This window comes from Cupressus sempervirens, chromosome 7, assembly GCF_028749045.1.
Source record: "Cupressus sempervirens isolate cs-2001-9-10 chromosome 7, ASM2874904v1, whole genome shotgun sequence".
Taxonomy (NCBI): Eukaryota; Viridiplantae; Streptophyta; class Pinopsida; order Cupressales; family Cupressaceae; genus Cupressus; species Cupressus sempervirens.
The window spans coordinates 147,892,371-147,964,459 of NC_143124.1; the positions used below are offsets into that span (position 1 = coordinate 147,892,371).

A 72,089-nucleotide genomic window follows, 5' to 3' on the forward strand; every position below is an offset into this window, starting at 1 on the left:
TTTGACATCAATGAAAAAATAATGATTGAAAATATTATATTAACAATAGTCTCCCTCTTTGATCTTCAATCATCTTCTTACAATGATCTTTTCAATCAGATTTCCAACACAAATATCTATAAAACATAAAATGAACCCTATTACCTAAAATAATTTGATGCCTAACAACAAATTTCCTAATATTTTATAATAAAATTGTCTTTTTAGATCCCATTTTATGTAGCTAAGATTTCATATTATTTTAAATCAAATTATTCATATCCTTAACAAAAAAGCATTAAGAATAAAATTATTAAATTATTAGAATCCCAATTTTTGGGCAATGTTAGTATGAGCTCAAGATAATTGATAGATAGTGAATGGTGGTTTAAAGATCTTCTAACCATGTCAATGGAATTATTTAATATTATTATTATTTTAATGGAAGAATAGGGAATGGAAAAGATGTTATTTAGTAGCATGATTGTTCAATATGGTATCAAATAGATACTTTTGGAGATAAAACAACAAAGCCAAAGTTTAGAATTTGAAATCACAAAAAACACACAAAATTTAAAAGGAAAGAACACACACCCTTCCTTGAAGCCCTCATCATAGATCTCAATGTTAATAACTAGTTTAGATAAATATAGTAGGAAAACCTTCAGGGTTATATTTAAGCAACAAGCACATAGTATACAGACAAATAGAAAATGGACATTTCTATAACAACAATGAGTAAAAAAGTGACAAAGGTAGATTTTGGAATTACCTTGGATGGAGTTATATTTGAAAAATGACATGAAAGTATTCATGTTTGAGCCCTCAAATTTCCTGGCAATCTTCATTAACAAATTAGAGGGAATGACACCATTGAGATCTATAGAAGGAGCCACAAACTTAGGTCCAATACAAGGTCATATTTGAAATGAATAAGTTTTCATCTTATAATGACAAAACTTTGCAAACAAATGTTTACCAATGTTAAAATTTGTAGATGTCATTGTGAAATGGTAGAGAACTTCAATTTTCAAGCTCCTTATGACTCTGAAAAATTAACATATTGTCAACAATGGTAGGTAGTTAGGGTTTCAAAACCCTCAACACCTTCTCTTCTCCAAATTTTGCAAGTGTAAAATGATAAGTGTTTTAGGGATGTTGGACTATCTAAAAATGCCCTTAAGTGCATTTAAGAAAATTTCAAGTTTGACACCCTTGCAATTTTGTGGGATTTTTTCACTTTCATGTGTCTTTATTAATAATATAGTGAAATACATTAGTAATATATTACTATATTACTAAATTATTAAATAAAGATAATAATAAATTATTATTTTTGTTTCCTTTTAAAATCAAATATTGTAATTTAACAGTTACTAATCTTGATAAATGTTATATTTATCAATTGATAGTTGTTAAATTCTTTTAAGGAAACATAATAATGATTCATTTTCTTAAATGGACAAGATGTATTCATGAGCTCAAAGACTTCTTAGAATCTAACCAATTTGGAGACATTAAGAGAGAATATAGGGAAGTTGAATTTGACTTTTCCATAGAGTTTGGAGGTTATTTATGAGTAGTTGGAGCACTTTTTGGGGTGGTTTTAGGGAGTCATAAATGTTTCAATGACTTGGAGGGACTTTTTTATGTTTTAGACTTCATTTCATAGAGTGGGGTGTCCTATTTTGGGAGCTATTTTCTTGCATCTTACCCTAGGAGGTTGTGGGTAGTTTGTAATTATTGAGTTTTTCAACTCATTTTGGAGTTAGTTCTTCTTCGTGTATCTAGATCTCTTGAAGGTTTTCTTGTAGAGATTTTATTGAGTCCTTTTCTCTTCATGTAATTGTAACTCACTATTGGATCTATTGACAACAATACTCTTGTGATTTGAATGAAAATGCATAATTTCGGAGAACAAACTTGTGTCCACTGTATTGTACACTTTTATTTTGGTTTGATTTATTACTTGGTGTTAATCATACTTATATAAATCCATCATGTTTATGTCTCAAATTTTGTCTATAAGTAAATAGCATTGTATCTTGCATAGGTCACAACTTTTTAGATTAAGTCCATTACACAGAATAAGTCAAGCCTATTCATTAGGTTATAGACATTATCCTTAGCAAACTCAATGGTAATTGTTGTGTCATCAACAAATTGGACATTAGATATATGTTCCCCATTAGGAAGCTCTATACCCTTAACTCTTGGAGATAGAGATTTTTCCCTATGTCTATAGTATAGAGCATCTGCAACGATGACAAAAAATGTTGGTGCCAATGGGCAACCTTGCCTTATTGACCTTGAAAGATCAAAAGCTTCATATCTCACTTCATTCACTTGCACCCTTGCATTAGCTTCATTCAAGAGAGTTAGGACCATCTAAAAGAAGAAGTTAGGAAACCCAAACTATTGACCATCATGGCAATAAACTTCCATTCAATTCTATGGTATGCTTTCTCATAGCCCAGGAGCAACATGCAAGCCTACTAATTAGATTCCCTACCATAATCCATAGCCTATAGAAAGTGATAAGAATTTCCAAGATATATCTACCATTCACAATCCTATTTTGGGAAGGGTTGATGATACGAGGAAGAACATTCTCCATCCTTAATGCTAGGATCTTTGCCAAAATTTGGTAAGATACATTCAACAGTGTAATAGGTCTCTAGGTTTTGATGAATGTTCTATCTCCTTCCTTGGGGATAAGTTTGATGAGACTGGAATTGATGTCCACCCCAAGAGACATGTTAATGGCTTCTATATAAATCTAGAGGAATCCATTGCTCATCCAATTAATATATTTTTCATAGAGGTCCACTGGGATTCCATTCAGCCCAGGGGCCTTTTCATTACTCAAATTTTGAATAGCATTGTTTTCATCCATAGTTACATAGGTTTGTCAAGAATAGTTGTCTCTTTAGTAGGCACATTTTTAGGAATGATTCCACTAAGTTTTATCCTAGCATTTTCCATTTCATGTCCAACATCTTCAGAGATGAAGAGTTTCTTATATTAATGTGCAAAGGCTAGAAGAATTTCATCTTGGGAGTTAAGTTCTTTCCCTTCATTCCAAATAGACTCAATCCTCTCTCTAGCTTCTTTAGATTTGAGGATCTAGAAGTATCTAGAACCCTTATTACCATGGTTGATCCAATTAAGTCTGGCTCTAACTTTGACATCTTGATTCTTAAAATATTACAACATCCAGAAGGAGTCTCTAGACTGTGCTGCAGACTCTTGTTTAGTAGCAATATTGACTAGGTTACTCTGTAGGAACTCTAGCATTATATAGATTTTTGGAGTTTAGATTCCATTCTTCTCTTATTTTGGCTTTCTTTATGTCACTACCTTAAAAAGGTTTTAGCAGCTATTGATGTTTTGGGATCATCTCTCAATAGCAAGTTGGTGCTTCACCACCACTTCAATAAACCATCTGATAATATTAACAGTAGTATTAATATCTTCATCTTTTAGCTAGGTAAATTTCAAAACTAGTCCATATTTCCCCCCTTCTCTAAATAGAAATAATAGGGTGGGGATTCAATAGGGCATAGGGGCTGACTTGAACACTAACACTTGTGTCATCCTTCCTAAAATAAAATCATCCCTATGAACATAAAATCTCTTAAGTTCTCTTATTTCCATTTTATAAAACTGTACCAGGTATGCCAAAATGCCTTTATAACTATACTTGCAACCAGCTAAGGGGTCAAAAAATTTATGCTTATTAATCATATTATACCAAAAGAGCATTTCATACTCTTTCCATTGAAACTTGTCACCTCCAATCTTGTCTTGAGGAGCCTCAACCATGTTAAAGTCACTATCAATGATCTAAGGAATTCTATTTAATCAAAACATCCATTTCTACAATTCAATTCTATCTCTATGATCATTTCCAGCATACACATTGGAGATATTTGTCTCTTTATCATCAATTTTATGTGTATTCCAAACTAGTCAATGAGAAGGGGAACAATTCCAATTTGGAATGTGTTTGGTTCATTTAGGCCCTACTAAATTAGCATCCCCTCCCTATCCTTTCTAGTGAGAATCTAGGTGAATGCTCTCACATCTTTCCATTTACATTTCAAGCTAATATCCAGAGAGAACCCAGCAACCTTAAACTCTTGGAGCATTAGTATGTCTATTTTTTTTTCATCATATCTTGTCCTTAGATATTATTGTTGAGTGCACAATTTAATGAGCTACTATGATTTAAGTATGCAAAATGTGGGGAATTTAAGGGTGCACACCAAGTGTTTGAAAAAATTTGTTAAAGAGAAGTGTTTCCACAATATTTCCAAACCAAACATATCCATTCAAACTAGAGATGTCACTTTAGGGAAACATCCATCTGATTTATCTATTCTCATATGGGATAGTGAAAGCCTGACATTTTAAACAAAAGTATTTTGAGCCATTTCTTGTAGTTCTGAGTCCTATTTCGATGAAGCATTACCTAGACTTCACTATTAATGGAAGTTATAAAATAAAGAGCATTTGGAAAAATAAGGTGTATAACTTATTCTTTGTGAATGGATTTATCTATTCAGAGATAGTCTTTGGTAGACTCAGTTAGTAAACGTCAAATTTTAGATCATTTAATAGGAAAGAGAGAAAAATATTGATTCCTTCAAAATTTATACTCAATTACAGTTGTGACCTCTCACTACTAACACACTCACAACGTACTCAGATTGGCGATAGATGGAATATCATTCGAAAAGAGCCTTTGTTAATCATAATATTTTCAAAGAGGGTAGAGCCAACATTAAAAACTTAGGAAAAAATGGTAGAGTGATCTCAAAAGCCTTTTATCAAGCTTCAAAAACATCATTATCTATTTGTTGAAGTTGATCACAAGGAAAAACACAGCATAATCAAGCAATGGGGGACTAAGGCTCCAACTTTGAGCCATCCTCACAATAAGCTAAACATACTCTTACTTAGTACACTCTTAAGAGTCTATATATCACATTGAAAGTAGCTAACCCAACTCTGTTACCATACTGATATTGATAGAGAAAAATTAGTATGTTTTAAGAGTGAGTGGAGTGAACCAAATAAGTGAGAGATTCAACTAGTGGAGCATTGATATAGGTAGAAGGTTCAGACTGTTCATAATCATTTTTGTCATTAGAAAAGTGATCATTGCACTCTGGGCCACCAACAACTGCTCCAAGTAGAAGATTTGGATTGGGGGAATTTCTATTTAGGGCTTGGAAACTTGTGCTACACCTAATGGTCTATGGGTGCTAAGCAACTAAAAGCAAAGATGAGCCTCTGTGGTGAACTCTCTCTGGGCACTTTGATCCATACCCAACCATGTATGACATCTTCATAGGATTTGAACCTAGGATGTAATCCACCTGCCCAAAATAGAGAAACAATGTTAGTCAAAATTCCTTTGGAATAAGACCTAAAAAGCAAGGTCTACTTGAATGTCTAGAAAACAAGGATTTTTTTTTTAAAAAAACAAAGCCCTTTTTACACCTTTTTTTGACTTTTAGTCCCATCATTATAGTTTTGACATCTAGTCAATGAGTGTTCTTCATACCTGGTGCTTTACTATTGCTCTAAGCTTGTGAGGAGTCACTACCATCCCTCCACAAGACATAAGATGTTTGGAGGTGGTGAGGTATTTTGCATATCTCAAAAGTATGAAAGATGTAGATGTAACGTTGGCTCTACCCTCTTTATTTGTGAAGACCTCTCCCTATTGTGCTTGGTCTATTTTGGTCCCTCTATAGGTGTATTGTGGTCTTATCCATCAACCAATAATTGGACAACACAAAATGTTTCCATATTTCATATTCTTATCAGTGTAATTGTTGAATCTTTGAGCTAGTTTCAAACTTGTGCATGCTTGTAAAGAATTTATTTGTGCTACAATAAATAAATGTCAGGGCAATATATTTTCTTCTTTATCTCAGTTATCTTCTTGCTTAGTTTAAATCCCAATTATTAGATATTTGTCCACATTGGAGTTAGTTTGGCATAGAAACTTGCATATTTTATTATATATATTCTTGCACATGAATCCTCTAACAAATCAGAAAATAATCAAACAATATAAAACAATTAATCACTACATACCAATGAAGTCTGAATATTTGAGTGCACTTTGGCTAGAGTTCACTACATACCTTGCATTTGTTTAGTATAAACCTCAGGTTCATATTGATGTCTATGCTGGTCTCTATTACCAAAAATGAGATAGTAGAGCACTACTAGTGTTATGATGGGAAAAATATGTTTTTCATTGTGATAGACTATTTCTAAGCCATCTGTGTTGTTTCTTGTAATTATCAAGCAGTCTTTGTTTTCCTTGAGGCTAAAACTTAAAACTATGTTAAGAACACTAACATGTTATTATTATAATATATTAGAACACTAACACTACCAAATTTTTATGTTAATGTATTATTTATAATAACTTATAAGTTAAGCATTGTCGTGATGACATTTTCGAAAAATTGTGTACAAAAGTTTTAAAATTGATAATCAGGTGCAAATTTTTCCTATGATGCTAAACCTGAGACATCTAATGTATATATGCCTACTTGGCTTAGTTGTGGCTTGTGGCTATACACTTATGATACTATTCAATTAAGTTTCACAACTTTCATGGAATCATGTCTATATAATTGTATTCTTCAAGGAATAGTGGCAGTAGATTTGTGGAGTTGTGATGTAGGCTAGTCCAATACTGAGATTCTTCTTTCATATTTGAGTGTTGCATTATTATATAGTCAACTCAAAGCTTAACATGTGATTTAATTGATCCCATTTGACATGAATTTTCATGGGATGGATATATTTTATTGTTATAGCCTACCATATGTTCTATATTTTATCATTACAGCCTGCCAAATTTCCTGACCTGTTGATACTAGTCATCTACACAGTATGTTGTCAGATAGTAAAGCAATTGAAACATATAAATGCAAGTCTCTAAAATTCATCCCATGCAATGCATTTGAAAGTAGGAATAATGACACTAGAGGAATGTTGTAACTACCTCTTGAACTGTGCCTAACTTCAGTGAGCTAGTTAAACCTAATCCTTTTCTATTACACCTCTTTGGGAATCATTAAATGTGCTCCTATCTTTTTTTTTAAATAGAAGCTATATTATGTAAATTAGCTTTTACCTTCCCAAGAGTTAATACTTATTATCGATAATGTTTGCTAAATGTGACTTTGTATTGATTTATGCTTGTATAGTGGCTTAGTATGGTTTAAATAGTATAACTTGTATTAGACTTTAATAGTTTCAATGGTTCATGCAGAGTACGAGAGCGAAAGGAATCAATAACTATTTTTCTTTGTGGTTCATGGTTTCAATGGTTCCATAGCTGCATAGGCATAAGGTTCATTTAAAGTGATCTAATGTTTCACTCTATCTCCAAACTCTTGAAAGCAGACTTCAATGTAAGCTACAAAGTCCTTCCTGCATTGTTAGGAACACGGTCTCTTTTATGCAAGTACAATGACCAAGAAAATGTATTAAAGTTTAATGATTTACAAGTGTTGCTAACACAATGATTTGAAGCATCTTTTTTTAGGAGAGCTATAGATATTGTGTTTCAAAGAGGCCCCGATCTTGTAGTTGCGAGGAGCACATATGTTACCACTTACATATGAATGATAGTTAAAAGTATGTGGATTTGTGGAGTTGTGATGTAGGCTGATCCAATACTGAGATTGTTCTAGGTGCTTTAAAATTGTTATTATTTAAAGTGTAAATTTAGTTTCCTTTTACATTACTCATTTTGGACTGATAAACCCTTTATGTTTTTGTAGGTAATAATGCTTTCTTTGATCATCTTTTTTATATGACATTAAGACTATTTTGACCCACCATACGTAAAAGGTATGTAGTTTCATATCATTGCTACATAATTTTTCTTTTCTTCCATTTATTGTAATATATTAAAGTTATTGATCTAACAATCTATTTGTTTTTAAAAAGGTGGAAATTACAAGTTGTGGAATTAAAAAATCAATTGATTGCATCTTTTGAGGAGAAATTTGGAAAAAATATTTTTGACACTGGCCTACTTCTCAAAAGAGCATCAAAGTATATAAAGACTATGAGGGATAAATATAGAAGGGCTCTTAAGGATAACCCAAAGTATGAACACCCTCCTATGATTCCATCAATGGAGTGGAATGAAATAATAGAAGATGCAAAGGAGAAAAGGCTGTGTGAAAATAGAGTAAATGAAGTAGCATAGGGGGAAAAAAAGGTATTTCATGATAGTATTAAGTACATTATAATCATTCACTAATTATTGATATTTGTAAATATATAATCTAAGATGTTTGAAATTGTTCATAGATTGCAGCACACATCTATGGCTACAAAAGTAAGACTAGAAAAGTTTGGCCAACACAAACTTGGCTCTAGTGGCTATATGAATCTCTAGTCTCGACTTGTAAGTAGGAGCAATGAAATTTCATATTTATTTTTTAATATAATGTTGCAAACAATTTTTTTTAATAAAACCATACATGGAAAACTAATGATATTATGCAAAAAATACAGGGCATAGAATTCAATGTGGAGGTCACAGATGAAGATAGAAAAATTGCCTTGAAGGAAGGCTATAAAGTCAGGGCTACATGCCTACACGAAGAATCTAAAAGCCTTGCCCAAGAATCCAGTGCACCAAATGATATCTCACAGGTAAATTGGTCATATGAAAAGAAAATGAAATTGAATAGTTGAGAAGATTCTTTTATGGTATTAGTTTAGAACAAAAATTGATTGCATAACAATGTGCATAACATTTTAGTACAGCCTTCATATCCTACCATAGAACCTACTCATGATGAAGGCCATGATGTGCATTATAGTGGTGGAGGTATTAATTTGCTATTAGAAAGTAATTATGCAATTATGAATACAATTTAACATCTTCAATTGCAATTTGACATGTATCCTTTTTTTGAATATTTCAAAGCATGTTGAACATCATGCTGAAGGAGTGGAGCATGTTCCAAGTGTTCAACATGTTGACATGGTAGTGGATCAAAATGTTAATGTACATGATGTGGCATTTTCAAGTAAGAAAAATGCATGTTATGTTGTACTAGTACTTAATTATAGACTTGTAACAATTTAAAAAAGAAAAAGAGTATGCCAATTTATCATGTTTACTTGTTCTTGCAACAAAGCCCCCTTTAGTGCAACAACCTCCTACCCCTCCAAAGAGAAGGAGCCATCATAATTTGACATTACACATGCCAGAAGAGGAGGAGAATGATGTAGATATGGATGCTCCTATGAGCATTTTTCTTAAGAGAGCTAAGAAAAATAAAAAGAAGAAATGATGTTTTAAAAATGCTCTTTGATAAACCTTGTTGGATAATGAAAGAACTTTGTTTTAAGTAATTATCTATGAATGATGCATATTAATACTAATTTTTATTTTATGTTAATGAATATTGTTATGTGTTAATGAAGTCTTGATTATTATTGTGTATTAATGAATTTTATATCATATTAATGAATCTTATGTGATTGTATTGATTGAATGTTATAGTTCATAAATGGATGAATGAATGAATAAAGTATGTAATTAGATTATAATGGATAATTTAGATTGATGTTAGGGGGAGGGGGTGAGGCCAGATGAGCTTCCACCTTCATGTGGTTGGGCTTGTTAAGTAGAAAATATTAGTATTCTTGAAACCAAGTGAAGCTCAAACTAACATCAAATGGACAATTTTCATGTGGTAGGTCTAAAATGATCTAGGACTAGTGCTGCCCATAACATGAATTTGTGAAATACATTCTGATATCACCAATTTCAACACTTTATTCAAAGAATAGGAGTGGCCTATAGTCTTAGCATGAATTTTGAGTAATGCCTCAATCCAAATTACCTTAGAAGTGGCTAGAAGAAGCCTGCATGAGTCTGAGACTATGAACTCTCCCTGCCTTGGCCAAGAAGAACTTGCAAACTCTCTAGTATTAGGGCAAACCATAGAGTGGTGTGGCTGGTCTACAACCAACCAATAAGTTCACAATTAAAGGAATGAGCCTTCCTTCACCAAGGATTTCCAAGCAGCAATCTCAAGTGTACTGGTTTGATCAATGCTCCAATCCTTATTGAGAATCTTGTCCCAATCAATCTCTAGATGAAACAAGGACACAAAGTAACTAGTAAAATGGTGAATAACACCTAAACATCTAAAAATTTCATCCTTATATCTTCCAAGGTCACTCCAATGAATCCCATCCAGTTCCATTACTTCCTATTGAGAAATCCCAATATTGACACCCAACCAAGATTGATCCCCAAGACCAATGCACATAAAGAAACTACATTCCCAAGCACCATAACAAGTGTGATGCACTCTTAGTCTACCTCTTCATTTGCATATATCATAAGTGGCGATGTCCTTGGAGAGTAACTAATAATCCCATGATGTGAAATGGTATCACCCTCAAGTTTGCAATCATGTTTCAACCCATGGCCTGAGTCATCTATCCAAGCTAATACCATGTATTCTCTTTTAAGTGCAATGCTAGAACAAAGTGATATTCCACCTATCTCATATAATCATGTTACTAAATTTATCACAGTTAACATGTTTTTTTTAGATGCATCTTTAGTTCTTCATGGTTGGGGTTTTATTGATGGCATTTTTAACAAACACATGCCACCATATCAACTAATGTTTATGGAACTTAAGTTCTAGTGCTGTGATGGTGGTATGTGATGTTCCATAAATTATTTCTTATGCTTAAGTATACAAGTAGTTTGTTTGCTTCACATTTTTTTTTCCTTTGTCTATTTTTACTTCTTGATTTCATAGTTTTTGTAATGTAGGTTGGATTATACAAATGGCTGCAAGTAACAGGTGATCATGTTGTGGATTGACCTTAAGACTTTTTACAGTAAAGTGTATAGTGGGTGGCATCCTTGAATTATCATATTGTTAAGTACCTTTATTTAAGTTTTGAGATTTTTTGATTTAAGGTCAATACATCTTCATTGATCTTCTCAAGAATTGCTAACATGCTGAGAAAAGCATACATTATTTCCAATTGAAAAGAGGTAGTGAAGCTAAACATCCTTTAGGATAGTGATGATTTGGTCAGGAATCAATTGCATAGGATATCTTTGACTGCCTTTGAATTTGTATGTAGAAAGTTTCAAATGAAATTTCACACTAATTTGTTAAGTGTGAATAATAACCATTAGCCACATTTCCACTTTGTATATACTTTACGATTATAAATGTTTCTACCAATGCAGCTCTACAGCTTATACACATGATGGTTGAATGATCTAAGAAGGTATAACTTTTAATTTTTATTCACCTCATGTATATTGCAAGTACAGAATCTAAATAAATGTTCTTGCATTTTTAGTCACTTTATGTCGAAGGTCAATGCATATAATGACTTCCTGTAATATTTCGGTAATTGGTCACTGGTGGCCAAAGTAATATAGCATAAATGGAACAAAGACAAATCTTTGGAATTTATTGATCTCATTTTTCATTGAAATAATATAGCTAAGTACTCTTTTTTTCCCTTGTTCTTATGAAATTGACCTGAATTATACAATAAGCTTGTACATAGCTTCATGTTTAGGAAGCAAGTGGATATTAACTCCCTTAGACTCTTATGCTTTTCAATTGGTATTCATAACTTGCCTCCTATACTAGAAAACACTTTTGGCTTGTAGCTCACTAAATAATCAATTAACTGGGTATGTTTTCTATCTAAATATTAGCAGGAATTCAAATCACCTCTGAAATGAGCTTCTACACACCATAGAGAATGAGTTTAAGCTCTCCTATGATTTGTATCTTCTTGTTTTTATTCTATTGTATTGTTGCTTCCATAATCTGAGCATTAATAGGACTTGGGAGCAACTCTGAAGTAGACTTCTTTGTGTCAATTTTCCTATCATAACATTTACTTTTTTGACCCCTTACTTTCTTCTTAATGAAAATCTTAAGTGATTTTTTGTTCCACCTTAATCAACGTCAACTGTGAGAAGCTTTCTTAAGATTCTGTACTTGGATCATAAGTGCTTATACCCAATGTTACTTATGTCACAATTGTCTACAAATAATCTTGCAAAAACAATTCTTAGTCGATGTGCCACTGTATTATGATAAGGGAGATTGGAATTTGGGACCACTTTTATGATACTTTCCCATCACAATTACATTGCAACCCTATTGGCATTTCAATCTCTTTTATGCTCTATTCTAGTTCTCCTTTTTTACTCTAATTGAAAACCAAATTTCTCTACCATTTCAGTTTGTCTTCTTGTCTAAATAACATAAATGAAATTTGAAAAATCCTATTTCTTGATCCAATATTATAGTATTTTTAAGTTTAGAGGATGAATTGGTGATGAAAATCTTCTTTTCTTCAATGTATTTTCTTATTGGGTTATGATTTCATGTTTGGCCTACTCGTTCTAATGTTCAGAGCTTTTGAAAAGATGGAACTTCTTTTATACCTCTCAATTTTTGTTCATCATTATTAATTTATTATTAGAGCCAATAAGTGGAGTGTCTCTTACATTGTACTGCCTCTTTTTCAATTTTGATATTACTTTCTTTTTACTATTGTTTGTTTATTCTTTTTATTAGAAATATGTTTCCACTGTGTTCAGCACAAAAGGATTTATTAATTTTTTATAGAATGAGAACTTTATGGACGAAGCCTGTTGCATTACAACTTTGATGGATAATGAGTGTTTTTTAAAAGTCTCTTGGATTTGGTCCAAGATGCAATGGAGTATGCTGACTATGAGTCTGTTGTCAAAGATTATGCCCCTTTCAAGGAAGCAATGAAGAAGAGGGGTATTGAAGATATGGATCTGGTAATGGTGGATCCATGGTAAGTTGTCTATTATTTTTCTACACTATTTGCAATTTCATGTTCACAATAAATGTTTTCCTTATACATTAATTGCAATGCACGCTTTTAGCATCTTCCATTGAATAAATGCCACTTGTTTAAATCACCATAACACCATATTTTTAGGTGATTTGGATATCACAGTGAAGATGATGACCTAAGCTGAAGGCTAGCTAGACCACTTATATTCTATAGAACTGAAAGGGTATTTCCCAATGGAGAATGAATATGCTCAACTAGTCGAGGGCATACATGTTTTGGTCGATATGCAAAAAATGATGGTTATAGAGTTTGAAGATAAAAAATTAATTCCTTTGCCACCTTTGAATCCCCTCAGAAACTATACTACAGGAGAAACTCATTGAGGATTGGATCGAAGTGATCACAAGCCTATACAGATTGTGCAATCAGAAGGACCAAGTTTCCATGTGAATGGCTTCCATGTAGAGTGGTAGAAGGTTGCTTTTTTTCTTCTTTCATTTTGACTGAGTGTTAAGAAACATGATATTTATTATGTCATAATTATTAAAAAATTCAATGCTAACATTGTGTACCTCCTATCACATTCAATGGAATTTTTGGGTAGGTTTTACCCCAAGGGAGGGGCTGGTAATTCACTCTATTGCATATGATGATGGTAGTAGAGGTTAGAGATCTATTGCCCAAAGGCTAAGTTTTTTGGAGCTGATTGTTCCTTATGGGGATCCAAATGAGCCACATTATAGGAAAAGTGTGTTTGATGCTAGAGAGGATGGTCTAAGTAAAAATGCTCATTCTTTAAAGAAGGTAGTATTTCAAAAAAGTATATGAATAATGTATCAAATTGTTTTAATCTGCTCTAAAATGTAGTAGGAGTTATAAATTTTGTATAAATGCATTTGTTTAATAACAAGTGTGAGAAATTAGATGTTTTCTCAAATAATCACAAAAAACTCTTAATGACAAACAATATTGCATGTGTTAGGGGTGTGATTGTTTGGGTTATATCAAATATTTTGATGCACACTTCACAAATTTCACTGGAGGAGTCAAAACTATTGAGAATTGTGTCTGCTAGCATAAGGAAGATCATGGAGTTCTTTGGAAACATCAAGATTGGAGGATAGGGTTAGCAGAAGTTTGTAGATCTAGGTGTCTAATAGTGTCCTTTATCTGTACTATTGCAAAATTTGAATACGGCTTCTTTTGGCACTTTTATAAGGTAAAAATGTTGTCTAGTCTAGAACTTTTATCAGGTTTTGATTTCACACTCATGTTTCTACTATTTCGATATTTAGATATAAGGATCAAGTATTCTCAATAAGATTGAGAATTTGTAAACCTAAAAATGTAAAGTTGAAATGATAGAGAATGGATGGCAAGAATTTAATTCAATTTGTTTTGGCTCATACTTTGTAATGATATAATCTAATTGCAAAAGGTAAAATGGTATTTAATACATGTAATTAATAGGAACACTAATGAATTGAGAAAAAAGTGCCAATTAGGTTTCGACCTTGAAGTCTGCAAGAAAATTAATCAAACACTACAAAAAGTAGAGTTTTTGTTCTTTTGATTGAACATAGAATCTTTATGCTTATTATTGTATGTACATGAGTAATTTATAATTAATTTATTATTTTTGGAGCTGATTTCTCTTTATTATTCTAAATATGGGATGGTAAAATAGAAGTAGTAGTTAAACTTACAGGGATTCTCAGTTTAGGGACACTACAGCAAGGTAAAACAAGGAAGTATGGAACAATGATTGCTCCTTGTTTATATGCACCTGTGCACCAACATTTTTTTGTTTCTCATATGGACATGGTTGTAGATTGCAAACCTGGCAAAGCAGTGAATTAGGTTGAGTTTTCTATTTGTTGAATATAGTATTTTGGTATATGAAGGATTGGGGGCCCTTCTTATGGTATTGTGTCATTTACTATACTAAGAGATTGCACCATCTCAACTAATGATAGTTGTAGTGGCTACAAATATATTTAGGTTTTTTGAGGTCAATATTTTAGTGGTAGACTTCCATAGTCAGAACATTTTGGAAAAATAAAATAATTTTCTCATTATGTATTGTACAATGATGCTTTTTGGTGGTTATATTAATAATTGAAAATTTGCATGTAGGAGCTAGAGGTGAATGTTGAAGTTTAAGAACCTAGTGCCAATAACATTCATAGCAATGCATGCCAAAGAGGACTTATTATGAATAGAACTGCAAGCCTGACGAGACTGTAATCCATTGACTACACGCAGCTAGATTGTGAGAGCTTTGCACCCTTGGAAATACTTGGTGCAAGTTGTTTAAAAGAAAAGTTTTTTGTATTTCTCTTGGTTCAACATACTTTACTTATTCATTGCTTTAGCTATGACTATCTTATGCCTTTTCTCTCATGGTCAAGTACCACTTTTCATGTAGATACTATTACAATAAAAGGTCAAGGCAATCTAGTTGGGAGAAGCCTTTAGAATTGATGACACTAATTGAGGTGAGAGATCCAAGATTTCTTACCTTTTGCTTATATCAAATGTATATATATGTTGTTACCATAGAATGGTTTATTAACTTATGTATTGTTGAATATCCTTGGAATGTATAAAATCTTAATCATCCCTCACATGTTAGATAAAATGTGGACTAGTTAATTGAACTTGTTTCATGTAGATTACATTTTTCTTTCCATGGCCTACCACTCTTTTGGTGATGTCTTATGGCAAGATCAGACATCAATAAATAGGTCTGTATGCCTACTTCTAAGTTGGGATGTTTTCTTTTTTGCCTTATGAAGTTGGGTGATCCTTGACATCCAAATTGTACCATTAGTTTTATGAGGGAATTGTCCTTTTGCACCAAGTAAAAAATGTTGAATGTTGTCACTTTCATGATTTCAGATCCCTCTTAATGCAAAAATAGTGTAGCATATATAATTTAAAATTTTCTATAAAGGAGGAATTGCAACTTAGGCCATGAAATGGGTTGTTGTTAGGACATACTTCCGGACATTAATTTTGCAAAAAATAATTTAATAAAAATAAATAAAAGTAACCAATTATCAAAAAAAATGTAGGAATGAAAAAGTGTTGTAAGAACTTCCAAGAAAGTATTATATATATTTTAGAGAATCTAGGTCATATTAGTATGAAAAATAAGAAATGGAGGATTCGAAAGATTGAAAATTCAATAATTACAAGTGAATAGTACTAGTTGTCATAGTTTTGGAAAGAATGGACACAATCTAGTTGAGTTAATGTCATTCTTGTTTAGATTTTCCTCTACATTTATGTTTAGATTATAGGAACACTATTTGAAATGAATAGATTTGATATTTATTGTTCATGTGATGTTGATAAAAGAACATGCACAATCCAATTTGTTTTTGGCATGAGCTTGAATATATTAAGTTGTATGCATCTTGAAGCTGAATTTTGTATAAGATTTCTTATGAAAACATTTCTTGGATGTTCTAAATGTTGATTAATGTTGTGATATTTGACAAAATATATTGGTTAATGTTGTGATATTTGAGAAAATATTTCATGTGGATGAAGAAGTCTAAACTTTGCATGGACTTTGTCAGCATTTGATAAATGACATTTCATCACTAATATTACAAGCGTGTAGTATAGAATTAAATATTAAGTACTTTGAGATCTTAGGAGCTATGTGGTGAGTGTTGAGAACTTACGGTTTGTGGGATTTACATTTATGTTTGTGCATGTCTAGATGTTGAAGAGAATGGGATATTCAGATGTAATGAGTATGGCTTCTAAGTACACTTCTTTTGTAAATGATAGGTTGCTAACCACTGTATGTTTTATTGGTTTGCAGGAAAGCTTATTATAATTCCAAACAACTACCCTCCTCTTCATAGATCAAAAATAGAGTACTATGTTATGCTTGCAAAGATTGGGGTACATCATTTCAATAGAAGTAAGTTATTCTTTCTAAACACATTAATGGGAAAAATTAGAAGAGCCTCATACATCCTCTGGACCTGTAATACCTTGTTTAGAGTCTTAATAGGCATGTTATTGTAACAAATTTGTCATATTTTTTCCATTTGATGATCTAAAACTAAAAGATGTCCTTTATATCTTGCATTGATAGTGTATAATTGCTTTTTTGTTGCCTAGGTTCTTTGTAGAGTTTATTGATTTTGTTCTTTTCAATATGTTTTTTGACAATGATGTAGAGTGGCCTATTTAATTTAAACCAACATGGCTTGGTTTTTGCAGTCTTTTATGTTGTAGTTTTACCAAATTCACTTGCCGCATCCAAAATTTCTTGCATTACAAGGGTTGTTATTCTAAATTTTCTATATTGGTGCATTGTGCATCATTATTTGAGAACATCAATTCAAATACATAATATCTTATAGATGGTGTCACTAAAAAATCTTGACATTAGATGACATTTCATGGAGGCAATCAATAAAATAGTTCATGGGCCTTACCTATGATTCCACATTTTGCATGCATGTCTACCAGGGCAATTGCAACTTAAACAAATATATTCTCTCAATATATCTACTTTGTGCATATCCAGCAACCATGGCTTTGATGACCACATTACATTCAAGCATCATGTCAAATAGTTCACATGACTTATCTATGCTTCCATTTTGCAAGCATGTCTCCCAAGGCAAATGCTACTACTTCATCTACAATGTCTGACAAAATCCTTTATGCTTTGATGGATGCCTATAGCTTATCCCAAAGCTCTCATTATGCAGTTATGAGATGATCAATCAAGAGGAAATAGTCGAGAGCTTAGAGTGACACAATTTTTAGATGATCATATGAAATGAAATGGGCACGTGAGTAGAAAGAAACTAGAAATACATTGTGTACAGATGAAGTCATGAAATGGATCATTTTGGAGCACTTAGCATAGACACTTAGCATTTAGTACATATCATCATTCGAGATCAAATGGGTGTGTGGGATTATACACATAATGAATAATAAAGGAAGGAATTGAACCCTCCTTGAGGCTCACACTTGTTGAGGTCCACTTCAGCAATGGCCCTTCTTGTGAAATTGCTATCTAAAACCTTTCTAATGAGATAATGTCTTATGAGCTCTTCATCAGTGGGATAGAATGTGAATCCAAGAGGTAGTTGTGCATCACCCATATCATGATTGTAACTAAAGTTAAGAGCCTCTTTTATTGAATTCTTGTATTGAAATGATAAGCTAATTATAATCCAAATTTTTAGTCAAGGAAGAGGATGAATATGATCTCTAGAACTTAATACTCAAGATTGTTGATATTGTGAAAGTAGAACTGCATTTATGATCATTAGATATCTTAAGGTTGAATTGAGGGCTAGAAGTAGGTTGTATTTTATTGATTATTGAATCCTATTACATCTAGTAATTGAGGCTCCCAACCAAGGACATGAAACAACCACCATGCTTCCAATCAATGCTTCAAATTTGCTAGACAAGAATTGTTGATTGGATTTCTCAATTTGCTGACTATATTGGTGATTGTTTTATGCTACTTAGAAGCTAACAGATGAAGTCATGTTATTTCCATCCTCAGATGGGCCATTCTACTCTAGCAAGTGGAGATTTATTGCTTACTGGCCTTATTTAATAATGTTCTATGCTTTTATTATGTTTACTATTGATTGTCAATCTGTGCTAACTATATATAAGTTTGATTGTATTTTTAATAATGATCAGGTTATATATTTATCTCCCATCAAATCTTTTGTATTGTCCATGGCTTACTTCTAGTTTGATCTACTCTATATGAAAATATCCTCTAATGAAATCATAGATGTTGAATTTAATACATACTATCATCACTGAGCTGGATATATGTTTGTTTGGCATGTTTTAGTCTCTACTACCAATCTCCTTCCATTTGTCATTGGTTTTCCATAGTTTTTATTTTGACTATATATTTTATCAGTGAGTTGAAATTGGATGTTATGTAGCCTATTAATTCCATAGCTTCCTTTTTGCATCTCTACAAAGAAGAAAAGTGTTGAAACTAAGAGCTTGCAAAAAAAGGAAAAGTGCCTACCCCAAGTTCAAATGGCTCTCTTAAAAGGGTAATTGCAGCACATGCCCGAGTTTTTGACTAACAGGAGGAATCATCGACTCATGTTCTAAACATGAGAATCAAAAAAAAATAAAGGTCATGACTCCAAGTTTTAAAATGAATATTAAGGGGAAATCCAATCTTTGGAGAAATTAAATGAAGATGACGAGACATGTTGATGTCATTTCCAGCTATTAACAACTGGGCATTTATTTCAAATTCAATCATTAGCAAAAGGTCAATCCTAATTAAAAGCAACATCCTTCACTCATGTGGCACAAAAATCTAGGGCCTAAGATCACACAACAAATTAGATAATATGAATTGTTTCTCTAAATTATAGTCATATTAAATCACTAATAAATAAATATTAATCAAATTGCTAGATTGTTGTTTGGCATTATTTTACTACTTTTTAAAATGCATTTTCAATTCTTTTGTTATATTGCTTTTATCATGTTCTTTTCTTGTCTTTCATGGTTATTTTCTATCCAAGTTTTGAGGACTTTTACTAAAATAGAGGATTTCTATCACAATTTCTCCAATGGCATCAAGAACTTTGGGAGCTTCATCTGATACCTAAACATGGCATTTTCTTGTATATTTATGCTATCTATACATGCATATTTTTTCTCTACACCATAAAATATTACTAAAATTGTATGAAGATCTTGCAAGGAATATCTACATTTACTCAATCTCTTCTTCCTCACTGACTTTAGGAATTCAATTTTTGTGTTATTGTGACTCTGTTTCTTTCTCAAATTCATGGGTGTTATTTATGTTTAGATGTGCATGATATTTTAAGATATTTGGTTTAGCAGTAGGCTATAGGTTTAAGCCCTTGTATTTTAAAATCATTTAAAAAAATTTATAATGTAATTCTTAAGAGAGACTGAATTCACTTGGTTATACCATTGAATCTTGAAATATTTTAGTGATTACCATGACTGAAGACAAGTTTTTGCTGCTAGACTAGTGTATTTATAATTTGTTTAATATTTTCTTCTTGGGCATTGGATCAGGTAAGTTGCACAAATTGTATTGTCAGTAATGCAAAAGTGCAAGGTATCAGTGGAGGTGAAAAGAAAAGATTGTCTATTGCTTGTGAACTGATTGCCAGCCCATCTATGATTTTTGCAGATGAACCAACAACTGGTATACACTAGTAAATTGCATTTGTTTGTCCCTATCAGGTGATTTTATTGAAGTTTTGCATCTATTTTTATCATATATTTCTATTTATTTATTTTGATTTGATCTGCAGATATTGCATCTTGAATCTTGTGATAATCATCCTTTTCTTTTCATATTAGGAGTGGATAAATGCAATTGCTTTGAAATAATTTCTTCTGTCTCCTCTTGTAGCTTTGAAGTCTTATGCTTAATGAATATCAACATATGTTTAATAGATGCTTGGGTTTCTACTCTGCATTGCTACTAATCTCTAATATGCCACATAGATAAATGATCCTTTTTTCTCGAAAAAAGAGATTAGGAAGAGATGGTCGGCTAATATTAATAACCAGTAATTGTTGAGATATGCTTCTATATTTTTTTGGTGAGGTGTTCCCATCCCTAAGTCACCTGTCCCTATATCCATATTCCAATCTTGCCAGTCCAGTTTCATACTATGTTCATTTTCTTGCAAATGGAAATAATGTAAGCAAGTGCAGCAAGTCAACTTATTTATTGTTGATGAACTTCATTTAATTGGTGGAGAGGGTGGTCCCATATTGGAAGTAATTATTTCTAGAATGAGGTACATTTCAAGTCAAATTGAAAATTGTATTCGCATTGTTGCTCTTTCCACTTCACTTGTAAATGCTAAAGATCTTGGTGAGTGGATTGGAGCTACTGCACATGGCCTTTTTAATTTCCCCCCTAGTGTTTGTCCTATACCATTAGAGATTCATATCTAGGGTGTTGATGTAGCCAACTTTGAAGCTCAAATGTAGGCAATAACCAAGCCAACTTACACATCAAAAATTCAGCATGCAAAAGGAGGCAAACCAACTCTAGTGTTCATGCCAACAAGAAAACATGCTCGACTTACTACCTTGTAATACTTTCTCTTTCTTCCCTCTGTCATTATAGTATTTCTTATTGGTTAAGCTATTAATAGAACCTATTCAATCTGGTGATCCTTTGAATATAATAAAAGTGATTGAATAAAATTTTAATACCTAGTGCTATGTCTAATTGCCATATATTAGCACATAAAAATCACAATAGCATAACATGTTTGAATTCTATAGTTAATGTAATTACTCGTAAAGGATGTTTGAGAAAGCTATAAAATACTTTAAAATATAGATTTATGTACCTGATCACTTTTTCCATTATGTGTAGGAGAAATGTTTACATTTGGCTACCAACTTTAGATCATTTTTGCTCTTCATAAAGAAAATATAGGATAGAGGTTGTCTATACATCTCTTTGGAATAAATCAAATCGCTCAATTTTACTTGCTGCTATCTTAGGATATGGTGAAGGATGGAAAATTCATTATTTCTTATCATACTATAGTGAAAGCGCACTTTGGTATACTACCTCGATATGCCAAAAATGGTCTTTAGATGAGATGGTTTGAGCTACCAAACTGCTACATCTTTCATAATGGTAATGTTAAGACACAAGCATAATATTTTAGTATTGTATTGATAACTTATAGACCATTTTTCCTTAAGTTTCCTTCAAGATTCATTTTTCCTCAAATTTTTTAATGTTATATTTAATAAACTTACAATTTTCTCTTTTACAACTAGTAGTGGATAAGTTCATATTACTATTGTTAGTTTTATGATTATCCTACATAGGCTGGCCAATCACTCTAAAAACAAGTTAAGATATCTCTTAGGAGTCTTATATATCTCTAATTTTGTCTCCATTTCTGGTTGATCTTATTGCCTTGGATACAAGGTTGAATGGGAAATATCTAATTCTACTTTATGATTGAGAATGCATGTAGAAAATAGTGTTATGTGTATGGTACTACACTAGATTTAGTAGCTAAGGTCAAGGGACTCGTAAAGTTTGATCTTCAAGTAGAACCTAAGGTGGGAAAGTTTTAGATTGAAGTTGGAGGCAATGTGTTAGGGATTTTTGAGGCAATATTTGGTTTTGAGGCAATATTTATACCTAGGGATTCTAGGTTAGATCTGCAGGAGGACAATGGTTACTTGATCTATTTTCTTCATGATGAGAACACTGGGTATGGTTCTAGCTTACACTCAATTTTTTGAGTCCTGAGTTATCTTATATTTTTCTCTAGAGATGATAAGAAAAAACTTATATTTATGTGAAGGCTATTGTCTCTCAAATATATGATGAATAGGTTGTCTAGTACATGCCACTATTTCAAGAGATATAGTCTTAAAAAAAATGGCTCAGAATAATAACAATACCATAGCCAATACTAAAACTAGGATCAGGATAAATCATAGTATTTACTATTAATCACTATATTAGTAGGTGACATGTCAAGAAAAAACTAATTATGTTAGAGAAATTAGTAGTTATGAGATGATCAATCAAGAGGAAACAATTGAGAGCTTAGAGTGACAATTTTCAAATGATCATATGAAATGAAATGGGTGTGCGAGTAGGAAGAAACTAGAAAGACATTGTGTATATATGAAGGCATGAAATGGATGATTTTGGAGCACTTAGCATAGACACTCAACATTCAGTACATATCATCATTCAAGATCAAATGGGTGTGTGGGATTATATGCATAATGAACAATAAAGGAGGGAATTGAACCCTTCCTAAGGCTCACACTTGTTGAGGTCCACTTCAGAAATGGCCCTTCCTTTGAAATTGCTATCTAAAACCTTTATAATGAGATAATATGTTATGAGTTCTTCATCAGTAGGATGGAACGTGAATCTAGGAGGCAGTTATGCATCACCCAACTATCTTAACTTTAGTTACAGTCATGATATGGGTGATGCACAACTGCCTCCTAGATTCACGTTCGATCCCACTGATGAAGAGCTCATAACACATTATCTCATTAGAAAGGTTTTAGACAACAATTTAACAAGAAGGGCCATTGCTGAAGTGGACCTCAACAAGTGTGAGCCTCCAAAAAAAAATTACCAATCATTGGTCAAAATTTCAACCAAGGTTTGGTAGTTTTCTACCAAGCATTGGCCAAAATTTCGACCAATGCTTGGCATTTTTCCAACAAACATTGGTCAAAATTTTGACCAATGCTTGACAATTTTCTACCAAGCATTGGTCAAAATTTTGACCAATGCGTGGCAGTTTTCCACCAAGCATTGGTCTAAATTTTGACCAATGCTTGAAAATTTTCTACCAAGCATGCAAAAATTGTACCAGCAATTTTAAAAGTTTTCAACCAATGTATTGGTCAAAATTTTGACCAACTAGTAGGTTGGTCAAAATTTTGACCAATGGGTTGGTCAAATTTGGTCAAAATTTGGGTCTTAATTTTAACCAATAAAGGTCAAAAATGAGCACAAATGTACTAGTGAAAGCATGAAAGAGTTATTCTGATTCACTTGCACAATTTTGAAGGGACCTTTCCAAAGAGAATCAAATTTATGGTGCATACCTTTGGGTTCATGTCTCTTATCCCATAGCAAGACTAGATCATCTTTCATAAATATTCTTGGCCTTGCTCTTTTTTCAAAGAATCTCTTCACCTAATTTTGATGCTTTATGATGCAATCAACCAACTTTTTACACTCCTCTTCTAGCTTGGTTAGGTACATTATTCACTTTTCTAGACCACTCTGAAATATAGGGTCTTTAATTGTCTGTTGCAACTTGAAAATTGATAACTCCAAGGGAAGGGGGAGACTAGCCTCAACTCTATATACTAGCTCAAATGGGGATATACCAATGAACTTCTTAAGTGTTACTCTATCTACCCAAAGAGATTCATATAGCTTCTTGTACTAGTCCTAGTTGTGAGAGACAAGCTTTCTCATGATATTGACCAAATTCTTGTTGTTTGATTCTGCTTGACGATTTCCCCAAGGGAAATAATTTGAAGAGTGAGAGAGGTGAATACCACTATCATAGCATGATTCAACAATTTCCACTGAAGAGAAATGTGTAGCATTTTCCATAACCAACTTTAGTGGGAACCCAAATCTTACAAGGAAAATTTCTCTAGTGAATTCATAGACAACTTAGGAGGTGGTTCTTTTAGTAGACTTGGCTTCCACCCACTTGGTAAATTAGTCTATAGCACTAATGATATATAAATGTCTTAAAAATGAAAGGGCTTAATTGGGCCAATAAAGTAAATTTCCCATTGCTAAAAGGGGCTCTCTATGACTACTAGTCTTAGGAGTAAGGCAACCAACTAAGGTTTTCTAGAAAACAATTTGAATTTTTCACATTATGCTACCTTTAACATACTTGGCCAGTAATAACATTGCATCAAAATTTTATATGTTGCGATTGTAAAAGAGTAATGCCCACCACAAGCTTCATCATGGAATGCTTTGAGCAACCTCTCCTATTGAAGTTTATCTACACATCTCAAGAATGTGCCATCAATAGCCCTTTTGTACAATTGATCATCATAAATAACATACTTAGTAGACTTGATCCTAAGATCTCTTCTCTTCTTATAGGTCAGTCCGTTGGGGCACTCTCCATAAGTGAGGAAATAAGAAATATTTGAAAACCAAGGGTCTTGGATGCTTACCATTAGAGCTCTTAATATTTTTTCCTATTCACTTACCTCTGGATTTTCTGCAATTTCTTTTCAAAAACCATTACCACAAATCAACTTCCTAGGTTTTAGTCCTATGTCATACTCTTGGACTTTAGCTATCTAGGATCCTCTTGAATTGTATCCTATGGCTTGCTTAGTTAAGATACTTTTGATTGTTGAACTAGGAATATAAATGATTGAATGTAAATGTAGAACATAAAATATGAAGTTCTTAAGGGCTTATACCACAACATAAGCATGCTTTTCCACTTGGGATTACTTCAGTTCATGCTCCTTGAGAGGGGTGCTCATAAAAGAAATAGGCACTTGGATGCCTTCCTTGTTTTTTTGCATGAGTATGGTAGAAAATGTATGGGCCGATGCATAGCAATATAAGATAAATTCTCTAGTATAATTTGGATGAACTAAGATAGGGGCATGAGTAATCATACTTTTAATTTCACCAAAGGCCTTTCTTCCAAAGTCACTTCATTTAAAAATTTCTCTTCCTTTCATCATGTAAATTATACACTTTGTAATTTCAAAGAAATTAGGAACAAAATACCTTAAGAAATTTACTTAACCAAAAAATATTTTACTCTAGTTTTCCTTGCTAGTAGGTTGAGCTGCTGGATAACTTTGACTTGTTTGGGATCAATCTTAATGCCTCCATGAGACACTATGTGACCTAGCAACTTTTCCTCTATAACATAGAAGATAGACTTCTTGCCCAAGTTAAGGGAAATTCCATGTTCTCTACATTTCTTTAATGCTTTCTCTAAGTCCTTCAAATGATTTTCTCTTCTCTTGGAGAATACTATCAAATCATCCAAATAGATAACAATGATTTTTTCCTTTAAATATATAAAGGACATGTTCATGGCTCTTTGAAAAGTATCTTTAACATTAATTATACCAAAGGGCCTTCTGTTGTAAGCAAATATTCCCCAAGGAGTGGTGAACATTGTCTTAAACTGATCATCTTGATCTACTTCAATTTGGTTAAAGCCTAAGAAACCATCCAACATGGACATCATTCCAGATCCTACCACTCATTGCAATAAGTGATCCATGTTGGGGAGATCATAGTTGTCTTTGAGAAATGCTTGATTTAGATTTCTAAAATCCACACAGATTCTAATCTCCCCACTCTTCTTCCTAATAGGGACAACATTATCTTCCATGTTGAATGGTGTATAGAATAAATGATCATAGCTTATAACATTTTATGGATTTCTCTAAAGATGGCATTTGAGATCATTGGGTTGTAGTTGTGTTGCATTTTCCTAAAAGAACTGCATTAGGGTTAAGGGGAATCCTATGCTAAAACTTGTTGGAAGCATGAATGTTGATGATATTCATATGGGGGAGTATTGTAGATATGTTACTTAGATGATATTTTACATTCATGACCGATTTTTTCATTGATGTCAACATAGTAGTTTTATGTGGTATTTGACAGAAGAACAATAGAAAGATCAAATTGATTTAGATGGCTAGTTGAGTATTATAAATGTTCAAGGTTATGGGAGATACTTCTAAGTATCTATTATATGAAATTAATGTTGGAAGATGAAATGATAAGTCTAGAAGAAGTTATGTAAGTTTTGGTGATGTTTGTTCTAAGATAGAGTTTACAAAGGCATGTTCTGGTAAACTTGTTATATCTCTTAGCAGAGTTGATATTATAAGAATCAAGGTTGAGGACATGAAGAAGACATGTTGGTGATGGTGTGGCTAAGTTTGCTAGTCACAATATTGCATGTACAAAAAGTTATTCAAGTTGTAAGGTAGAAGATTAATGTTATTGCTAAGTGTAACATGTTCTTAATGTGGTCCTATAATAATTAACTGAGAAGGTCTAACAACCAACTCCGGGAATTGTTTTATGGACTCAATATAAATGAAGGATATTTTATTTTATCACAATATGGATATGAATGGATGCAGATGATAATTGCAAGCAACAATAAGAGCAGAATACAAAGTTGAGCAGAGTAGAGCAGAAGTGAAGGAAACTTCATTCCCAAGGTTTTGTTGGGTGATTCGAGGTTTAATATTTGGATCCAAGGTTCACAACCTAGTTTACAAAATATAAAAATGATAGTTTTGGTTAACAAAACAAAGGAAAGAAGAACATAATAGTAAATTACTTGTTTAAGTAGTGAGCTCTTCTTGTAGTTGAAATTGCATGTTTGGGCGATGGGCTCATCTTGCATACATTATACCACAACTCCTAATAGGGTTGGCATAACTCCTAATAGGGTTGGAATCTCCTAACAGGGACTCCATGTACTAAATGTTGTAATAGACTCCTAACAGGGTCCATCCTCTAATAAGGAATATTTATATGAGTACTTCATCTTGTGGGCATCATTCCCACTGAGGTTTTCCTCCGATCAAGGGTTTCCCCAGTAAACATATCTAGTGTAATTTTCTATGTGAATTTTATTATGGTTTTTGTTTACTTTGTTTGAATGGTTAAGTTTATTTAAAGAAGATAAATGTTTTAGTTATCAGATAATTGATTCACCCCTCTCCTCTCAATTATCTTGGTGGACTATTTTTTCTAAGAATTAGTATCAGAGCATCAGGTCCTTAAGGATAAAGTTTAACAACTTTGGGAGATCCATGGCAAGCATGTTCAAAAAAAATAGACTAAAGTTTGATGGAACAAATTATGATGGCTAGAAAGAAAATATGAAGACACACTTGTTGTGTGTGGGTCTAGGGTATTGGATCTTGACAAAATCAGTGAAGACAATCATTGTTGAAAAGGATTTGGAAACTTGTATTGAGGCAAAAAGAGATCTTTTATGTTGACATGAGAGGTAGAGGAGCAATATTGACTACACTTCTTAAAATTGAATACAATCAAGTAAAATCACTTGCTACTTCACATTTGATTTGGAAAGCTTTGGAACTAGTTTTGAAGGTGACACATATTCTAAAAAGTTGAGGTTACAAAGTTGGATTTGTGCATTTCAAGATGCTGAAATGATGGAAGATGAATCTATAATAACATCTATAGGTAGGATATTATAAATTACGATAGGTATTAGATCTCAAGGAGGAACCAAAGAAGATGATGAGGTTATATGGAAGATATTGATGACTCTAATACCACCACTTAAGTCAGCACTTAAGATGATACAGTTGTTGATATCTTGAGATTTCACAAAGGAGATATTGCTTGGAAGACTTGAAGTAGTTGAGAATGAGCTTAGACACTCCAAAGAGTTTACCAGAACAGAGACATCTTTTAGTGCCTTAAATATTCGACCTAGTTTATCAAGGAGAATAAGTGCTAGAGGAGATTTTATTAGCAGCAGTAGATCTAAGGAGGATTAAAAGATTGAAGAAAGAGTAGCCCTTCTGGTAAGAAGAGAAAAAGGAGGTAAGAAAACCTTTAAATGTTGGACTTGTGATGAATATGGTCATTGTGCATCTAAGTGTCCTAAAAGAGAGAAAAATTATAAAGGAAATTACAAACCTAGAAAAGATAGAGAGTGTTTGTATGCAAATAAAGATAATGATTCTGATGAACAAGCATTAAGTGCTAGTGATGATGAAATTGGATTTGTGGCAATTAAAGAAGAAAGTCCATAGAAAGTAGCTTTGGTGTCACATGTTGAGAAGAAATTTGATTGGATAATTGATAGCAGTTGTTCACATCATACGACTAGTGATATGATCAAGTTTATTGACTTCAAAAGTCAGGATGGAGGCATTGTCAGATTTGGAAACAATGTAGCATTCCAAGTTAAATGTATTGGATCTATAACTCTTGATGGTAAAACTAACACTAATGATGTATATTTTTTTGATGGTTTAAAGCACAATCTTTTGAGTGTTGCACAACTAGTAGACAAAGGTTATCAGTTGTAGTTCATAGAGAAGACATGCATGATCAGAGATAGAGATGGAAAGGTAATTGGAACAAGAACTATATCTAGAGGTAATGTATTTCAATTGAATCCTATTGAAATGACATGTTTGGTTGCAAAGGTAGATGACAGTTGGTTATTGCATAAGAGATTTTGTCATATAAACTTTGATAGTATTGTGAAGACTACTAATATGTTTGTAGTTAGAGATTTTCCTAAGATTATAAAGCCTACTAACACAATTTGCAAGGAGTGTGTTTTGGCAAAGCATAACAGAACTTCTTTTCCTAGTAAGAAGTTTACTACTACAACAAAGTTGGAGATTGTACATACAAATCTCAACAATCCTACAAAGACTAAAGGATTCTATGGTGAAAGGTATTTTATGATTCTAATTGATGACTTTTCTAGAATGATGTGGGTTGCATTTCTTAAAGAGAAATCTAAAACATTTGATAAATTTAAGATATTTAAGAATAGAGTTGAGAATTAATCTGGTATGAAGATCAAATGTTTAAGATCAGATAGAGGAGGAGAATTTACTTCAAATGAGTTTTAACATATTTTGTGAAGAAAATGGAATCAAAAGATCGTTATCAGCTCTAAGAACCCCTGAATAAAATGGCATTGTAGAGAGAAGGAACGGGTCAGTTATAGAAACTTCAAGAGCTATGTTAGCTAAGAATGATGTATCCAAGACTTTTTGGAGAGAAGCTATGAATATCAGTCTACACAATGAATAGAGTTCGAATCAGGAAAGACATGAACAAGACCCCTTATGAATTGTGGTTTGGTCATTCACCTACAATTAAGTATTTTAGTATTTTTGGGAGTAAGTGTTATATCAAAAAGATGATGATATTGGTAAGTTTGATGCTAGAAGTGATGAAGGTATATTTCTTGATTATTCATTAAAAATCAAGGCATATAGATATTATAATCAAAGAACTAACACTATTATGGAAAGTGAAAATGTAAGAATTGATGAGAAATTTAGGATACAAGAAAGAATAGTTCACTACAATTCAGATGATGATGATGTTACTAAGCCAAGGAATGATGAGGTTTTTCTTGATACTAACAATGATTTGCAGAATGAAGGAGAGCTAAGGCAAGAACAAAGCTCAAAACCTTCAATTGAGCCAAGAGTTGAGATAACAACTCCTACTTTAGGAAAGAATATTATAAAAAGTCACTGATCTGAGAAGATCATCAAAAGAAAAGACAAAGGTGTGATGACAAGAAGCAGAGTCAATGAAGAACTAGGTTTGATATCTCAAGTTGAACCTAAGAATGTAGATGAAGCAATCAAAGATGATTATTGGAAACAAGCTATGAAAGAGGAATTGGACCAGATAGTAAAAAATGAGACATGGGAATTGGTTCCTAGACCAGCATATAAGAACGTGATAGGAACTAAATGGGTATTTAGAAAGAAGATGAATGAACACGGTGAAGTTGTAAGGAACAAAGAAAGATTGGTATGTAAAGGTTACTCACAGCAAGAAGGGATAGATTATGAAGAAACCTATGCTCCAGTGGCTAGAATAGAAGTAGTAAGATTATTCTTAGCATATGTAGCACAAGAGAAATTCAAATTATATTAGATGGATGTCAAGTCAACATTTCTAAATAGAGAACTTTAAGAAGAAGTGTACATTGAGTAGTCAAAAGGATGTCCTTTAACAAATGACAAGGACATAGTATGCAGATTGAAGAAAGCATTGTATGGCTTGAAGCAAGCACTAAGAACCTGGTATGCGACGTTGGACAAGCATTTGACAAATCTTGGATAAAGAAAAGATATGGGACACAGTAATCTATATTGGAAAGAAATTGATGATGGTTTGATGATTTTAGTAATATATGTTGATAATATCATATTTGGAGGAAATGATAAAGAAAGTGAGAAGTTTGTTGAGGAGATGAAGAAAGAATTTGAGATGAGTTTGATAGGAGAAATGAAATATTTTCTAGGATTGTGGATTGTACAGAATAAAGAAGGAATCTTTATTTCTCAAACTAAGTACTTGGAGGATTTACTGAAAAGGTTTGGTTTGGAAAAATGCAAACCCATTGGAACACCTATGGTAACTAGACAACGTTATCTACAAAAGATGAGACACCTACAGTTGAGCAGAAAAAGTATAGATCTATAATTGGAGGATTGCAATATCTGACTCACACAAGGCAAGATATAGCAAATGTAGTTGGAATTGTTGCAAGATTCCAAGCTGATCCCAGAGAAGCACATTATGTAGTAGTCAGAAGGATATTTAGATATCTAAAAGGAACATCTAAGTTTGGATTATGATATGATAGATCTAATGATTTCACTCTAAGTGCTCATACTGATGCAGATTGGGCAGGCAATATGGATGACAAAAAGAGCACTAGTGGTGGAGCCTTCTTTCTTGGAGGAAGATTGGTTTCTTGGTTAAGAAAAAAGTAGGATTGTACATCACAAAGTACAATAGAAGAAAAATATGTTGTAGTAACAAATAATTGAAATCAAGTCATTCGGATGAAGCAAATGTTGAAGGATATAAGGATAGAAATTAGTGAACCTATTGTTATACATTGAGACAACACAAGTACTATCAATATGTCTAAGAATCCAGTGTTGTATTCTAAGACTAAGAACATTTCTATTAAATATCATATGTTGAGAGACAAAATTGAAGAAAAAGAAATTAGACTAGAATATGTGAGCACTAAAGAGTAGATTATAGATATATTCACTAAGCCTCTTCCCAAAGAGACTTGTGAGTATTTGCAAGGTATGCTTGGGGTTATACCCCTTCCTACATTAGAGTAGATGATGCAAGATTACATCAGTCGAGTGTAACAAAGTACCATTGCTGTCTAGACTAAATGTTGATGCTTCCTATATGGTGGAGTATCTATGATGAATAAAGTCATCTAGGACTCTTGTTGGATGCTATTTTTGAACAATGTCTTTTGACACTTGAGCTAGTAAGGATTAGTTGTTGCATATTTTGATGTAGTAAAGTTGCTTGCTAAAACCTTTGGAATTGACATCAATGGGGGAGAATTATTACATGAAAAACATCATGTTGGAGAGAAGAACAACATGTCAGTTTGAAAATTTCAAAAGAAGTACAACATGGAATGACAATTTTGACAGAAAGCACATTGAGGTATATCAATGGGGAGAATGATTGATGAAGAGGACTTGAAAAGAAGATGAATAGTCTTTTGTTGGTATTCTTGGAACTAGATGATTTTCATCTATGTTTCCATCAATGCCAAAGGGGGAGATTGTTGGAAGCATGACTACTAATGATATTCCTATGGGGGAGTATTGTAGATATGTGATCTAGGTGGATCTTCAGGACCTGAAATTGAAGTGTTCTAGTTTGTCTTGGAAGCAGTGCCATCGCGTAGAGCACAAAATTTTGAATCCGACACAATTTGAACGGGCAAAAAATGAGTTCTTTTGTGCAAGATATTGCCAGTCAAATCCTGGTCAAAGGTTGGTCAACTCAGGGATCAAGGATGAGAAAAGTGAAAAATTCATCATCACCAAATTGGTCAAAGTTGGCATCATCAAAAAGGTCTCATCGCCACGATTCCAACGGCATTCGTTTCGTCAAAAAAGGAGTTCATACGCAAAAGTTATGAGCGGTCAAAGATGCCCAGGAAAAGGGTTGACCAGTGACATGTCCGTACGATAACGTCAGCATTATGATGTGGCAAGTACATAGCCAGTCAAAGGTTGACATGTGGCAGTATGCATGTAAAAATTTAAGTGCCATGTGGCACCTACGTGGCATGGTGTGGCAGAGGCCCACGTGGCAGGTGTGCAGACGTGATAGATGGCGTGGCCAGACACGTGGCAGTCCACATGGTAGGGGGCTCATTTTTTTTTTTCAATCCTCAGTTTTCCCATTCATTCTTGCATCCTGGATTTCTCGTTCTTTCTTATTCGAAAGACATTCTAGGAAGAAGGAGAGGATTTTAGAGGAAATTGTTGGAGAGCCACTCTATGATGCAGTTGTTCTGAGTCTATAGTCAGACCTTGTTTTAGGCAAAGTCATTCTGACTCTTCAGAAATTGGTCTTGCGCCTTGGTGCTTGTTACAAGACAATTTTAAGTCTGAATTTTGTACGACTTTGTGGATGGACTGTAGCACGTTGTAATAAACTTTCAGAACATGATTTATGCATCGGTCACCCAGTTGAGGTAGACCCGGAGACGAAGTCCGTTCAGTCGGACGAACTCTGAGATCAAACTGGTTCTCTCTCTCTTGCTTTATTTTATGTGCTTTAATGTGCTTTTAAGTTTAATTAACTTTTATTTGTATATTGCACTAGCACATCAGGGGTATTTCTGAATATTCAAATTCTCTGTAGTTATCTTCCATCTGATTTAGGTCATACTTAATGTTTAATGTATTTCCATACATTAAGCTTCTGTATACTTGTTCTACAATTTTACACTTAGTATAACATTGCCTTGGTCCTAATCAAATCAAGTTTGATATTAGAGCAGGTTACTAAGCTCTTTTTGCAGTTAATCACAAGATGGCATCTGAATCTGGTGAAGCATCCACAGTGATGACATCATCGATGGTACAAGAGTTCTTTGAGATGAAGAAGATGATCGAGACTATTTTTCACGGTCATTGTGAAAAGTCTAACAAGGTGCAGAGGCTAGAGGAGGCAAATCATCATTTGCGGAAAGCGAATGAAGAATGGAAGAGATTGTTGGATGAGGCCAATGTGGAAAAGCAAAGGTTGGAGATCCTATTACAAGAGATCACTAAAGAGCGGAACAAGCGGAGTACTCTTGTATCTGAGAGCGGTCGTATTTGCGAGTTTCATCCGCATTCTAAGGATACATCATCCTCATACTCCCCGCTTACCCCACCTGACAGTACAGGGGCCTCTTCAACGATAAAGTCATTGGCCAAGTTTTCTTGTGGCCATGATGGGGCGAATTCTCCTAGTGCAGTAGAGTGTGTCTATTGTCGACAGATGGAGTACTTTAAGACTCTTAATCTGCCAGATAGTGACAATAATTATCTTGAAGTATATTCTTCCATAAACTAGAAGAAGTCAGCAAAGGATGAGCAGAACTCTTTTGCACACTTCGAGAAGCACACAAAAGGTATCAGAACGAAGCTGCTAGGAAAGATGGGTTTTAGAGGAAAGGGCCTTGGTGTTTCTGAGAAAGGTATCACTAGTCCGGTCAAGGAAAAGAAATGACCACAAAACCAAGGATTGGGATACAAAAAAGAAACAGGAGAATCCTCTAGAATTCAAAATTTTTGCAACCACTATGGCATCAGTGGACACTGGGATGCAAAGTGTTGGAAGCTGCATCCGGAGCTCCATCGTTGATCGAGGTCCATAGAGAGACCCAACCACCAGCATGTTGATGAAAGGACAATAAAGTCAGTAGTTACTACCACCTCTAAAGCAATCCCAGAAGAATCCAAGCCACAGCCTGAGCAGCCAATAAAGGAGAGTTCCTTCGAACAGCTCCGAAAGAGCTAGGAACGTCGCTCATCGAACTAGTATATCAAATTGTGTGTGTTTATTATGTGTTTGTGGTATAATAAACATGTTGATAAACTAGTGTGGTTTTGTGAGAATAAAACTCATTAAAATTGTTTGTAATAGTTTATTTATGAAGTTGTATTTCTTCCTGATTGAGAACTTGTAAGGCTTGTAGAAGCCTTGTCTCTTGTAATCAGTGGAAAGAGATACTTGAAAACTTCTTACTGCAGGATAGAAATTTGTTTCTTGTAGTTTCTTGCAGTTTCTTTTTGTGTGAAGCTTCAGTTGAAGAGCACTTTTCAGATAAGAGTTGTTGAGAACGGTCAACGGTGACCTTGTATGTTCTCAACTTAAAGACTTAGTTGAGGCCATTTTGAAGATACGTCTGAACTTAGTTAAAGTTCTTGAAGGATGTTAACGATGACCTCGTTGTTTCAAATGAATGTGACCCAAGCTGTATGGTGGAGCCTTGAATCAGTTATTCCAATGTACAAAGGTGAAGGAATATTTCAGGCTGAGGTGTAGATACCATGCTCGAGCAGTTGGAGGAGAAACAAAAGCATGTCCGAAGATGGCAAGAGATGCAGAATGAGAACTACCTATGAGAAGCACTGGGGGATAGGTTTACCATACTCAGTTTTTCCTTCTTGCTTTGGGTATTCTAAGTTCCATTTTTGAATTGCATCATGAGGAGTTGTGAATTCCTGCATTGCTAAAGTGTAAGGCCACACCAGGCAGATGTGATTGTGTGTTCAAGAGATTCAGATTGTGGCGAGTGGCAAGATGTTGAATACGAGATGTTTTGAAGGAACTATATACTTTTGGAGGACCAAAAGTTCTTCAGTGGGGAGGTTTGATCCAGGTGGATCTTCAGGACTTGAAATTGAAGTGTTCTAGTTCGTCTCGGAAGCAGTGCCATCACGTAGAGCACAGAATTTTGAATCTGGCACAATTTGAACGAGCAAAAAATGAGTCCATTTGTGCAAGATATTGCCAGTCAAATCCTGGTCAAAGGTTGGTCAACTCAGGGATCAAGGATGAGAAAAGTGAAAAATTCATCATCACCAAATTGGTCAAAGTTGGCATCATCAAAAAGGTCTCATCGCCATGATTCCAATGGCATTCATTTCGTCGAAAAAGGAGTTCATACGCAAAAGTTATGAGCGGTCAAAGATGCCCAGGAAAAGGGTTGACCAGTGACATGTCCGTACGATAACGTCAGCATTATGATGTGGCAAGTACATAGCCAGTCAAAGGTTGACATGTGGCAGTATGCATGTAAAAATTTAAGTTCCATGTGGCACCTACGTGGCATGGTGTGGCAGAGGCCCACGTGGCAGGTGTGCAGACATGATAGATGGCATGGCCAGACACGTGGCAGTCCATGTGGTAGGGGGCAACTTTGTTTCAACAAAATTTGGTTGCGGGTCTCGAACTCGTGACCTCGGCACTGCAAGTCATCAGTCGGTGGCCATTGTGCCACCGACGTTCTTTAAAACTAAACGGTGCCACATTGTATTTGAAGTTATCTTGTCAAAAATTGGCTTTTAAAAGGCCGCCGGCGGGGTTGGAACCCCCGGCCGGCGACCAATATAAAACTGCAGTAACCAATTGCGCTATTAATGGGCTCAACAATGTATGTGGCATGGGTTTTGGATAACCCTTATCTAATCCGCCTACCAACCTATTAAAAATAGGTTTATTTGTTAATTTATTAACAAATTACCCCCCAATTTTGAGATAATGTTTATCCCCTAAAATGGAAAAAGGGGGATTTCGGATATGGGATAATAAATAAGCCCTTTATCCATTTTAGCCTAATTTTGGCATATTTTCTTGTATATAAGGGGGGAATGTAGGCTTAAGGGGGGGGATCCATCAGTTGATCATCCAACTCTTCTCAAATCTTCTTGTAGAAATTCTTCTTGTAAGCCAAGCATTCCTCGGGGGAATTTGTGTAACTTGGCGAAGAATCTACGTTGTGTAAAAGCTTTTGCAAAGCTTCTTCATGTTCTCTTGTAAGGATGTCTTGCCAACGTGGGAGCTATAGACATAGGTGGAGCTGCTTTCTTGAGGCCTCTTGTAAGGCGAAAGCTGACTTTTTTTTTTTGTAGCCTGTGGCGTTTCCAAGTCTTGAAGGCAATAGATCGATTCATTTTTCTGACGAATCCGGAGACATAGCCGATGTTCGGTGAACTCCGTTATCATCTCGGTTCTATTCTTTTGTGATTTTCTTGCAGTTGTTTCTCTGAGCTTAGTAGATTAAAGATTTGGATTTACATATTGTATTCAAATCGATAATTAACAGATCCTGATGTTAGATTTTACTAATGTAATCTTTGTAAGTCTAACCCGTGAGCTATTCTAAGTAAGTACTCGATTAGTTTTACAGATCAAGTGGTATCAGAGATAGAATCACTGGATCATAATCAGATTAATATGTTACTTTGAAGATATGTTACATTCATGACTGAGTTTTTCATTGATGTTAACATAGCAATTTTCTGTGGTATCTGACAGAAGAACAACATAAATATCAAGTTGGTGCAGATGGCTAGTTGAGTATTATAACTATTTGAGGTTATGGGATATAGTTCTAAGTATCTAGTATATGCAATTAATGTTGAAAGATGAAATGATAAGTCTGGAAGAAGTTATGTAAGTTTTGGTGATGTTTGTTCTAAGATAGAGTTTACAGAGGCATGTTCTAGTGAACTTGTTATATCTCTTAGCAAAGTTGATGTCATAAGAATCAAGGTTGAGGACATGAAGAAGACAATGATGTGGTTAAGTTTTCTAGTCATAATATTGCATGTACAGAATGTTATTCAAGTTGCAAGGTGGAAGATTAATGTTATCACTAAGTGTAACATGTTCTTAATGTGGTCCTATAATAATTAATTGAGAAGGTCTAATAGTCAAATCAAGGAATTATTCTATGGACTCAGTATAAAGGAAGGACATTTTCCTTTATCATGATATGGATATGGATGGATGTAGATGATATTTGTAAGTAGCAGTAAGAGTAGAATGAGAAGTTTAGAGCAAAGTGGAAGTGAAGGAAACTTCATTACCAAGGTATTGTTGGGTGATCCAAGGTTTGATATTTTGATCTAAGGTTTGTGACCCAGTTTACAAGGTCTGATAGTGATAGGTTTGTTTGACAGAACAAAGGAAAGAAGAACATAATAGTAAATTACTTTGAGCAGTGAGCTCTTCTTGTAGTTGAAATTGCATGTTTGGGCAGTGGGCTCATCTTGCATACATTATAATACAACTCCTAATAGGGTTGGAATCTCCTAACATGGATTCAAAGTCTCCTAACAAGGACTCCATGTACTAAATGTTGTAGTAAACTCCTAATAGGGTCCATCCTCTAACAACAAATATTTATATCAGTACATCATCTTGTGGGCATCATTCCCATCGGGGTTTTCCCTCTGATCAAGGGTTTCCCAAGTAAACATATCTCATGTAATTGTCTATGTACATTTTATTATGGTTTTTTTTTACTTTAGTTGAATGGTTAAGTTTATTTAAAGAAGATAAATGTTTTAATTGTCAGAAAACTAGTTCACCCCCCAGTTATCTTGGTGGACTATTATTTCTAACAAAACTCACCATTCCTAAAAGTTTTTAAATCTTCATTACCCCATGCAAAACATCTTGATATTCAGAAAGAAGCACTTTAGCTCTAGTTCATTCTTTAGTTGAACAACAAATACCAATGTTGATCATTTTAGGCTTGAGTTCAATACCTACATCTAGTCCTTCATAATCATCTGAGGTTCCACTTTTCCTACCTCTTTCTCTCTTAATATATGCATAATGTCTATTGAACAAAATTTCTAAAGACATTAGGTCTCTAGGAATTTTGTTACATTTGAGTTGCTCAACACCTAACTCCAAGTCTTTCTTATTATTAGGAGAGAACTCTTGATAGGGGCTTTCACTTCCTTCAAAGTAATGGTCAGTGAAATGTTCAAGCATTAAAGACTTGTCATGATTCAACATTATTAGGTACATTAGGTTTGAAGAGGATTTCAACCTTGTATTCATTGTCTTTGAATTATGGATGAGGCAATAAAAAGTGATGAAGAGGCAACTAACATATCAACCTTTATGTTTTTCTCCCTTGGAACAACTTGTATAGAGAAGGCATCAAGGTCTTCTATCTCATCCAGGACTTTGTTCCTATAATTTTGAAGTATTGGGTTTTTCACATTATACTGACTTTGAACTTGTTTCACTACGAGTTATGCATGACCCTAGGCTTTTAGAATTTTTACTCCTCTTTGCTTTGAAAAAGTAATGCTTCATATTCAGCAGTGTTTTTAATGTTTTTGAACTACAACTTGTATGCTAGTTGTGTCAGATCTCCCTTAGGGGAAATGAGCACCACACCTACTCCTGATCTGGTAGTTGCACAACTTCTATCAAACTCTAAGGTCTAAATTTCATCAAGAACATCTAACTCTTCTTCTAGAGTAGTAAAATTAGAAAACATCATGTAGCTCCCATACTCCATCTCTTGATGCAAGATTTGAGCTTTAGGATCATCATATTTCATTATAGTAAATTTAGCTTTTTCTTTAGGTTCAAGCTTGATCTTTTTGTTTCCAACTAGAATAATAGTGTGTGACCAATCTAGTTCAATTTCACCTCCCATATCCCTACAAAAAATCCTATGTATTAGCATGCCATAGTTGGCAAGGATGTAAGCCACAAGGATGGTCAACTTCATTCTTTTTTTGGGTGTGTAGCTAAGGCTACTTGGGCATCCTTTACTTGACCTATTAAGGGAACTTGTTTTACATCCATAGAATAAAAATTCCCAAAGGTATTAGTTAAGGGCAAGCTTAAGGCACAAGCAATAGTAGAAGGCATGACATTATCTGATGTACCTAAGTCAATTATGTAATTACTCAATTTATGACCATTGACATATAAGGACACATAAAAGGGATCAAGTTTTTGGCTAGGGGAAGTAGCTAGAACTAAAGATTATTCTTCATTAAATTGCACAGGCAAGACTGATTCTTCATCAAGAGGGGGAAATATACTAGTACTAGGCTTATTATTACTAACAACATCATTGACATTTGAATGAACCCTATTATGAGTTTCTCCTTTGTAGCAGTCAACTGACTTTTGAAACTTAGCTTGGATTATATTCTAAATACTCTAGAGGAGAAACTTGAATATGTTAGTTTGTGGTAACTGATTAGGGAAGTATTGTACATAATAAATTTTTTAGGGCTCAGGACATCGGCCCAAAAAAAAAATTGGGCCCTATTTTATCGAGACTTTGAGTCGACATGTAATTATTAATTATAACCCTAAAGCAATTTAATACTTGTATAAAAGGGCTTAGGGTTAGGATTGTTTCATAAGGTGATGCAAAATTGGTTCTTGTGGCAGTATTGAGTTGTAAGGGATTACAAATTGTAATCAGGTTGTAATCACTAGATTGTAAAAATATTGGACTTGTTATTTGGGGAACGTAGTCCAAGGTTTAGGTGAACCATGTTAAATCTTGGTGTCTTGTGTTCTTTTCTATATGATCTATTATTCTCTAATATTGTATCAGAGTGAGGTTTCTTTTCAGTTATCCTCTATAGGAAAGTCTCGCAGTTGAGTGGAAGTGATGGTAGACAAGGGTAAGCTGAGGGTTGACAGGTTTAATGGGAAAAACTTTTAGTTATGGAAGATGCAAATGGAAGACTATCTTTATCAAAAGGATTTATGGAAGCCGTTGGAAGGCAAAACCAAAAACCAGGGAACTATGTCAAATGAGGACTAGGATCTTTTGGATATAAAGGCACTTGGAAGCATTTGATAATGCCTGGCACCATCAGTAGCATTTAATATTACAAAAGCGAAGACAACAAAAGAGTTGATGAAAAGCCTAGCAATACTGTATGAAAAGCCCTTTGCTTCAAACAAGGTATTTCTCATGAAGCATTTATTTAATATGAAAATGGCAGAAGGTGGATCTATTACAGATCATTTAAATGAGTTTAGTACTATTACTAGTCAGTTATCTTCTATGGGAATTAATTTTCATGAAGAAATTAGGGTTCTCTTGATTTTGTGTTCTTTTCTTGAAAATTGGAATGGCTTGGTAATGGTTGTGAGTAATTTTGTTCCTGGATATAGTACCCAAAAATATGATGATGTGATCAGTGTTATTTTGAGTGAGAAAACTCATAGGAAAACCTCAAGTGGATCTACATTAGGAAGTACTTTGAACACACAAAGCAAAGGTAGAACGATTGAGATAGCAAGTAATTCTAGAAATCATGGGAAATCAAGGGGAAAGTCAAAGGGGAGGAGGTCTCAATCGAGAGGACCAAACGACTACTAGTTTTGTGAGAAACCAAGGCATAAAAAGACAGATTGTTGGAATCACAAGAAAAATGAAGGATACAAACCAGATGGAGACAAGGAGACAAATGTGGTAAGTAACAAATTCAAAGAGGATGCTTTGCTTCTATCTTTAAAAAGTGTTGATGATTCTTGGGTTTTAGATTCTGGTGCTTCATTTCATGCTACACCTCATAGAGGTTATTTCATTGATTATGTCCAAGGGGATTTTGGACTTGTTTATTTGGGGGATAATGAAGCATGTCAGATTGTTGGAAAGGGAAAAGTTAAGATTAAGTTGCAAAATGGGAATCATTGGCTACTACATGAGGTAAGACATGTTCCAAGGCTAAGTAGGAATTTAATTTCAGCAAGGCAACTCAGTGATGAGGGTTGTGTAGTTACTTTTAATGATAAAAATTGGAAGGTTTCAAAAGGTTCCCTTGTAGTAGCAAAAGGTGTGAAAGTAGGAAAATTATATCTTTGTATAGGTCATATTGTTCCTTCTACTTTAATTATTTCAAAGAAAAATGAATGTTCAGGAATAGTTGCTACTATTGAGTAGGGAGAACAAATAGTTGTTGTAAAGTCTGATACAGCAATGTGGCACAACAAACTTGGGCACATGAGTGAGAAAGGTATGAAAGTCCTTCATTCAAAGAAAGTTCTACTAGGTCTAAAATGTGTTAATATGGATTTCTATGAAATTTATGTATGGAAAACAAAAGAGAGTGAGTTTTGTGAAGACTGAGAAGGAAAACAAAAAGTAGAAATTAGAGCTTGTGCATACCGATGTATGGGGACTGGCTCGGGTATCTTCCCTTGGAGGCTCTCATTATTATGTTACATTTATTGATGATGCAACTAGAAAGGTATGGATTTATTTCCTTATACATAAATTTGATGTATTTCAAACTTTTAAAAAATGGAAATGCTTGGTTGAAAATGAGACTAGTAAGAAATTAAAATGTGTCAAATCTGATAATGGTGGTGAGTATTGTAGTCATGAATTTGAAGATTATTGCTCCACTAATGGTATTCGTAGACATAAAACTATTCCAAGGACTCCACGGGAAAATGGAGTGGTTAAATGCATGAACAAGACTATAATGGAGCATGCAAGTAGCATGAGGTTGCATGTTGGGTTGCCCTTATACATGTGGGCGAAGGCTGTCAATACTATTGTATATTTGATTAATAGAGGTCCCTTCACACCTTTGGGTTGTGGTATTCTAGAGGAAGCATAGACCGGTAAGAAGGTGAGTTATTATTTTCTCAAAACCTTCAGTTGTGAAGCATTTACTCACATAGATTCTGAAAATAGAACCAAGCTGGAAGCTAAGTCAAAGAAATGTGGATTTGTTGGATATGACATTAATGAATTTGGTTATAGGCTTTGGGATTTTGAAAATATAAAATTGTAAGAAGTAGGGATGTCATGTTCAATGAGAAAGTGTTGTACAAAGATCTGTTGCAGCAACATGAGAAGAAAGAAGATGATTATGTAGTGCTAGATGATACTCCAAAAAATGATGTTCTAGCCATTCCTCATGATGTGCAACAATTGCAACAAGAAATACCACACACACTAGTGAATGTTAGGCGGTCAACAAGGCAAATTAGACCTCCAAAAAGATTTTCTCCCTCTTTGTATTCTATTTTATTAATAGATGCTAGTGAACCTAAATGTTATGATGAAGCTATGCAGGTGGATACTAAGATTCAGTGGGAGTTTGCAATGAAAGACAAATGGACTCTTTGCTAAAGAATAAGACATGAGATTTATGCAAGTTGCCTATAAGTAAAAAGGATTTACAGAATAAGTGGGTTTACAAGTTGAAAGAAGGGGAAGGAGGAAATAAAAGATTTAAAGCCAGGTTAGTTGTAAAAGGATTTACACAGAAAAAAGGAATCAATTTTGATGAGATGTTTTCTCCTATTGTTAAAATGACTTCTATCCATACTATTTTAAGTATTGTGGCTACTAAAGATTTGCATTTAGAGAAGCTTGATGTTAAAACAACCTTTCTTCATGGTGATTTGGATGAAGAGATATATATGGCTCAGCCACAGGGATTTGAGGTCAAAGGTAAGGAGAACTTAGTGTGCAAACTGAAGAAAAGTCTATATGGCTTGAAGCAAGCACCTCGGCAATGGTATCTAAAATTTGATAGTTTTATGCATAAGCATGGATACAATAGATGTGTCATTTAGATCACTGTGTTTATTTTAAGAGATTGGATGATGACAACTACACTATTTTATGTTTATGTGTTGATGATATGCCTATAGCTGGGTAACATGGATCACATTAAGGGGCCAAAATGCCAATTAGCACATGCATTTTCTATGAAGGATTTGGGGGCAGTAAAAAAAATCCTTAGTATGAAGATTTGCAGAGATAGGAAGAACAAGAAATTAGCACTATCTTAGGCTGATTATGTTGAGAAGGTGTTGTAACATTTCTATATGGAGAATCCTAAAGGTATCAGCACACCTTTACCTGGTCATTTGAAGTTGACTAAGGAGATGTGTCCCAAGACACAAGAAGAAGAGGATAAGATGTCCAAGGTACCCTATGCTTTAGCTATAGGAAGCTTGATGTATGTTATGGTATGTACAAGGCCAGATATTGCACATGCACTGGGAGTCGTTAGCAAGTATATGAGTCATCCAGGAATTGAGCATTGGAATGCAATCAAGTGGATTCTCAGATATTTGAGAGGAACATCCAATAATTTTTACACTTTAGGGGCTCTACTACTGATTTACAAGGCTATGTTGACTTAGATTTGGTAGGGGATATTGATACCAGGAAAAGTACTACAAGTTATTTCTTTACTGTTGGTGGGGTAGCCATGAGCTAGGTTTCTAGGTTATAGAAGGTTAATGCTTTATCCACTATAGAGGCAAAGTATGTTGTTGCTACAAAGGTAGCCAAGGAGATGATATGGCTTCAGTTCTTCTTGGTAGAATTGGGACATCCTTAGAAGAATAATTATTTGCTTATAGATAGTCAAAGTGTCATTCATCTTGTGAAGAATTTAGCTCTGCATTTAAAGACAAAACACATATAGTTGCGATACCATTTCATTTGATCAATTTTGGAGGATGGATAGTTAAAGCTAGACAAGATACATATAGATGAAAATCCAGCAAATATGTTTACCAAGGTAGTGACAAGGGAGAAGCTAAATTCCTCTTTAGTTTTGGTTGGTCTTCTAGACTGAATAAGAATCAATGAACAACATAGTCCAGGGTGGTTTGGTCCAGTAGGAGCCCCATGTGGTAGTGGTATTACTATAGCATCAGTCTCCAAGTGGGAGATTGTTGTCTAGTGTGGAGTCTGGTCAGTCCCCAAGTGGGAGATTTTTAGTTTGTGGTGACTAAATAGGGAAGTACTATACATACTTCATAAATTCTTTGGGGGGTCGAAAAAATAATTTTGGGCTCTATTTTATTAGGATTTTGGGTTGACATATAATTATTAATTATAGAATACACACATCTTTACAATATTGAATAATGTCAAATGAGGAATTAAGCTTACCACTTGGATCTATTTTGATAGTTCTCTCCCTAAGGTAGATGGGGTAGAAGTACTAGCCACAACTAGTGAAGTAGAAGGAGCAATGTTCCAAACAAGAATTGAGCTTGTTGAAGCTTTGTTCTTCTGGCTTCTTGTAGTCACAGTCATTTGTACCCCATCCAAAGTGGTGAAATAGTCACTCCTCCATCTAAATCTGATTCCTATTCCAAATAAAATGTTCCAGAGTCATCAAGAACAAAATCATCTTCACTTTCTGGATATTCCACTTATAGCTCATTTCTTACATTCATCGGCCTGTATCTATTCATTGAGGGCATAGTTTCCATCATGATATGCTCTTAAGTGGAATATGGACATGCTCTTTTTCATGGGAGTTGCCTCAATGGCAAGCCTTTGCTAAGAAGGTGGTAACTATAATGCCTTTCCTTCATGTTTCTTTCTAGATATGTCTTGATAGGGTTGTTGAAATGAAGAAGCTAGCTTACCAATTTTTCTTTTCATGGAAATCATCTCACTTGACAACTTTTGAAGCATTGCTTCCATGTTGTTGATAGTGTCAGTAGTAGAGCTTACAAAAGCTCCACTCTGAATGTTTCTCTTCCATTTCCCAACTGTGATCAAATTGTCTTTTGATTCTATAGCTAGAGTTTGGGCAACTTGGATATTTACCACATGTGCTATTCTGATTTGAAAACTAATATCTAGAGGCATAGAACTAATGAAGAAAATCTTCTGATTATCTATAGTTAGTCTACTTGCAAAAGGAATTTTGTTAAGTAATTTGTTGAACTTTGTAATGAAATCCCTTATGGGAATACTTGGTTCCTTTTTTTATCTGAGTGAGTTGAGACAACAATGTATGCTCATCTTCATTGCTTTTGTAGCATGTTTCAAATCCATTTCGCATATCATCCCAAGTAATGATACATCCAACAAGAAGATGTTAGAACTAATCAATTGCACTTTCAACTTGTGTTTCGACAAAAGTTCTTATGGCTACATCTTTGTCTTGAGGAGAGACAACACTACATGTGGCAAAGAAAGCAATAATATGTTCATCTACAAAAACCTTCCCATCACCATAAAACTTTGGGAAATTCTTCTAGGAGGCTCTTGGTAAATTGTTGTCACTAACAAGGTACAAAGGACCAATAACATTACCGTAGGGTATTGCCATTGATGCAAGTAGAATAACTAGGATTGGCTAGAAAGTGACAGATGTTGGGGCTACAACTCTATGAAAGAGCTTGTGCTCAAAAAATAAGAGGGGAAGAGGACTAACTACATCTCTGAGAAGTAGAATAGGGTGGTGGAAATAGAGCCCCATGAATAGCTTGAAACATCTGGTCCCTTGAGAAAGCTCTTCCTCTTCTCAAGGGGTCTTCTAATATGGGAAAATCAGCTTTCCTGAGCTCTTCAAATATTGGATCAATTTGACCTCAATCATGAACACTCCTAGTATACTTGGGATCCAAGGTAAACTAACTTATCTACGAGTAGATCCCTTTAGGTTTGCCTCGACCTTCTCTACTAAAGCACAACTTCCCAATACTCAATGTTGGCTTCTTCTTGTTCTAATACAAAATTGACTCTTCTATACTCATTTATGGATTTTCTACTCCTCTAAGTGAGTGTATTCAACTAATTGATTATGTCTTCTTGTTCATCTTGGAAACCAAGGTTGGGTTGTATAACTAGAATTTGGCCTTCATGAGGAAGCACCATTTTTCCTCATGAGTCAATAAATATGACTCAAGCAAATTGTATGAGTGCCAAGTTTAGAGTTATTTCAGTGAAGCCACAGATCTACTTACTGACAATACTTATGCAATGAATAACATACACAGGAGATCATTATCTCCCTTGTAACTTCAAATATTAGGGAAGATGACAATATAAACTCTTTTTTGTTGTAAATTAAGGATCTTTTACATTTGATTCCCTAGTAGAGTCACCAAAAACTATTGGTTAATAGTTTGTCTTCCTTGGATTTTGGTTTATACCTTGACTCTTAATGTGCCCAATATAGTGAAAGACAAAGTAATTAGCAATAAAATGGGTCAATGTAGGTGTTCTATCAAGGACCTTTGAATTGAAAGGTACAACTCCCTTGTGTGCAAATATTTGCAATGAATATAGTTTTTTAGTAGATCAACAATATCTAGGGGTATGCTCTTAACCAAAGAGTGGAAGAGGTATGACTAGATTTCCCAACACTTCAAGCAATCCAAGCGAATTTCAAATGATGATTCACAACCTCCACAACTATGAATCCATATTCTCATCAATTTTAAGCTCTTCTAATACTTAAAATGCAATCTATTCTATATGTTGAATGCAAGATGCCAAAATGTAAGACTAGCTATTGATACACATTGCATAAGAAGAGAAAGTTTGATTAACTAAACAATACCCAAATTGCCCAAGTTACTGAGATTCCACAACAACCATTTGCTTCCTACTCAACACGTAATATTGACCAAATCCCAAAATTCTCATACAACCACAAAACTAAATTGCATGGAACAGAGGAAACGAGAAAATACTGTGAATGATGGTGATAAGTCATATAACCCCTGAAAATAAAGAAACATAACTCAGTTTGTCTTCAATCCCACAGTTTCCATTAACAACACATTTCATTCCAAAGATCATGCAAGAGCTAAAACTAAACTAACATGAATGATAGAATCAAAATGTAGACGCAAAGTCTCATACAATAGTCTAAACTATAAGAGTTTGGCCACATAGAAATTTTGTTGACCTTATTTAGTTCTCAAAAAGTTACATTTATAGGCCCTTTAAAACTAGCTAGTTACGTTTCATGATTTCCACATAGAGTATAGACATGTTCTAAAAATAGGATTGACTGACTAGTCATCCACTACAAAGCCTTAGCCTATGAGAAGAATGCCAAATATGACCAAAATATCAAAAAAAAGAGAGGAAGAAGGAGTGACACTTGTCACATCTTGCAGGGAGAATGTAACACTTTTGAAAGAGCATAAGTTCTTCTTTGGAGTTGCAAATTTAGCTCTATAGTCCTTCATTACATCAAACACATTCTTCATCTCCATGACACCTGGAATAAGGGTATTGTTAGATCTTCTCAATAGATTGGAACCAACCCCCCTACAATGAGAGAGAAGAGAAAGATATAGAAGAATGAGGAATCCTAGATCTAATTTGTACATGACAAGTGTCCACTTGAAATCTCATCTTGTTGCTACTACAAAGCATCTCTCTTCTTTCCACTTTCTATTAATATAGAATACTCACATATTTAAATCAAAATAAGGCCCTTTCCAAGCTTAATCAAACCCTATTTGACTCTTCCTGACACACAACCTTCTGTGATTGGTCACTTGATCCTTGTCACCAGCTTTGTCATATTACACCTGGGTGCTTTGCTATATCATTGCCACATGGCCTTATCTCATTGCTTCTCATTTCTAATAGCCTTGGCTTGCGGTTGTGCAAGATTTTGACATATGGAGCCTTTTGCATAGTCACTTGGCAGCAAAGCGTAACTCCAAAAGTCTTCAAATTTGACTATACAATGTTACACTTAACTATCCATGGACATACACATTTAAATGAATTTTCAAATCAGTTTTGATCCTTTTAGTTTTTGGCTTGAAATGGATTTGAGTGTGGACAAGTGTCATTATTTTGAAGACTTTCTCCAAAACTTTTTGTCCTTCAATATTTAGGCCTGAAACATGACTAGGGCCATTTGACCTTTGTTGATTGAATGGTGTGTAACACTTGTTAAGGATGTTGATGCAATAATAGATATTACATCAAGTATGTCACATGTCCTCTTTCCAAAGAATATGTGAATATAAGACAACTGATGACGAAAATTGGCTCGAAATTCATTCGAACTTGTTGATTTAAGTTGATCAAATGGTGGTTGGCTTGATGCCCTATCTTGCAATTTTTTTTTAAAACCACCCTGATCCTATGCTTAACCATTAGGTGTAACTTTGTGACTTCCTTTTTGACTATATGACAAGTGTTAACATTAACTTCTCCAAAAAAATTAACCATGTCATAGGTTCTCACTTGTTTTCACTAACTACATTCTTTACATTGCAAAGTTGCAAAGACTGCTCCTCTAGCCATGTCACATCATTGCATCTTAGAAAAGACTAAAGATTAACAAGACAAAGGTATAGAGATGAGTTTTGGTCGCGACATCACTATTTAAATTTCCAATGTTTCTTTTAAAGTACAAAACTTTTAGTACATTCATTTAAAACAAGAGGGTTAAGACATGAAAAATATGCATTCAGACATTAAATTAGGATTTTTCTAGGAAGATCTCTGCAACATGAAAATGCAAACCCTAATTACATCAGTTTAACCTCTAGATTTTCATAATGGGTTCTTTGAAATATTAACACTAGTGAAATATAGGCCATCACCAACCAAGACTTAATTGAAAGGACATTGAGTGTTGATTGTAGGGTTGTTGGATCAAAGAACTTCCTTGCAACTAGGGGTGTTACCTTGCTCTGGCTTGCAAATGGAAAGACAATTGCTTTAGTAACTGAAAGGGCTAGAGTATCACCTTGCTGAGATGAGAAGCTCAAAAAGGGATGGATTGAAAGGTTGGCAACAAACTCTTAAAAAATGAATTGTAAAATACAAATATGCATAATATGACATCGAAAATGAACATGAATGCTTCACAACCAAAGAAAATGCAAATTTTCTTCACTAAAAAATGCCAGTAACACTAGAATAGAGGATTTTGATTCCCTTAAGGCAATAGTGTTGATGAACAAAGTAAATCGTGTTAAAAAACACAATTAAATACACATAAGTCATTTCTAACCAAACACATGCAAAACAATAGACAATGGAGGAATATGTTAGCAAAACAACCAAAGGAATCAAAAAAGGTAAAACAAGAAAAAAAAGGACATAGATCAAAATGGGTCCAACGGAAAGAGGTGGCCTTAGTGAGGAGAGTTATCCTCACCTTCATCAAAGATTGAACGATATTCAACCTCCCATAGCTCCTCCCACAATTCCTCCTCCTTGTCTACCTCCTCCACCTCAAAATCTCAAGCATCATGAATAAATAGGTAGGTTTGTCTTGCAAGCACAAGAAGAAGCAATAAAAAATAAGACAACAATTAGTAGTCATAGGAAACTAGAAAAAATGAAATAACAAACTTAAACAAAGGGAAAAAAAACTACACGTCCCTACAAATTCAAGAGGAATGTGGTCCTTTCACAAGTAGGTAATGGCAACATTGCATCTTTGCAGGGATCTCTGTCGAGCATGTTTGGGTTCCCAACTGATCAAATACTCTAGGATCTAGGTAGGAGTATAAGGAATGTTGGGTGTCTCAATTCATGGAGAAGGTGATGTATTAAATGGAATTGTGATGGGAAATACAATCTGAATAAAGGAAATTAAGGTGACAATTAAGGTGACTTGACATTTAATAAATTCATCTATATGTTGCGGTGTAAGGTGGTCGTAGGAAGTATTGGCAATCAAGGTAGTGGATAGGATGGAGCATAGACGATACAATACCCATCCACTGTAATGTCCCCATTTGGGACATTACTCATTTTCCTTTAATTTATATTATAGACTTCATAAAATTCCTTTCATATCCCTCTTCTCGAGTTTAATACTTCTCTTATATATAATATGATGAGAAGAGACATGTCTTTTCAATTAATTATATTATTAATATTAATATAGGTTATTATTTATTAATATAATATTCTTAATATTAATTAATTTGTATATTATTAATATCACTTCAACTATTTCATATTAAATAGAATATAAAAACTCCTAACTTAAATGTCTATATATACAATCGTTACTGTTTATTATTGTATAGTACAGCATAATAATACATTTCTATATATATTATAGTATTATTATTTAAATATGTATATGATTATAGTCATATGAGAACATTATGACATATATAAAATGTATTATAATTTATAATTAAAATTGATATTATTATATTATTTAGTTTTGTAATTATTATTTATTATAAACTTTATATACAATAGTTATTTATTATTAAAGCCTTATCTCGAGGTGGGGATATCAGAGTCTTCCCCTCTTGAATTTTCTTGTCCTCAAGTAAAGATTATTCATATATAACATTTCTTAAAGATTCAATATACAAATCTTATACTTGGATATTAATAACACCTACATGATTTATGCAATACACATTAATGCATGAAAACACAAAGTAGACATGAAGTAGACACATGGATGCATGAAGACACGAAGAAGACACATGAAAACACGAAGTAGACACATGAATGCATGAAAACAGGAAGAAGACACGAAGTAAACATATTAATGCATGAAGACGCTATGTAGACACATAGTATACATGTTAGAATCTTGCTTACAATTTGAAATAAGAGAAGGTAAGGAAATGTTTTACCACTTTGATCGTGAATGTCATGCTCCTTTCTCCTATCTCAAAATCAAAAGCTCTTAAAGATTCATATTTTTAACAACTTTTCTATAGACAGTACTATAATAGGGTGTATAATTCCATAGTGGATGGTAGATTTATTGTTGCTCAAGTTTGGACATGCTTAGGTTGGGGCTCCCTTAGATTTTTATCCATATTGGGATTCTCTTGCCCCAACGCGACCGATTTACTCCTCCCTCTATGCATACTCCCTACCCACTAGGAACATGTTTAATTTTTACGTGGATGGTAGATTTGATGCTTCTCGAGGTTTGACACACTTAGCTTGGAACTCCCTTAGATCTTTATCTATATTGAGATTCTCTCATCCCAATGTGATCGATTTACTCCCCGTTGTACACACTCCCTACCCACTAAGTACATGCTTAATTTTGATGTGGATGGTAGATTTACTGCTTCTCAAGTTTGGACACACTCAACTTGGGGCTCCCTCAAATCTTTAACCATATTGGGATTTTCTTGCGCCAACGCGACTGATTTACTCCTCCCCCTATGCACACTCCCTATCCACTATATGCTAACACCAAAATTCTTATCATTGACATAAATAAGCTTCATATCAAATAACTTTTGAGATAATATTATTGATTTTACTTAACAATATTCCTTGATTATTACCTCTCAACTTAAAAATCAATTTCATTTCATTGTAACTAGAATTATTGATAGATTATTTGATATTCTAATAACGAAATGTGTCAATAATAAGAAAGACACTAACATTTATTTCATAATGACAATTTATGTAGAAATTATATAACTTACTTCTCCATACCTTGTATGATAGGGTGACGATGCAAGAGTCTTGCTCTCTCATTCTATATTGAGGTGTTTTATCCTTTAATCATATACCCTTTACCATTGTTGATATTAGTATGACTTTGATTTCCTCACAAATGATTATATGTTTTCCGCAAATATGATCTTCTCTTGATTTTCTTTTTGCTCTCAAATTAAAATATGGTAGATGACTTATGAATGTGTTCAAAATTTCTTATATTCCTCCTTAGCTTCACATAGGCTAGCTTCCTCGCATTTTCCTTTTTATTAAAGTTTTCTTATGTAATTGTTGCATAATAAATTTTGGTGGTGTCAAATATAATTCCTCCATAAGACTTTCATTCAATGTTGAAACAAAGTAGTCAGAGACACATAACACTTGATACACCAATTAGGTACCATTATATATTGATGTAATACTAGTAAGTATAACCATAACTTTTAGATTAATCTTGTTGGATAAATCCCTTATTAATTTGAATGTCATTGAATCTCTTAAGTTATTTTATCTAAATGTCAATTGTGGTATTACCAAGATACTCTTATTGCTTGTGTTGGCCTTCTTACCCCTTGATTGTAGAAGATGTTACCATTTATGTATGTGAGTTACCGATTGGTAATACAACTTGATCTACCCTTTGTAATAGAGCTTTATCTACTAATCATGACTGTGTGATCACTATGAAAGTTTGCATCAAGTGCATGATCTTCAATACAAATTGAACTATCTCTCTATCTTCTTAATGTATGTCCCATGTACGTCATCAATCTGAATTACTAATGACTTGTACGATGGCCATACATGTATTATGATGAACACTTTGATTGTTGAGAAGTTTAGTAAATGATATTGTTGGTTCTTCTTGAACTAAATCGCTTATTTTCTTTGTTGATGCTCTATGCAAATGTGTTGGATTAGATGATGGAGTCCATGTGGGAGTCTCAGCTAGTCAAATGGGAAAAATCGCCCATTAAATATGTGCTTTCCATAACCTTTGTCACAGCCTCCAATATGAGGGGTGGGTCCCATCATTCTTACATGGGAAGAGGAGTTTCCTTTATTTATTTTAACTTGCTTTTGTATTCCTTTCTTTTAATTGTTTGGAATGTATTTGTTCCTCCTCCATTTATTAACAATGCTTGGCCCATTAGTGTATGGTAAATCATTCCAAAGTGGGGAGATGTATATATATGTTAATTCTAATATTAAGTGTGATATTTATTCTTTTCAATGATCTGTTACCTCTCATAGCTATGAATGATAGTAGAGATTTACACTACTTATGTTCATAGTTAACCACTTTTAATTAGATATACATGCTATCAGTTAGCATACTATTTGTTATGTAGTATTTAGGAAATCTTAGTTCTGGTACAAATTACCTCCTTATGCACCCGCAATTTGAGTGAAAGAGTCAGTTATCAACGTGAGTGTCGATTTAGTTCCCATGAATCTCATGCGAGTGTATTCTCCGTGATGATCTTCCCAACATTCAGGAGATCTTGCATTGTACTTATGAATGGTTAATTATTGTTGTATTGATGGAAGTGGCACTCTTATTGAACCTTTATTTGGAAATGATGAATAATAAATAATGACAACTTCTAAGCTTGATAATCGTATTCTTCAGCAATGATATATTATTTTCTCGAATGTCCCTTTGTTAGTTCTCTTAAGAGTTATGCAACTTTATACTTTCCAATCCAATAACATAATTCTTCTTATCTTATCACCAAAATTTGGACACTTTGTCATCAGAATATGGTTGAAAAATCTTGTGAAAAAAATGATTGCCCTTGACCTGATCAATAGTTTTACATTTAAGTGGTATATATATAATTGTAGCCTCTGAATTGCACCTACTAGTACAAATTCTATATCATGTACTTTTTCAAGATATTGTGGATATGATAAAGTAATGCTTATCTAACCTGCAATATGTGAACTTCATTTCATTGTTCATATATAACATATTCCGTAGATTAATGGTTGTAGCTCCCAATAATTATTTAGAGGTTTGTAATATTGTCGTTGGTTGGTTTGATCTGAATTTCTAATTGTAAATGGAATAATTAAATAGGAAAATATTTGATGATTGCAAAGATGGATTCTTTCTCTGCTTAATAGGATGGCAGGATCAAGCTCTAATACCTATTGTAATGTCCCCGTTTGAGACATTACTTGTCTTCCTTTAATTTATATTATAGACTTCATAAAATCCCTTTCGTATCCCTCTTCCCAAGTTTAATACTTCTCTTATATATAATATGATGAGAAGAGATGTGTCTTTTCAATTAATTATATTATTAATATTAATATAGGTTATTATTTATTAATATGATATTCTTAATATTAATTAATTTGTATATTATTAATATCACTTCAACTATTTCATATTAAATAGAATATAGTAACTCCGAACTTAAATTGCTTATATATACATTCATTACTATTTATTATTGTATAGTACAACATAATAATACATTTCTATATATATTATAGTATATATATATATATATATATATATATATATATATATATATATATATATATATAGTCATATGCAAACATTATGACATATATAAAATGTATTTTAATTTATATTTAAACTTTTTATTATTATATTATTTAATTTTGTAAATATTATTTATTATAAACTTTATATAAAATAGTTATTTATTATTAAAGTCTTATCTCAAGGTGGGGATATCACATCCACCGTATCCAAGGTACTACTCCCATGACTAACTTATGTTCCCATCAACAATCTTAAAAAAGCTCAATTTTGCTTGTCATGCCAATCATGTCTAAACACATGACAAACCACTGACAATACACTACCCATCCACTGTATCCTGTACCTAAGGGCCCAATTGGCAATAGGAATACAAGCGGAATAGGCATATGTAAATTCTTAAAATTTTGAATTCTTCGTTTGAATGCACCAAATCGGAATTGGAATACAAAATAAAATAGGAATACTTATTCCAATTTTAGCCCAAAAATGAGGTTTTGCAATTCCACCTGAATAGGCAGAATTGAAATACCTATTCCTATTCCAGTTTTATTTATTTTAGAAAATATAAATTTATGAGTTTAATTCCCTATCAAATTCTGGCTGAACCAAACAGAGAATTGGAATATATACCCCCATTTTCTATTCGAGAATAAATATTCTAGAAAAGCTATTCCGATTCTCGTAGCCAAATGGACCCTAAGATACTACTCCCGTAGCTAGCTAATTTCCCATCAAGAGTCTTTAAAAACCAAATCTACCCAAGATACTACTCCCATCACAAGCTAACTTTCCATCAAGAGTCTTCAAAAACCAAATCTGCTTATGTCGTGCCAATCATGTCTGAACACATGAAAACCCACTCTCAAACGAACTCAATTTTTATTTTAGAATGCCAACTACACTAGCTGAGGTGGAAAACGGAAATAAGATATTTCCTCTTGTATTTGAATTTTATGATTATACAATGATCATCTCGTCTCACAGAAGTGCAAATAAACCCTAAACCCCTTCTCTCAAATGACCTTCAATACCTATGGCAGCTATTTGCAGTGATCCCCTGATGCATGCGATGGCAGTGATGTATCCAAAATTATTTCTTTCTTCAATAAGATGTTTGCCATGCCTCCCTCTGAGGCTTCTACAGTTTGCACCACTTTCATCATCATCATCATTTCCATCCAAACCCTCGGTCAATGTCATTTCAGATTTTTTAACAGGAGAATGTGGGTTTTCTTCTTCTCAGGTGACAACTGTCATGAAAAAAACACCGCAGCTGTTGAGGACCAGATCTGACTGCACTGCTAGAGAAGCCATTCGTATCTTTAAAGACTCCGGATTTACTGAAAAAGAGCTCGAGAGAACCATTCTCGATTGTCCAAGTGTTCTTATTCTCAAAGTCGATGGGCAGTTGAAGCCCAAGATTGAATTCGTGAAAAGTTTAGGCTTGGCTTCTCAAGACATAGCATATATTATATCTCATAGACCTAGAATACTTACCACGAGCTTAGAAAACACTCTCGCCCCTAGAATTCCCCTTCTTAGAAACCTGTTTGGCTCAAATGACCATTTGCGCAAGGCTCTCAGACGGAGGCCTAACCTTTTGTTATGTAATTTGAAGGACGTAACAGCTAAAGTGGAGTACGTGAAGAATAATTTAGGCCTTCTAGAAGGTTCCGCAGCATTTGTACAAGTTCTCAGTGTGATTCTATGTGTTGGTTCTGAAATGCTGGAAATGAAGACTAGGATTTTGGCGAGCTTTAGTCTGGCAGAGGAGGAGATCCGTCAAATTCTTCGGAGCAATCCTGGAATTCTTCTGCTTTCAGGTAAGAAAGTAAAGGAAAACATGGATTTTTTGATAAACACTGCAGGTCTGATGCCCGAGATTGCTGCTTCAAAACCTTTGCTCCTGAATTGTAGCTTGGAGAAAACACTCAAACCTCGCTATGAATTTTTTGAATATCTGAGGGCAAGCCCGCATTGCAAGTGTCTACCTAGCCTGGTTAATCTTTTAACTGCAAGTAAGAAAAGCTTCCATAAACGTTTTGGCCAGTACAATACTCAAAGCAAGACTAGCGATCATACAATCTCCTAAGGAAAAACTTTTATGGAAGTGACGAAGCTTTTTCTTCGATGGTCGGGCTGATGTTAAAACTTGTCTACGCCAAGGTAATGTTGCTGATACTTAAATATGATGAATAAAATGTTAAATACATTGATTCCATCGAATTACGGCTATTTAGCGAAGCGCTAAATTGAAGTTTTGAAACATCGTGTCTATTAAGACTAAATTGTGATTTTGTTTCCCTATTTGTTTTGTAAGCTATGCTTACTACATTTTCTGTGTCTGTTGCTTACTACGTTTGCTTCTATGTTTCAAGCTAGCTGCTAAACATTAGAGACCCGTTTGCTCACTTTGTAATGCTCTTTAGAAGCTGAAGCTATATTCAAAATCCGTGATAAATGGTGTCTGTCGTTCAGGCTTTTAATGCCATTACGAAAGGAAAGCAATCTGATTTTAGTTAAAGGATGTAGGAAATCAATTCATTAGATCAAAGAATGAAAATTCATTGCCACCATGTGATGTAAGGTTCTATGGTTTGTTCCTTTGCATATGAGTCATTTACGTGAGTTGAAGGGTAAGTCATATAGATTTTGCTTAAATTTTACTTCCAATTGTTTCATTGTTAGATCAAAGTGAACGATTATTAGATTTCAACTTACAGACCATTTTAACAATTGCTTTCTTCTACATAGCTTGAACTTTGACAATGACAGTGATAATCACATCAGCGTATTTTCTCCAAGCTCATTGGCATTCATAAAAAGTCATGTCATATTGTAATCCTAATAATATAGTGTAGTAAAGGTTTTTCTTCAGTATTCTATTTATTTTTATTGGTTAGTCATTGTGATATCCATAATCTACTTGAGTTGTGATATAAACATCAACCTGATTATATCTTTGAGCATCTTGTCAATCTTAAATTCTTCTTTTCCTGTGTATGTTTTTTCCCCTGCTTGCAGCCAGTAGTGGCCTAGTATCCAATCTGCAAGATTATTTCTACTTTTGCAAATCAATTACGTTGAGCCCTACTTCTTTCTACTTTGAAATGATCAATAGTGTTCTGTCTGAGATTTCTGAATATGCTTTATTTTGATAGAGTGACTTGAATTCTGTCATTTTTCCTTGGATGGTTTGATACTTTAGCCTGCATAATTTGGAAATGGTTTGTTAGAGCTTCTGTGATTTGCACCGTTCATTGTGGTTGCTTGCTGCCTTTAATATGCTGGAACACTAGGTTACTTTTTCTCTAAAAAGTGCTACTACAGTTTCTGAATGGAAGCAAAAACAGCTCATTGTAACTTTCATTTTTTATGAAGTTCACATTGCTTGTATTCGTGGCATTTCATGCCTCATATATTCCATTTTGTGAAACAGAGATAATATTTATAGAACTGGAAGTATATGATCTTTAGCTAGAGACAGAGTTAAATCCTTGGAAGCATATGATCTTGTGGATTCCTTCACTATATATGTTTGTGTTAGTCATGGAAAAGTTGTGTTGAGCTGGATTACCCCATAAGTGAGAAGCAATAAACAACCAGACTGTATGCCGTGGACTTTCTACTTAGGCAGAGGATGTGGTCATGGTATCACTAAGTTGTGAGATGAATTTTTCATGTTTTTACAGGCCCTGACGTTTGTACCATTGTGTATAATTTTCAATTTGTACTACTATACATGAAATAGGTATTTATGTAAGGAGCTCCATTCTATAATCCTAAACATATACATATAAACAATGAAACGTATAGCATGATCACAAAGGTCAAAGTGAATTTGTGGATGAAATAATGGTCTTGTTTTGGAAAAATATTTCTTAGACATGAACTTTGGAAGCCTTAATACTCGTGACCACTTTTCTATTTGAAATAGGCAGATTATATATGAAGGCTGCCAATTTAACTTTGACCTAGTCAAAGATATTTGCAGAGCAGTCTTGATAGTATTCTTCAAATATGAAGATCACGTTATAACAAGAGAAAAATGCTATAAGCTGGAAGGGAAGCAACATGGTACTAAATGGTGAATGGAATGAAGTGCTGGCTAAACATGTTATGTGTGGATGTAATAATGCAAGATGTATTTTGATGCAATCCGTATTATATTACTGACATGTGAACTGAAGGGAGACACAATGATTATGCTGATTGTATTTGTATAAATTATTGTATAAATTTATTAAAGAACTTTTTATTAATTTTGTGAGTACTCTAAGACAAAAAATGATACAACTTTGTAAGTGTGCATTGATTATTATTATTCATTCCCATGTTTTGATACAACATCAAAAAAATGTGTGCCAATCATTTACAAGTCTTGAAACAACCTTAGATGGCAAGTCTTTGCCAGTCATTGTAGTTGGGAGTACATTCTGAATTCTATTAGTCGTTCACTTTACTGGGTAATGATTGTTGGTGATTTTCTGTTCTATGTAATGGCTATGTGCTACTATGGTCATTATAAAACTGAGAAGTGAGCTCCAACTGGTGGTATAAAAGTGCTTCTCTGGTATGTGCAGGTTCTTAAAATATTTGAAAATGTTAATTGAGCAAATTAGACACTTCTTATGTAGTAGTAACGTGCATAATCTCTTAAGTGTCCTCTTTTTGTTGTTGGACATGGTTGCAATGATGCGGTACTATTATTCAAGCATGTATAAGATGAATCTTTAAGCTCTTTTCTGATATGGTCTCTAAGTAGAAATAGTTCATTGTAAGCATGGGAAGCATTTTGACCTACAGTATATCATTCATACTCTGTTTCATTAGGAAATGAGAATATCAATGAAAAAAGTTACAAAAATTAATCTGGATAAATCCTCTCATGTAAATATATTTAGGTGGAGCCAATGAAGGGAAGCAGAAAAGAATTGGAGATAGATCTAATATGGGAAAGTAGCAGGATTAAATATGGGGACATGAATAGGAACCTTACAAAGGTGTAGGTCTTGATGGAGGGATATTTTCAGAACACTTATCCTTTTTATACCTAAGAGTAGGAAGTGAATCTTTGCCTTCAAGCAAAGGAGCATTCATAAAGGAGAAATTGGAGAAACATAGGCAGTGATGGAAGGAGAATACAAAGTTAATTTGAAAATATTGCTATTGATCAATCACTGGAAGTTTGATACTGATAGTCACATATTGTTGGGCTACAACAAATATAGAATCCCAGCCAATTTTGAAGGAGCATAGACCACCAGTCTGTCGATCATCCTTGGAGATTTTGTTAAAGTTTTGTTCCCAATGGTTCCTAGAGTTTCCATTACAACATTATTCGCAAAGATTCCCCACTTTCTACAAACAACAGTTAAGAATGACTACAAGAGCACAATAAGATTTATATTATAAATAAAAACATATAAACTCGACAACAGTGCCTGTGAATTCATACCTTGATAGTTATGTTGAATGCAAATTTTGTGCATTGAGGGAGAGCGTTGCATATGTTATTGAATTGCATGAGAAGGAATAAACAACCCAGCAAGATTCTAGTGTGGGATGCCCCTAGTAAACTCCTATAAGAGACTGGTACAAGGAACATTTTTTCAAATATTTATCTCTCTAATCTTCAGATAAGTGTTTGGATAAAAGAGGTATGAGCAGTCATGAAAAATAAGTAAAGGTAATTTAAATGCTGGTGTGGAACTTTAAGATTTATTACTTGGAATTGAAACAAGTAGCTCAATTGGTAATCCTCTTGGTGCTAATTCTTTTATTAGTATTTGAAGTTTAAATTCAAAGCTTTTGCTTTTTATAACTTACCTTTGTAAAATTGGAGTAGAAACTGATGCCAAAGAAACAAGACCTTTTTAAGTTTAGATATCTCGTAACACATGGTTGGCTTGAGTATCTTCTATTTGATGCTCAATATGTAATTGTCATTTGAAGTTGTTTATGAGGCAAACGTTGCCATGAAGAAGGTAGAAACTAGTGAGCTTTAGTTGTAAAGATATAGTAAGATCAAAGAAGAGGATGGTGGACATCAAAGGTTGGAGGAATTTTTTCATCTTCAGCTAGCTTCTTGCTTTTCAACTGTAGATTGTTTGAGAAACATCACCACAGTTGTATCCATTCTTAGAGCTAGGGGTGCTTGGTAGTATTGTGACAATGGATAGTTGAGAATGGAAGTTCACACTATGATGATGGGCATAGATCTAGTGTAGATGAAGCCCAACATTGATGGTTGTCTATTTAGTGTAGGATTTTGTGGATCTATTCTTTTACAAGGGTCACAAGACAACTTGATCGAGCACCATGGATGTGGTTCAATATAAATGATTTTTAAATAATTAGGAAATTTGGGGAGATGGAATTTGGAACTCATGTATATGATTGATTTACCAGATCAAATAACAAAATTCTATTCTTATCAGGGGATTATGCCATTTTCATACGGCGTGGACATATTTTGAATACTTACATATTATTTCATGTTTGGAACATTTTGTTTCATATTGTTCAATATATCCACTTACAGAAGGATTCAACAATTGCTTTCTTCTACATAGCTTGAACTTCAACAAAAAAAAAATGGTTATCATAGCAACGTATGTTTTAAGAGTCCAGCGGCCTTTACACAAAGATCATATTGCATTCTTAATGCGATACTGCACTTAAGACTTCTCTTCAATATTATACTTCTTTTGATTGTGTAGCCCATAGTTGGAAAACTCGGAATAAATGATAACTTAGCAGTTAACCATGTCCTTGCAAAAAAATATTAAACATTTCAGAATACATCAATTTTATTTCTAGAATATATTACTGATCTCTTTCATATGTACATCAATGATATGTCATGAGCCCTTTATTTAACATAATCATCTCACACTCTGATTTTTTGGGATTCCTAAATGTTAAAAAAGTAGAATTGTCACTCCCCAAGCTTCTTTCTCATTCTTTATCATTGCTTTTAACTTTGAACTATCCATCAGGCAGGTTTTTTGATAGGCGAAAAGATGGTATTATGCTGTTATCAATTTTATTTCTAGAATATATTACTGATCTCTTTCGTATGTACATCAATGATATGTCATGAGCCCTTTATTTAACATAATCATCTCACACTCTGATTTTTTGGGATTCCTAAATGTTAAAAAAGTAGAATTGTCACTCCCCAAGCTTCTTTCTCATTCTTTATCATTGCTTTTAACTTTGAACTATCCATCAGGCAGGTTTTTTGATAGGCGAAAAGATGGTATTATGCTGTTATCTAGGGATTGTGAATAAATCTGTCTTATGAATGTTATGAGTTGTATTTGTCAGATTCTTGTTTGCTTTATTTTAACTGCAGCTCTAGTTTTATTTAACAGTTTATCAATCCAAGACATGCAACTAAATTTATGTTCTTTTCTTGTTTGCTTTGCATAGCCTTGGCTAGGAACTAGAACTAGATATAACGAGTTAAGCACAGAGAGTCAATGGTAAAGAAATTCGAAAACCCTCCTGCCAATCTCGGGAAGATACTGAATATTGTCACCGTGAAGAACAGAGGCATCTTCTTTAAGCATCCTAATGTTCCCAGTTGCTACAAACAATTAATTTTCATAACCAAAATTATTGAATTGCTAAAGTTTGAAAACAGATTTATTTGTAAATTATTTTTTAATTGTAAATTTCTTTTTTCTCGTTTGCTGGACTCAATTTTCCTGGTGTTTTAATTATTTTTTAATTTCAAAAATTTCATTAATAATATCTATCTGACGTTTCTGGAAAGTTCTATGAAACTGTGTAATTGTTATAGAAATCCTTAGAAACACCTAACGATCCATTCAGAATCAAGTCCCTGTTGGATTTCTAAATCTGTCTTTCATATTTCATGAAATAATAGAAAATAAAAATACAATAGTATTCAAATTTAAGAAATGGAGCTAGACTTTGCGTGCAAAAATGCCTGATCTTTTCAGAACAGCATTTGAAAGAAAAATTCAGTTTTGTCAATCAACACCTATAAAATTCATCGAAATGATCTATAAAAATCTGATACTTTTCACAAATGAAGCTAGGCTTTTCTGACAAAAATACCTTATCTTTTTCACAACAAAATTTTGAAGAGAAATATGGTGTTTTCTGAAATAGCACCTGTAAATTCATCGAAACGGTAATCTATCCCAAACTAAGAACAAAAATGAACAACCTATGAAAAAAAACCTTGAATAACTTGGATTCTATCAAATTAATAGTATGCATTGAAAAAAGCTCATGATGATGGTAATTTCATTGGATTCAATAACATAAAATCAAAGTTGAAGACCTTGCATTTCAATTAAAATGAAGAAGTGAGCAGATTGAATGCTCCACGGTAGCAGACTTGTTGTCAATGTTACCAAAAACAAAACATTCGATAGTTCACAGACATGACCAACTTAACTAACCCTATATTTTGATTTTGCCCTAGGTTTAATGTTGATCAGTAGTCAAGGCCCATTGTCATCCTTGATTCTCTGCACCGAACTGGATAGTGTTGTTACAGATTGCTCTCTGCGTGACTTCTTTGTATACCTGTTGTGCCTCCCCTTTGCATTCTTCTGCCACAAGAACCACTATTCAACGCCCTGCTTTAGAATCAATTTTGTTGTTAGATCTGCCAGAATTTTTGGATGCCATTCGGACTAGCCTTAATAGGCAAAAATATCTCTACAGTAAGAATAGTGGTGTCATCAATTCAGGCTTCCTGATTCAGATTATGTCCCAATATTTGGGATTTTACATGTTTCTAAGATAAGAATTTCCATTGTCATTATTGGACTGATGGTCTTGGATGAGATGCCTTCAAATTCATTTCCCATGTTGCTTGATTCAGCTCCCAATACTATTTTGTACGGGATGAACTCATGTTAAAGTGGAAGCGGATGACACTATCATTGCCATGCTTAAGTGTTAGTGAACAGATTGTCCTTTGAAGAAATGCATGCAAATCTGATCCTGAATGCCCAAGTGAAAGGACAAACTATCACCTACAGTTGGATAGGTTATTGTGGGATTGACAAACTTCCTCTGAATTTTATAGGGTACAACTCTCCGTATAAGATATTCAATGAATCAAATATGGATTTTTTAATCAAAAAGCACGAAAGGATATCAAACATCTACCCATAAATACAATGTAGATACGAAGACCTATACTACTGCATAAAAGAAAGTAAAGAACAAGAGATGACACAAAGTTCATTTGCTGAACACTGCATTGTGTAATGAAAATGAAACCATGTCTTCCATCTTCTTGAGGGAGTTAAAATCAGAGCTTTGAACGATATTTTGAAATGGTAACGTAATAAAGAAATAATGATATTAGACTATAATTTCAGAGAAAACTGAAAATGACTCAAAGTTCGTAATCAGTGGAAGGAAAAATACATTGTAATCAAAGTCTAATGTGTTTAACCTCCAGTCTTCCTTCCCTGACTGTAAAAGACCACAAAGACCCTTTTACACATTACAATCTAATCATTATTCAAAGAAAACAAATTTTTTTTCCACAATATTACATCAAACACCAAAATTTAATCTTGATCTCAGACACGCAGTTCTGAAAAGAAAGAAAATCTGACCATGCTTTGCCTCTCGCTGTCTCTCTAGAAAATGAAACAATTTTGCAAAATCCCCTCCTTGCCTGGAGCCCAAAGTCTGCAGTCTGGAAGAAGGAAGAATTGGAACCCCTCTCTCTGTTGTTGTTGGCTTATTTATTTTCTCCTATTGTCTGTTCTTGTTTAGTTTAGGTAACTGATTCTTGAAAGAAGACTCTTCTTTTTATCTTCCCAGGGCATTGGATCAGTGGGCTTTCTTATGACTTGGCATCATCTTTAAACTTTTGCAAGCTTTATTATTTCAGTGGCCTCTCAACTTTATAATACCCTACTATGTTAAACAACATTTCCAGATTTCCCTTTGGTTGCATTTAATTATTTAATTAAACACTCTGTGAGCACATCTATGGTATATGCATGGACAGGCGACATCTTTCTTTATGCAACATCTACAAGCTCAAATAATAACCTCCATATGTTGTTATTTGCCAACAACACACCTCTTCTGACAGATGTCAAAGATAGACATAAAAGCTTGTAATGTTAAATATTGTCCATTGCTCTTAACTTATACCTGTCAAATGACTCTTCAGATCTTGATTAATAAATCCCATTGAATAGCCTCTATAACTAGTGAATTTACACCTCAAGATCTATAATTAGGAAACATAACACTCTTTGAATTCTTATGCATGAGCTGTCAAGGTGGCATTTGCTGATAATGAGGCTCTGTTATAATTTTGTGACTATGATTGATAGTTTTGATAGTGATCTACTCAATCGACTATAACTTGTGAACCAAGAACAATTTTGAAGATAGCTCCGGTCAAATTGTGCGTAACTTCTAAACAACATATCCAAAATTGAGCCAAATCCAACAGTTCAATTGGAAGTTATGCCCCCTGCATTGAGATCCAATTTGGTTGTCTGCATTCTGTAATTGTTATTGCTGAGCCGATAGAGGTGCAAACAGTGATGTATATCTCATGATTCTAGACACATTTTGGAAATCGCTCTAGTCAGTAGTTAGAAAACTAGGATTTTGAACACATCCAAAATTGAGCCCGATCCAACAGTTAAATTTTGAGATATGACCTCCAAAATATGACTTTTTTTGTCATCAGAGAATCCCTGTTTGCAGGTTGTATTCTTGCATGGTGTTTCGGACTTGTCCAAACCTCATGGTGGCAAATGATATGGTTGGGTTTTATGAGGAAAGAGCATTTCAAAAATTTGTGTCTTCCCTATTTTTACAGCAACCCCATGGAAATGTAACTTGCATTTGAGAACCAATATTGTTAGCCATATCACCCACTGCATTAGATTGACCATCCTTGCTTATGATAATAAGAATGCATTGCACTCAGGGCAGTGCCTAGTCAAAGTATGGACAGTCGGGAGGTATGATCATTCAGGATGCTACTCGAGTGCTCAAATTTACCCTTCAGTCATCGAACACTACCTATATCTTCACTTATATCAAGCTTGGATTATAGGGAGACCACTATCTTTGCTTGAACTACAATGATCACAAAATGAGTCTTGTATATCTTTGAGTTTCAAACCTTTGGGTCTACATATATGGACATATTTGATCTAAATTTAACCAACCTTGAAAAGCTCAGATTTCTTTGAGTTAGATCTTTGAGTTTGAACACTAAACTTTTGAACTAAGGAACTTTGAAGATTCACCATGATGGTATTTTATTCATTGATTGAAGTGCATCTCCAAATTATGGCCTCTGAACCTCTACTCTGACCTTGAATCATGGATTGGGGCCAAACTTTGAACTTTTCTGAATTAACGAATCTGCATTTTGAACCTAGAGTCTGAACTTTGATTGTATTGAACCTGCAGGATGGGTTATCTGAAGCATTGAACCACTTCGAACTACTTTGAACTGAGGTTCAAAGTGGTTCAAAAATACGAATTCCAAGTTTTAAGACCATGCTCATATTGGGTACTAACATTAAGCTAATTAAACAGCAGGTTCCACCCAAACCGAGCTTTCAAGAGGAGTTGTCTGGGAAATTAAAGCGATTGCATTCTATGGAACTACAAAAGGAGCGAAAAATATTGAAACAGAGTCTACAAGCGATAGGAGTAAGGAGTTGTACAAATAGAGTCGAAATAAGGCTCTCCACCATTTTCGAAAATTGCAAAAGAATGAACAACTTCTTTGAGGAGGATTCCCCTTCGCATTGGAACAACCAAGCTCTCTCTGGCGGCTCCTCATCTGGAAAAAAAAAAAAAAAATTATTAGAAAAATTACTTGGTGGCATCATTGTGGACCCTGTCAATAAAGGCCATTTGGGTAGTGCTCAATTTATTAGTCATTTATTAGTTCCTAGTAGCTCTGGAATGAATTTTTGTAGCAAGAAAATTAATGTTATATTTGAACTTTCAAAGGTTTAATTTTTAAAATCAATTATGGTGTAAAAATTCTAATTTTATGATTGGCCCGTTAGTGGGCTTTATTTGAATTTTAGCTACTAAATAATCAGAAAATTTAAAAGCTTGAATCTAATTTATTGCTTGTCAGGCTGTAGGTTGGCATCTGACAAATTTTATTTGTATTTTTATAATTTCACACATTCTTAGTTGGTTTTGTTGTCAATCAGGATTGCGCCTATAGCGAGATAAGAATCTAGCTATCCTGTTGGAACATGGAAACTTCTCTCGGATGGTGGGGTTAAGAACGAGAGAAGAATCTTTGGATTCTAGGCCGGTTCCTATATGATATCACCTATGAAACTAACTTTGAACTCGGGAAAAGGGTTGAGAATGTATGTGAATAATTGGATACTAAACTTAAAATAGGGGATACACCAATGGTTTTGAATGCAACTTTGATTAAATCAGCATGAATTACGAAAAAAACAATTGATTAACAATACTCAAACAAACACATAACCACAAAAGTGTTTCTATGCAAGGACCACGATCTTCTGCTTTGAAAAGGATACCTACGTTTCACCAATTTTTTACAAAAAGACAATAATCACAAACATAGACCTGTAATCACACGTATCAAGATTCAAATCTGCAATAAGGGTCATAACTAAAATGAAGGCGAACACAACATTAAAGTAAAAAAAATCTATAATATTGCACAAGAACCAATGAGAAGGAACCGTTGAATCTATATAATCAATATTGGAAAAAATAATCTCTACTACAAATGCCCTTACAATCAACTCAAAATCTGCAATGTGCCAAAATCTGAATTCGAAAGAAGGTCCTTCATAAAGAGGTGAAAATACAATATATAGAAAAATAAATCTGACTTGAATTCCAAGATCATGCCTCGAAAAAATTACCTAAAAATGATGAAAACTATGAAGAAGCCTTTGAAAACTACTCTCAACCACCTACCCAACTGATGGATAACTCGAAAACTACATCTAGCTCATCAAAATCATGCACAAAAATTCAAACTTGGATGCATTAAGTAACCCACAAATATAGCATGTAAAACTGCTCCTAATTATGCAATATATGCATAAAATAAGCCCTCAATATGAACTGCATGTCTAATTGATCATAACTGCTCCATAAATCGCTAAAGATATCATCAAATAACCCCAAATATCAATGAGAATCTAGAACTATACTTGGCTTCCAAAAATAGCTCTGTACTCAATTGCTAACTAAATGTCTTCCGTGGGTTTAAAATTAACTTCTCCACTTCCCCTCCTTGCATTTAGGCATTTAAAAAAATATAAACTCCTTTTAACTTCCTTTAATTAATTAATAAAATCAATGGTTTTATAATTGCAATCACTTGATTTATTAATTTTACAACCGGAGTTCTTTTATTATATTAAATAATATTGACGTGTTTATATATTTGAAAACACATCAGTATTAATTAATCTAATAAAAGAAATATTAAATAATATTTTAAAAGTATTATATATATTAAATGATTTTGTATTCAAGTCATTTAACATATATAATATTTATAAAATATATTAATCAATACAAGTTTTATATGCATCTTATTATATATATCTCTATTTAATGCATATAAGACTTATATTAAAGAAAGGACCATTTACATAATAAAGAGTTCAACTCTTATGTGATAAAAATAGAGTTTCAATGTGATTTAAAAAATGCCTAACTCTATGGATCTGAAAGTTATTATACTAGTCCCTTGACTTTTACTATTGTTTCTGTATGCTTTACACAACCCATTCTTTCATATGATTAGTTCTTCCTCAACCTTTCCAGTCACATTTTTATTTCCTGCAGCTGTAATCACTTTATCAGTTTGTTCAACAGTATATATTAATGTTTTCCTTACTATTAATGCCCTTGTTTGTGTGCATTATATTTTTCTGTAGCAGAATTTCCCCTTTTTCTATTGATTTGACACTCATAATTAGTTCTGACTAATCTTGTGACTAATTGCATCTGTACTTTCTTCATATATGCTAAAATATACTTGCAAAGATACTTGAAATTCCTTTAGCCTAAGACTCAAACTTTATATGTACTCCATGATTTGATTTGAACGTCCCATACCTGTATTTTACGTATGCCCCCTCGACAGTCTCCTCTCATCCTTTACCTTTGCTGCTACATGATTCAACCAAAAGGTTTCACGCTTGTAGTGTATGCATGTCCTTTCAATGATCTCCTCAAATCTTTGGTCTCGGCCCCTCCTTGATTTGACGAGAAAGTTTCATGCTTGTAACTTATGCATGTCCTTTCAATGATCTCCTCAATGTCTTCAATTAGCTACATTGGTTTAACCAGAAGGTCCCATACCTGAATTTTATGTATGCTCCCTCAACAGTCTCCCCAATATCTTCTGTCTTTGCCCGAACAAACTCAGCCAAAAGACTTCATGCATGTAACTTACGTATGATCCTTCAATAGCCTGAAGTCTTCATACCTGTATCTGCATATTGAACAAACTCATTAGTAAAAACATGTTTTATCTTCTTCAGTTTTTTCTTGCCTTTTAACATAGTTATCTGAATAACCATGTTGTAGAAACAACAAAGTATAGATGATAGGAAAGTTTTCCATAGCTCAGTTCATATGAACTGACCCATTCCTTCATTCATTTTTTGCAGGTTTACTTCCAAATGGAGATGCGAGATCAGCCCTTTAGCAACAAACCTTCCATTCAAGCAATGGATGCCTTTCCTTTTATCTCCTTTTTAGTACTTTTATGTTTGTACAATGTGTTTAATTCAGATATTTATGTTAGGAGCTGAGAGCCCTATTGATATCTGAATGCATTGTATTCAAGTACTATGTAAACTTGAACACTTTGTAAAACATTTTTTAAATACTTGAATAAAAAATATTATTTTTGGTACTTGTATCCTGAAAAGTGATCAATTCTCTTTTTTATGATTCCTGTACTTTGCTTACTACATTCTTTTTGTTCTATACTGTATATTCTTAGCAGCTAAACACACTTAGTCAGCAGATAAAATATATTTGGTTTAGCGTAAGCTCGAGAAATTTAAGAGACATGTTAAATTGGTAACATTTTTGGCGACCTCTCAAGGTTGTTTGCCTACTAAACAGTAATAGACCAGTTGCTTTGTCAATCCATTGGGTATAGAGTCATCTTTAACACTTAGAAAACTGAACCTTCTCAAAATTTAGAAAAAACTCAAACTGAAAACCTTGTTGAAATAAACACACCTCACCACACCAAACTGAAAACTGAAACTGAAAACTAAAAGGACAAATTTGTTAGTTGCCATAGAATCCCATAGCTATTTGTTTTGATAACCAGGATGGAATTGTATCACAACAAAGAGATAACATGGTTTATTTTCTGATTTCTTTTCTATGACATAATGATTGTATCATGGTTGTGATGACTAATAGCTGCTGGCTATTATGACACCTTGTAGATTTGGTTGAAAATATATTGAAAGACAACTACAAAACTTGAAATGCTAAGCTTGAATGTGTACCTTGCGTCATAATAGCAATGTGGTGTGTTATTTATGATTGTACTAGGATGGTATACCAGCGATTTTGGAGTGACCATTCCTCCTATTTTTTGCAGTATTTTCATGGTGTACACAGCAGTATATCAGTCTAGTATGATGGTGGATAACACATCATATTACTATTGTGGGGCAAGATATTCATTCAAGTCAACCGTAATTCAAAATCAAAATTTGTACTTGTTTTTTTGAAAATATTCCAAAAGGATATGTATCAAAAATATGCTTGAATGTTCTCCAATTTTCTTACAGTTGAGTGGCTGAAAATTACACCATGACATCATGAACCTGTTATGGACCCGTGAGGTATGTATGATTCAGGGCATCAGGACTTGTTCCATGCTTTGTGTGATATGTATCTCATGTGTTGATGGCAAATTGATGATGATGTGTTGTAGTTTCCAGCTTTATTACTAACAACTAACATGCTGAACTTGAATCTAAATGTGTTGAGACAACACTTATTGAAATCTGAAAATTAATCACACCTCTACTCTACTATGCCAAAGCACTTATTGCAATCTAAAAAATACCTCAAAAACACCGCTTGAGGTGAATCACATTAACTGAGATTTTCAACTCCTCACCTTCAAGTGTAGACAAATGGAAAGCATTGTGTTGCGTGGTTCCAGTTATGATGTACGGACCGACCTACATGGCATTAAACTTTGTATGCTTTCTAGGCCTACTTTTCAACTCATCCCATTTCAAGACTATGTCTCCCAGCTGAAAAACCCTTAGAGATGCCTTCTTATCAAGCATCCTTTTCATTTGAGTCTGATGACTCAATTTTCTGCAATGCATCTCTTCGCTTTTCTTCTAATTCGTTTAGCTGATTCAACCTTGCTGCCATAGGTTCTTCATCCAGCATATCAAGTTGGTACATAAAATCCAATGCTGGTAGCTCAACTGAGACTGGTAACCTGGCTTATTTACCATAAACTAGCATGTAGGGAGACATGCTTGCTAATCTTTTAGGAGTAATCCTTTTGAACGACAGTGCTGATTTTAATTTCTCATGCCAAGAATGTTGATTGCCCTCTAATGTTCTCTTGATAATGTGAATTAGGTTCTTATTGGTGGACTCATCCTGTCCATTACCTTGTGGGTAATAGTTAGATGATGTATTCAAATAAATACCTTTTTGAACAACCCATTCTGCAATCTTATTTCTTGCAAATGCAAGGGCATTATCTGAAATAATAGAATCTGGAACTCCAAACCTGCAAACCAAATCTTCATAAAAATTCAATACAACACTTTCATTTGCGTCTTTGAGAGCTACAACTTCTGTCCACTTGGTAAAATAATCTGTGGCCATCAATACCCACCTATGTCTTGCACTTGAAGGTGGATTAATGAAACCAATAAAGTCTAGACCCCATTTCATAAATGGCTGGTCCACTTGAATAGGCTGCAAAGGAAGTGTAGCCAACCTTTCTTTTCCAGCAAAAATTGCACACTTCTAACACTTTCTTATCCAAAAATGAGCATCCTTAAATACATTGGGCCAATAATAGCCAGCTTTCATTACCTTAAGAGCCGTAGCTCTTGGTGAGAAATGACCTCCAACTGTCCCTTCATAAAACTGATGAAGGATGTGGTCAACCTGATCTGGTCTAACACATCTCAGCAAAACACCTTGTAAATCTTTCTTGAACAAAATATCATTCAGTAAACAATAAGGAATGGCTTATAGCCTGTAATACCTTCATTTTGCTTTGTCTAAACCTTCAGGACAGTGTCCTGTTTGTAAGAAATTTACCATGTCGTCTATCCAATCATTCTGAATATTTATAACAACAGGTTGATCTTCATCATTCTGAACTAGAACAACATCTGAATCTTCGTTAAACTCATTCTTTCCTGTTTCAGCAAGCTGTTCACATAGCCCCTTACCTCTCACTAGCTTGAAAACTTTGATTTCAATATCGTATTCCATAGCTTTGGTAATCCAACCAACCCTCTTGGTATTTAGATCCTTATTCAACAAGAAATCTTTGACTGAAGGATGAGCAACCATTAGCTGTATTTTATTATTTGAAAGCATATGTCTAAATTTTTTTAGACTTCTTATGACAGCAAGGACGTTTTTTTCTACAAATGAATAATGCAATTCATAATCTTTCAATCCTTGGTTGAAAAAGGCTAATGGTTGTTCAAAGCCTTCATCGTTCTGTTGTACTAACATGGCAACAATGCTATCATTATTCTCGTAAGCATATAGAATGAAATCCTTTGAAAAATTAGGATTTAACAATGTGGGAGCTAAAGCCAATGCTTCCTTTATCTCTTCAATACTTCACTTACCTTCTTTAGTCCAGCTGAAACTCATGCCTTTTCTCAACATACTTGTTAATGGTAACATCAATTCTGCAATATTTGGGATGAATCTACTTATAAAGTTTATCCTACCAAGGAAGCTTTGAAGACCTTTCTTATGAGCTTGCAACGGTAAGTCTAAGATAGTACTTACCCTTTCTGGTTCGATGGTGACACCTTCCTTGGAAACAATAAATCCTAAGAGCTTGCCTTCATGAACTGAAAAAACACTCTTTTTGGGATTCAATGAAATATCGTATTCCCTACATCTCTCAAATATTATCCTTAGATGTTGAAAGTGATCTGATGCATTTTTAGAGAAAACATTAATGTCATCAAGGTAAACAAGAACAAACCTATACATCAGATTCAAAAAATTTATCCATGGCTTTTTGAAACATTGCACCAGCATTTGACAAACCAAAT

At 33.9% G+C, this 72,089-nt stretch overlaps 1 protein-coding gene and 1 pseudogene across 1 annotated transcript; both read left to right on the forward strand.

The window, feature by feature from the left end:
- Nucleotides 1–10,851: 10,851 nt before the first annotated feature.
- On the forward strand, nt 10,852–32,774 carry LOC149545952 (spermidine copper dependent amine oxidase 2-like; annotated as a pseudogene).
- A 21,819-nt stretch (nt 32,775–54,593) lies between these two features.
- Nucleotides 54,594–61,461, forward strand: LOC149545953 (uncharacterized). Its single transcript, XM_089790897.1, has 2 exons — nt 54,594–55,929; nt 61,201–61,461. Exon 1 carries the CDS (start codon nt 54,797–54,799, stop codon nt 55,853–55,855), a length of 1,059 nt encoding a protein of 352 aa, XP_089647023.1. The 5' UTR covers nt 54,594–54,796; the 3' UTR covers nt 55,856–55,929; nt 61,201–61,461.
- The last annotated feature ends 10,628 nt before the right edge of the window (nt 61,462–72,089 follow it).

Coding starts and splice junctions, on each gene's coding strand:
- LOC149545953 (XM_089790897.1), top strand. CDS start 54,797: ATGGCAGCTATTTGCAGTGATCCCCTGATGCATGCGATGGCAGTGATG.